This window comes from Leuciscus leuciscus (genome assembly GCF_965113295.1).
Source record: "Leuciscus leuciscus genome assembly, chromosome: 1".
Lineage (NCBI taxonomy): Eukaryota > Metazoa > Chordata > Actinopteri > Cypriniformes > Leuciscidae > Leuciscus > Leuciscus leuciscus.
In genome coordinates, this window is record NC_138725.1 from 64,222,176 (window position 1) to 64,294,264 (window position 72,089).

The 72,089-nt window shown below is 39.7% G+C and overlaps 1 protein-coding gene across 2 annotated transcripts; it reads right to left on the minus strand.

The window, feature by feature from the left end:
• Nucleotides 1–8,727: 8,727 nt before the first annotated feature.
• LOC309504272 (cytolytic toxin-alpha-like) lies at nucleotides 8,728–18,795 on the minus strand. 2 transcript variants are annotated; one of them, XM_082177323.1, is made up of 6 exons: nucleotides 18,696–18,795; nucleotides 13,657–13,749; nucleotides 11,948–12,046; nucleotides 10,316–11,659; nucleotides 9,603–9,700; nucleotides 8,728–9,516 (listed from the first exon to the last, which is right to left on the minus strand). In XM_082177323.1, exons 2-6 carry the CDS (start codon nucleotides 13,745–13,747, stop codon nucleotides 9,199–9,201), a joined length of 1,950 nt encoding a protein of 649 aa, XP_082033449.1. In that variant the 5' UTR covers nucleotides 13,748–13,749; nucleotides 18,696–18,795; the 3' UTR covers nucleotides 8,728–9,198. The 2 variants fall into 2 exon arrangements, with proteins under 2 accessions (XP_082033449.1, XP_082033448.1); XM_082177322.1 differs by having other exon boundaries at nucleotides 10,316–12,046.
• Between the last annotated feature and the right edge of the window lie 53,294 nt (nucleotides 18,796–72,089).

Below are 72,089 nucleotides of genomic sequence, written 5' to 3' on the forward strand. Positions count from 1 at the left end.
ACACCTTTGGTTTCGTTCAATGGCTGATTTTGTCACTCACACCTAAAATATGCCCACTGATGTTGTGGTTATCATATAAAGTAATCATGTCTCTTCATAAGACTTAGATTAAACTGCTCATTTCATATGGATTTATTTTATGGTCTCTTAATTCAAGTTTGAAGAATAAAGAGTTTTTTGTGAATAGACTTTCAATGGAAAGGAATCTCTCAGGTTTAAAATATCTTAAAAATATCTTCATTTGTGTTCCTAAGATGAACAAAAGTCTGAGTTTGGAACAACGTGAGGGTGAGTAAATGATGACAGAATTAACAATTTTGAGTGAACTATCCCTTTAAGTGGTTTAGTCTTTAAGACCATTTTTTAAAGAGAACATTCATTTCATTTTTAAGAGAACTAGGAAACTTGTTCTCTACTAAGCAACTTTTTTATAGAGTTTTGTGAGTTCTCTATTTCTGCATTTCAACACTGAAAATTGCAAGTCCTTACTGCTTTTTGTTTGGCCGTCTGACAAGGTCAGAAAAGGGACATTGATGTGCAATATGTGCACATTTTCTTACTGTGTTAAATTGTTGATTTGATAGCATGCCTTACAGTAAAAGTAATGACTTGAAGTAACATTGTTTTTTCTTTGTATCCGTTGTCTATCTTTGTATTAACAACTTAAAGTTTTGAGTACAACTTACTTGAGAAATGCAAGGCAATCTGTTTCCACACATTTTTCTAATAATGTGAACAAGCAGACTTGTTAAGAGAACTGTTTTGTTTGAGTTCTGTGCACTAAACTTAACTTAACTTGTCAATCTGAGTTACCAACACTAAACTTTACTGGTAACCTGCCTATACAAATACACAAGTTACCCATACAAAGTTGTAGTAAGTTTAATCAACTCAAAAATGATGAGCTAATTTGCTTGAAAGATTATTGAAAGTAAATTCAAAATTCAACTTATTACTTTTTACAGTGAATAGAGAACATGCGCTTATGACAGAATGACACTTTTATCTGAAAAAAAGACAACCTTACAGAGGATGAAAAAGTTAAACTGGAGACTTTAAAAACTCAAATTGATCAAATATATATTACAGCAAAAAAAAACGTAAAAGCGTATTTATACGTTCTATAGAGCTAAGTCTTTTCGTTATAAAAACTAAACTATAACAGACAAATTATATCTCCTCTCTTAAAATTGATGATGTACTCAGTTCAAATCCAAAACTGACTACTCTCAGTTATATAAATCTGTATTTGAAATAGACAATTGTTTTAAATTTTTTTAGTCAGTTAAGGACTGTAAGTACTTTTAGTACAGTTTAGTACTGTCCCACCCATTTCGTTTTTCATGATGAAAAACTAACAAAGCAGAAGATGGTTACAGCTATCCGATCAATAAAAAAAAAAATATATATATTTTAAATAATATATAATTGAAAACCCTTTATTTGAAATATATAAGGAATGTATTGAATCAAACGAATTGTCAACTTCCTAACCCTACTTAAACCCGATAAAGAACATTTGATTTTGGACAACTGCCGTCCTATAACATTATTGAATGTAGAATGTTATTTCATATTTATGCAAATCGTATAAAAAAAGGTCAAGAAATCATTAATGAGTGACAAACTGGATTCATGGCTGGCCGATACATAAATTGGAACATAAGACTAATTTTGGATTTTATAAGATTATTCAAATTTGGTGGAATCAGAGGCTTTAATCGTGGAGTGAAGAGCTTAATTTTGACCTGAAAATAGGAAGTTTGGGTGAATGGGAAGTTATGGATTTGTGTTTAGAGTTTCGAGAAAAGGGGGCATAATTTCAAGAAATGTGTTTAAGCGATTGAGATTGAAAAACTGTAATAGCTCCATTAATCTATATCCAAATACTTCTAAAAGATTTCCAATATGTAGAGGAGTTTGTCAAGGTTTTTTTATTTCGTTTTGAAGTAGAGTTTCTTTCCATAAAAATCTTGAATTCTCCAAATATTTAAGGAATTAAATAGTCCATCTTCATTAAAGAAATTTGATTATTTCAGCTGGCGGATGATACTGTTCTTTTTTTTTTTTTGTGAGATAAAGAACATCTGCCTGCAGCATTGCAGTTAGTACATTGATTTTCTGGTGCAAAATTAATGAAAAATGTAACAGAATGTAAAATAATGTGCATTTATGATTCAAAAGATAAACTTTTGTGCAATATCCCAGTAAAAAATAAAACTAAATATTTGTTCAAAATTCAATTTGTAAAAAGATTAATGATTTATTTACACAATTTGTTTGGAGGAATAAACATCACCATTTAAGAAAGGAAATTCTTCAAGGGCCAATAAATGAAGGTGGTTTTGAACTTTTGGATTTTTTTTTAAATTTAAATTATACCTAAGTAAAATTACTCAGAAACCCTGACAAAAATATATACTAAAATGTATTTGAAATAAATGTATGTTGTGTTAAGTCTACTAAATACATTTACATATTTATGTGCTTAATAAAAATACCCTGCAATTGTACTTTTGGTATACTAAAATGGTATAAAGTCTGCTAAATTGGAACAACTAATTTTGTACTAATGTACTTTAGTTATCCTGAACTAGTGCTGAGGTCCAATTAAAGATATTCTTAAGTATATTGTATTGTGCAAAAGTGGAACTATTGCAAGTATACTTTAGGTACACTTTAAATATCTTGATCATACTATGATCATACTATCATACTATCGATCATACTATCCCTAGTGATATTAAACACATAGGCTTAATATTAAGAAATGTGCATTGTACAATAAATAAGTACTCCAAATAAAGTTTAATTATAATTTTATGTCAGTAAGTCTTAAGTGATATGTTAATTTATTTGAAGTATACTAAATGTATTTTAAACAGATTTTAGTATAGGTTTTTATTTAATTTTTTTACTAGGGAGCTTTCTACTTAAATCAAGACTCTATGTTTTTTTTAAACCATACACTATTTTTTAAAAAGGTTGGAGGTTTGCGTTTCTTGTTATTGTGTGATATTACCAAACTGCCCGTGGCATTGTCCAACTTCTATCTGCAAGCCTTAAGGCCTATATATATATAACATTTACCCACATAAAGCAATCTTGTGGATTAGTTAACATTAGTTAACAGGAAATCTCTTTATTTACAAAGTTTGATGGATAGAGATATTTACTGTACTTTTTATCTGACCTATAGGACCAGTCAGCTCAATTGCTTTCTTATGAAAATTTCATGAGCAAAGGGTAATTTCCTATTAAATATAAAGAATATTACTATGTGATAAAACAAAAACAAAAAATAAAAAAAATCGGGTCCATTGATGTTGATGAGAAGCCATATGTTGTTCCTTCATATTCATAGAATTAAACTTGTGCTTCGTTTACAGTTTTTCTCGATTGCTTAAACTCATTTCTTGAAATTATGCCTCCTTTTCTCAAAACTCTAAACACAAATCCATAACTTCTCACCCATTTCCCCATACTTCCTTTTTTTATAGGTCAAAATGAAAATCAAAACCATTCAATCTTGCAGAAAAAAATTAACTTTGCTCTCAAAACACATACAACATAGTCTTACACACTGGTGAGATCAATTCAAAACACCGTTACAAAAACCTCCTTTTGGCAATCAGGTATATCATTTTACAGTTCAATGTCTATTACAGTATACAACATAAATAGAGAGGTGCAGTGAAATTCAACAATAAGCTTTAAGAAAAGTGTATTTTCATTACATTGTAAAGAGATCTTGCAAAACAGTAGAAAAGTTGACATTGAATATGAACTGCAATGCAATGTATAGGCTACTGTCATGTACATAAAATAAATGAATACAGCAAATGAATGAATGAATGAATGAATGAATAAATAAATAAATAAATAAATAAATTAATTAATTAATTTAGCATCATTGGCCAATTTTCATTGCAGTACTGATAATGATCATATTTGCCATACAACAGTTTCTGAGTCTTCTGACAAAATACTTTCTCTCCCTATCTCGTCTCTCATTTCTGCAAAAAATACCAAATGTCGGAAGTTCTTGGCTACAAATCAATTTGACAATTAAGAGTTTGAGGGGGTTGCAAGATGTAGGCTACTACAGAATTTACTGTACATCAAATAGTGAAAAGTTCCCAAATCTAAACTACTGTGGAGTGTAATTACATTCTCACCCCAAATCGTCACTTTTTCGTCACTTTCAACCATGCTTCAATATCCGACGCACAAAGCACCCTTTAGCGTCCATATGTGACGCTTCGGTTATGGGTAGGTTTAGGCGTCATGTAACTGACGCTTTCGAAAGTTCGTCAATATCCGACGCACAAAGCACCCTTTAGCGTCCATATGTGACGCTTCGGTTATGGGTAGGTTTAGGCGTCATGTAACTGACGCTTTCGAAAGTTCGTCAATATCCGACGCACAAAGCACCCTTTAGCGTCCATATGTGACGCTTCGGTTATGGGTAGGTTTAGGCGTCATGTAACTGACGCTTTCGAAAGTTCGTCAATATCCGACGCACAAAGCACCCTTTAGCGTCCATATGTGACGCTTCGGTTATGGGTAGGTTTAGGCGTCATGTAACTGACGCTTTCGAAAGTTCGTCAATATCCGACGCACAAAGCACTCTTTAGCGTCCATATGTGACGCTTCGGTTATGGGTAGGTTTAGGCGTCATGTAACTGACGCTTTCGAAAGTTCGTCAATATCCGACGCACAAAGCACTCTTTAGCGTCCATATGTGACGCTTCGGTTATGGGTAGGTTTAGGCGTCATGTAACTGACGCTTTCGAAAGTTCGTCAATATCCGACGCACAAAGCACCCTTTAGCGTCCATATGTGACGCTTCGGTTATGGGTAGGTTTAGGCGTCATGTAACTGACGCTTTCGAAAGTTCGTCAATATCCGACGCACAAAGCACCCTTTAGCGTCCATATGTGACGCTTCGGTTATGGGTAGGTTTAGGCGTCATGTAACTGACGCTTTCGAAAGTTCGTCAATATCCGACGCACAAAGCACCCTTTAGCGTCCATATGTGACGCTTCGGTTATGGGTAGGTTTAGGCGTCATGTAACTGACGCTTTCGAAAGTTCGTCAATATCCGACGCACAAAGCACCCTTTAGCGTCCATATGTGACGCTTCGGTTATGGGTAGGTTTAGGCGTCATGTAACTGACGCTTTCGAAAGTTCGTCAATATCCGACGCACAAAGCACTCTTTAGCGTCCATATGTGACGCTTCGGTTATGGGTAGGTTTAGGCGTCATGTAACTGACGCTTTCGAAAGTTCGTCAATATCCGACGCACAAAGCACTCTTTAGCGTCCATATGTGACGCTTCGGTTATGGGTAGGTTTAGGCGTCATGTAACTGACGCTTTCGAAAGTTCGTCAATATCCGACGCACAAAGCACCCTTTAGCGTCCATATGTGACGCTTCGGTTATGGGTAGGTTTAGGCGTCATGTAACTGACGCTTTCGAAAGTTCGTCAATATCCGACGCACAAAGCACCCTTTAGCGTCCATATGTGACGCTTCGGTTATGGGTAGGTTTAGGCGTCATGTAACTGACGCTTTCGAAAGTTCGTCAATATCCGACGCACAAAGCACCCTTTAGCGTCCATATGTGACGCTTCGGTTATGGGTAGGTTTAGGTATGTGGTAGGGTTATGCGTCTCTATTGAAGCATGGTTGAAAGTGACGAAAAAGTGACGATTTGGGTATGAGAACGGGTTGAATTACACTGTAAGTAATATAAAAACCCTGTAGATTAGCCTGTAGACCAGCTTCCCTCATGGTCATTCCTGCACAAGAACATGGTCAATAGTGCTTTGTATTTCATCAGGAACAAATGTCTTTTGGGCCTGTCCTCTTCATTTCTCATTTCCACTCCTCTTTCTCTTGTCTCCCATCACCAGGATTCATTTTCCAAAGCACTCCATAATGATTGGTGTGCCATCAGTTTTGCTTTAATGTTTACACATGGATAAATGTGTGCTATTTGAGTTCACACTTGAGGTAATTATGTTGTGTGTTTGTGTGTTCTGAATGAGAACACCGTGTTCAAAAGAGGCCATTTTTGTGTAGAGTTTTGCAGAAGACATTGAGAAAATTGGAACGTGTGTGAAAAATGTGTTAAACCTTTAGAGAAATGTATTTTTGTTTCTAGAACTGAATGAATGGTTTGGGAAATTGGGCCAACTGAACCAGTTAGTGTGTTAGCAATCGAGAAAAACTGTAAATGGGGTAGACATTAATAGTAAAAAGTTATCAAATAAATGTATTAGACAGTTATTTTACAAAAATAGATTTTTACTTTTTGTTGTTGTTGTTGTTGTTTCCCAGAGATTATTTTGGAAAAAAGCTTGGTTACTCCCTTTTCGATTTTGTGTAAACTTCGGGAATTACATTTGAAAATCCTTCATAACATTTATGTTAACAGTTCTACTTTGTGTATGTATGGATATTGATGGAAATTGCTAGTTTTGTTCAGATCAACCAGAAAAAAATATTACATCTTTTTTAAGAATGTTAACATTCCAAGAAATTCTGAGAAGATTAATCCTTGTACGTTCAACAGACAGATAGTTCTACCAGAAAGACTCAGAAGGCAGGTGAATGTTTGCATTGTATTTAGTATTATGGTATAGTGAGTGAAAATGATTCATGCTTTTCTCTTTCTCATATTGTGCCCTTCTTTCTGGGACAACATATTTTTATGCACAACACTTTCTACTACTTAAGTGGCTGCCATTTCTGACATAGGATGCTTGTCAGTGTTTAAGTGGACAAATTACATCAAATATTATATTTATAACCAAAATTATGAGTTGTCATTATTTTTGTAAGTATCTTCACTGAAACCATGTTTGTTTTTAATGAAAATTATTCATAAATGAAGTGAAAGACTCAACCCCAAAACAATGAGAAATATACAGATATGTGACAGGGTTGAGTGTGATGGGGTTGTTTTGTTTGTTTTTTTGTTGCACAAAATGGCCACTACTGTACTGTACCTACTGTAGTGTAGGAGAGTAGACCATATATGTGACCATGGACCACAAAACCATTACATGGGTGAACATGTTTTGAAATTGAGATTTAAACATCACCTGAAAGCTGAATAGCTTTAGGATAGGATGTTAGGATAGGACAATATTTGGCAGAGATACAACCATTTGAAAATCTGGAATCTGAGGGTACAAAAAAATCGAAACATTGAGAAAATCACCTTTAAAGTTGTCCATATATGTTCACGATTGTGCTGCATTCACTCACAAAAATAAATGTTTTATATATTTACAGTAGGAAATTTACAAAATATCTTCATGGAACATGATCTTATAATATCCTAATGACTTTTGGCATAATAGAAAAATCGATAATTCTGACCCCTACAATGTATTGTTGGCTATTGCCGCAAATATACCCATGCGACATGTGACTGGTTTTGTGATCCAGGGTCACATATGGCAGAAATGAAATAAGTACATTGTATACATTGTAATATTTTTCATATTAATTTTATGTGATGGGGTTGAGTTGTTAAGCTTGACAGTGCCCTTCCCTTGACTATAATAGGCCACAAAAATATGAATAAAAAAATATGATATACTTCTGCACCACTGTTAAAAAGACCTGAATTATGTCATTTCTGTTAAATTATGTCACATATGGGTCAGGGTGGAGTCTAAATTATTATAGGTAGTGAACAGTTGGCGTGACGAGGATGAGTTCAGACTGAGGGACATAACTTTATAGTCTGTTTTTTGTTTGTTTTTTCAAAACTTGCATTTAAAAAAATAAAAATAAAAATCACAAGAAAGTAACAAATAAATGCTTACAATATTGCCAAAAATGTTTAGACACTGTGCACATTTTGTATAAATTCAGTGAAGTGCCTCAGGGACATGACAAAATGCTTAGTGTACAATATAAATAAGATTACTTTATGATACATTTTTTTTTTTGCATTCATTATAATGTAAAAAGCTTTTAATATTTTATTAAAAAATCTGGGGGACTGAAATATATCCGAATCTCAGGAATGACCCAAATACTATCTTTATTCATAACTAAAAGAGTTTAGCCACTCACAATTGCACTGCAGCCTGCATGTGCCACTGCAGTGCAAAGATGGCTTTTGATAAGAACTTACTGATTTAGTTTAATTTATTGCTTTATTATAGTGATAATTAGATTAATGGAAATTTAAGAATTTGACAGAACATGACACATGCATTTAATAGGGTTAAAAAAGAAAAGAAAAAAAAAGAAAAGTGCACTTGAAAATCTTTTAAAGGAGGCAAATATTTAAAAGATGTGACAGTCTAAGTGGAAGAAGAATGGTACAGCACTCTCAAAAGTTTGGGAACCACTGCCCTAAAGGGAGATGGTGATGGAAAAAATAAGAGATGCGAGGAAATTTATTTGGAAATGCTTTTGCGTTCTCTTGCAAATATTTTGCATTCCTCATTTGTATTTGCTCACAAAAATGTTGAGAGAGAGAGAGAGATTTCTTGAAAGTACACTTTTAAAGGTTTTTTTTTTTTTGTTTGTTTGTTTTTGCTGTTTTTATTTCTTCCAGGTTGCTTTAGCTTTTAAATCCTATTTAATTAGATTGTTACTATGAATACAAATACTGTGAATATAACATTTGTGTGCATCAGAATAAAGGGTCACATGAAAAACATGTAATCTTCAAAAAAACAGTAAGAGAGGCTATCAGGCTTTTTAAAAGTCAAGTTAAACTCTTCATTGTTAATGTACAAGTTCACCAACATTTATTATAATTCCACAAGATACAAAGGAATATAGAAGATAAAGGAAAAAATGTAGACATAAATGGATGAAACAAAATATGCAATACATTGTTCTCCCTAAAAAAAAAACTAAATACAATCACTGTTTAATGATTGGCTCATACACTTCATATGTTTAATTTGTCATTTGTTATTGGAGTTAATTTTTTTATTATGGTTACATTCACCTAAAAATAATTACCCAACAAATACCAAAACATATTATAATATTATGATTTAAATTTGAAAACAAAAATATTATTGATTGATTAAAATATGTCGCTTTGATTCCTAAAATCTCACTTATAAATGTTTCGAGTATATGAATGCGGTTCAGATGTCTGCAGAAGAAATGATTTTTCTATGTGTATGTGTACATGTGTATAGCTTGAGGCATCTAAATGAAGTAGAAACCCAAGGCAACAATTTCCCTGCCATTGCTTCTCCCTGTAATTCCATAACACTTTCCTGACTTTACATCAACACTCTCAGGGTTACCCAGTGTGCCACATTTACAAGACATCTGTGTTTTCTCATCATCATCAAAGACAAATTCCAGACCCCCGAGTTTGTTTTTATCTGAGGTCGGCCACAGCGTTGCTGTGTCCATTTTAGCGTTGGCAAGTATGAGTTTTTCTTCTTTGGGTCCTTTTACGTCTCCAACGTTCATCATGTTGCCACTGCTGAAAATCACTTGGATTGTGTTCAGTGATGTCTAAAAGGCACAAATACATTTCATGTGAATAAAAATAAATAAATAAATAAAGGAATAAAAATAGAATGTAAACAATCTTTACACACCTCGGAGTAAGTAATGTAGATCTCCTTAAAGGTGCTACTGGAAGAGGTTGTGAAGTTGAACTCAGCACCTTCTAGCCCTCCCACAATCACAGGATGTGCTAAAAAAACAAACAGTTTAGAGTTCTAGTTGTCAGTCATGTTTTAGAGTGATAAGCAGTGGCGGCTGCTGGGTTTTTAAATGAAAGAGGCACACTAAATTGTAGCAGACTGCCTGGGGATCCTCTCCATAGGATATTTTGTTGTTGTTAAACATAAGTTGATTGGTACATTAGTAATTAACATCTCTCAATGATTGGTTGATATACCAAAGGTAGGCAAGCCTCTGGCATGTATTTTTTTCTCAACGCTCTAATCGCTAAAAGTGAAATACAAGATGCTGATTGAATTAATTTTTTTAATTTTTTTTACCAACAGAGGCAAAAGTGAATGTATGAAGTGAATGAAGAAAAGTCTCCGGCTATGGATTTTGCTCCCCCTCTCCTCCTCTATCCCCTCAGACTCAAGGTTAGTACAGTTTTCTGAAATCACTGTCATAATTTACGAGTAATATAAATGATGGTAGAACAGTATAATTTGTTCGACATCACACCTGATATTAAATACAGTTGTCAATCCCAAATAATGGCTGTGTGAACAGAGCCAATTTGGATTAATTAAAAAACAAACAAAAAAACAAAACAAAAAAAACATATAAATGTGCAAATGACACTTACCTGAGGATGGTATTGGGCTGACAGTGTCGCTGGCTTCACTCACTCCTATTTTACCCACTATCCTGTAGCGGATCAAATACTGCTCTCCAGACACCAATCCAGTCAGAGTAAAGTCTTCATCAGCTGTGTCTATGACAAGCCACTGTTCTTCAGCTCCAGAATCTGCTTTTATTTTTGCTTTTACTTGCTTGTACTCAACTCTGTACTTCACTGTTTCTCCAGTTGGGGATTTCTGCAGTTTCAGGGACACAGTTTGGTCCTGGACACTCTTCATCATCGGTGGGGGCGGTTTGGACACAGGCTGGAAGTGTGGGTCAGTCAGTTTCCCTTGTTCATACAGGTAGATGGAGGAGCCTGTATTGGAGGCATCAGAGATGGCAGAAATAATGAAGAGGATTCTCGTGTCATTTTCATTGGCCTCTGAAAAACCTCTGAAGCGGGATAAGTTCTCTCTCATCTTCAGTATGACATCAGGATCAGTGAACCATGGGACAGACATGTCAGACATATTAAATAACATGGTCCCATCAAGCTCTTTAAACTTGTCAGATTTCAGAAAAGTATCCAGATCTGAAAGATACGTGTCTTCATTCTTCAGAGATGTGAAGGTCAAGGACACCACAACATCAATATCAGGATCAAGGAGGATGGTGTTGAGACCAACTGAGTCTTCCATTTCGATCCCCTTCAGTGTCTTGATGTAAGAACTCAAGATGTTAAGTAGAGACTTTGCATCATTTAACCACTTGTTAAGCATGTCAGCATTAAAAGGGGAGTTATGGTGAATCTCCAGGATGTTTGCCAGGGACACCTCCTCCATTCCACCTCCTCGAATAGCAGGCAAGACCCTGCTGACTGCTTTCTGGAGGGCCGCCTTGTAAATGCTAAATGATATCTTAAATGAGTGCAGACTCTTTTTGACGTCACTGAAAAATTCTAACAGTTGATTTTCTGACAGGTCGTTTAATGTCCTCTCTACTTTTTCCAGCTGCTCTATTATATCTTCAATGTTGGAAACCAGACTTGTGCTGATTTCTCTCTCCAACTTAGCTGCATTATCATTCAGTAGATGAAGAGGATATAGCCAGACTTTTATTGGAACTGCACCCTGGGAATTCTCCATCAGCACAGAGGGGAGCGTCTTGTACAAATCAAGGGCCTCCATGTATGTGTTGGGGTTTTTCTTAAGATGGAAGTCACCATGAAATGTGCAGGCAATATTCAAAGCTAGCTCCTGCTCATCTTTGGTCATATGTCCAGATGCATCCATTTCAGCTGAAAATGTAGGAATCTTCTTGACCATGGCATTCAGAGCCCCCTCAATCTCCTGTTTGTTTTCATTGTCTGAAAAAGTCAGATCAAACACCATGAAAGCCTGAGCTCCGTACAGTACAGCTGTGACCACATGAGTTGCAGTTTTCTGGTCAAAGACCTTAGGGTAGGTGAACTTGCCCAGCTGAGTCATAGTGAGCTGTTCAAATCTGGTGGTTTCACTATAATTCATTGTTACTCTGGACTGTTGGTTTGAGGATTTAGTATCACGCAGGAACTTGGCAGATCCTCCCACCTCCACCAGCCCTCCCAAGAAACTGGCCTTCAGGGAAGCACTTATATCCATGAAACTGAACTTACTAGAGAGAGTGTCAGAGGTACTGAACTTCAAATCTGTCCGGGGCTGTAGACGGTTGTCCAAATCGTTCTTTAATGATTTCTTATCCCACAGAGTAACACCTGAAATGAGAAGTGTATGAAGGATGAATGAAATGATGCCATAAAGAGTCGCATGATGGGCAGGGTAAGATTTGTGGAAGTGTCGGTGGGCCGACTTGTTTTTTGGGCAGATACATCTAATACTTTTTTTAATTAAAATTTTAATTAAAATTTTTCTTAAAGCACCATATAACTCGTACATCGGCGACCCATCCGTTTGTTTTGTTTTGCTTAATTGGCGGCGCAGCCGCCGCTGGGTTTGTGCCGGGGTAATGCATTGGTCAAAAAAAGTCAGCGTTATTTTTCTTTTTTTAAATGAAACATGTAGATCAGCGGCCCATTGGTTCTTTTCTTGATTGACAGCTGGTGCACTCACATCTTTAAACACCTCCCCCTCTGGGCTCGGAGCGAGCGTGCAGTGTCAGTGTGTATCTGTCAAAATAGTCAGAGAGATGGAGAAGAAACGCAAGGAATGTGCAGAGAAATAGTGTGAAAAATAGAAACAGGCCCTTCAAGCAGACGCTGTAAAATGTGTCAAATGTTTTCTGCAGCAGCAGGACCTTCATCAGCTCCAGTGGCTGATGATGATAGTGAGGAGGATCAGGAGAGAGATGAGAAAGTGTAGAGCCTGCGGTAAGCAGAACTAATTTCAAAACACTTAGGCTATGTCATGAGTGTAGGAACCCATTACCCAGTTACGCATTATTTCCACCTAGAAGGGCCGAAGTCTTACCAAAAATCCTGTGAGAAACACTGGTATTGCTTTGCCAATGCAGCTTATAGCTTGTTTTAGGATTCATCACTGTGGATTATAGTCCAATTGTATTAATAAATGTCAATTTTGTACTTATTTCATCTGTTAACTCTCACTCGTTCCTCCTCACTCATTACATGGCATTAGTGGTTATAAGGGCGTACAAAGATGGGTGGTGTTTATGATCATATGTAGGCCAGTCTGGGCCAAAATGACAGGACCAATTTTTTGACCCAGTCCAGCCCTGATTGTAAGCGTGAATTAAATTTGCATGAGCAAGAGAAGCTTTGTAAAAGTGTAAATCAGCGTAAGAAAATGATTTGCAGAATTTTACTGTTATTCGTAAGTGTAATTCATGTATTGTGAAACTGCAGCTTCATGCTAACGCAAAATAAATATGAACTGTATTCTTCTGACTTCCATTTTTCCATGCTTACACTTTTGGCGATTTGTTTTTTATCCGAAATGCCGCCAAAAGTGTTTCAAGCCTGCATGTGAACAGTGATTTGCAAGCGAAAACAACAGTTTAGAGAACTGCAAAACAGGTTGACTGCATTGAACCAATCTGTATGTGTAAAAAAACAACAAAAAAAAAACCTGTTGCAAGTGACTAAATGACTTGTGTTTGTAGGGCAAGAAGTTCCCTAAATAACCCTAAATATGTACAGTTCAGTCTTTCTTTTAGCTGCGCTTATAGTTTTGGCACGATTCTCTCACTCACTGAGTTTTGCAAGCGTTTTTTTAAAGGGAATAGGCATTTTTAAACCTCTTTACCTGATTTTTTCAAATCAATACCCCTCATGTAATGTTTTTGATTCACAATTGCGTGAAAAGGGGAACAACAATCATAAAAAAAAAAAAAAAGTAGGTACACTACCTGGAATGAAGCAATCGCTGCGGCAGTCATAAAGCATACCAGGAAACAGCGGCCTTCCTAGGGCTGTCACTTCCATGGGCTTTGATTCCATGCCTGTAGTAATTTTAACATTGAACATAGAGAATATTTATGAATTGTAAGATTAAAAGTAACTTTATCAACAAAAATGTTGTGACAATGTAGATAACAAGTATCCGAAACAATCAGGGGCGAGTATTCAACGGTATTGCACTAATGTTATAAAATGTGAAAAATACATTAGGGTGCATTGACTGCAATCATTGTTGGGAGCACAGTGTGCATGAGAGACCAATATCAACATCTCACCTGACTGCTACTCACTAGGAGACCTACTTCCACACGACAAGCTAAAAAATATTGTATAGCCTATCCATCTTCTACAACAACATATACATTTAAAAAATTTGTCAATCATGCTATCTAGTTTATTTAAACGTATGATTTATTTTCACACAAAATCTGTTGCTCCATAAATGTTCAATACAAACCTTTTTTGTGTGTGCAATCATACAATATGGGAGAAGTGAAAAGCAAATTGGCTTTAGCCCTGTTGTACCCTATATCACTTGAGCCATGATAAGACATTTTTGCGATTTTTTTTTTTTTATATATGCTGAGTATTACAATAAAATATATTGCAAAATATTGTGATGTATTACCATTTCAAGGAACATTTTGAGGAGAGACCCCTGACATGATTGTAAAGCGCTTTAGGTATGTACAGTAATACAAAACATTTTAGTAATTTTAATGGTAAAAAGCTGTAAAAATGCTACAGAAAACACATGTTAATTGGTTAACAGTATGTAACCTTACTATATACAGTGAAAAACTTTAATAGCTCTCACGGGACATTTTGTCTAATTTTACAGTACAATACTGTAAAATGTAAGGATTTTAGAAGTACACTGTAAAAAAAAAACATACCTTTGCATATTCCGTACCTTATCGTAAAAAATACGGTAGCGATTTGTGTTTTACGGCATTGAATTTAAATTTAAAGGTAAAAAACTGGCAGCTGTGGTTGCCAGTACTTTACCGTAAAAAATAAGGTAGAAATATTTATGTTTTACGGCATTGAATTAAAGTTTACGCTAAAAAACTGGCAGCTGGTTCCAAGCGCTTTACCGTAAAAAATATAGTGGTAATATTTTAGGTTTTATGGCACCGAGCTAAAGTTTACTGTAAAAAACTGGCAGCTGTGGTTGCCAGTACTTTATCGTAAAAATACGGTAGACATATTTTAGGTTTTACGGAATTGAACTAAAGTTTACGGTAAAAAGCTGGCAGCTGGTTGCAAGTGCTTTACCGTAAAAAAAAAAAAAACTGTGAAATATTTTAGGTCTTATGGCACTGAACTTCAATTTATGGTTAAAAAAAATTATAATCTGGCAGCTGTGGTTGCCAGTAAATTTACCAGTTTACACAAAAATATTGTATTACAAACCAATTTGTCACAAAAGTTGTTATTGAGAATTACTAGAGGTTTAGATGTTGATGTTTTATTGAAAATAATAAACTTTGAAGTCACTATTATGGAGATTAGTGTTTGCTTTAGTTGGGCTCTTGACCCTTGACTTTCAAACTTTAGATTTTCTCTGTCTGCTTTAACTGTGTGTTTATAAAACACATTCGTTATGGCACGAAAATCAGAGAGAAAATGTGATCAGGTAATGTTTTCTATTTATTGATGTTGACATAATCATCATGTAGTTGCCTGGTTCACTGATCTCATAAATCTTTCATTGAATGAGGAATGTAAATACATTTCATGTTTATGAGTATAATAGCTCTGTGACCCTACAGTATGCGAGCCAGCAGTGACAAACAGATCACTGAATAACCTTAAAACCACATAGTGTACAAAAACAATTTTGAACTTTTGTATGATTTAGATCAACACAGACATCAAAAATCAGCGTATGAATCTCAACAATGGTGACAATCAACAAAATAATCAGATAAAACTTTGAACACCTTTGCTCGCCGCGACACCTGCTAAAAAAGCCAATTTTCTGAGAGCGTTGTTTCAAATGCCTCTCATTGAGTGTCGATGCCGAGCTTATCCGCGTCCTAAAAAAAATCCGTCAGCGACTTCGGGATCGAGTGGTCACCGCCTGAGGAGCCCACCGTGAGCCGGCTCGACGGGTGCTTTTTGCAAGGGCGCCAGCAGGCCCCCCTCCAGAGACCAGTGCCCTGTTTACCAGAAGTTCACGAGGAGCTCACGAAGTCATGCCGCACCCCGTATTTAGTGTGCATGAAATCTTCTACCTCTGCCACGCCCTCGATTATCGATGGCGCAGAGAAGATGTATTATAAGATGCCCCACCTGGAAGTGGCCGTGCACCTTTGCCCGCCCACCTCTGCCCACCCACCTCTAGAGGATAGAGAACCAAGGCGGTCCACCCATCCAAGCCGTGCCGCACTACGTCAGCTCTCGCTAGTCGCACCTACGCCGCCGCTGGCCAAGCTGTGTCGGCCCTTAACACCATGGCCGTTCTTCAAGTGTATCAGGCCAGGCTCCTCCGTGCAATGGACGAGGCTGGACCGGATCCAGAGGCTTTTGGGGACCTGTGCAGCACTACGGATCGCCTGGGGGATAGCTAGCCTTATCATGTTGGAGCGCCATCTTTGGCTGAACCTGACTGAAATCAAGGACATGGACAGGACGGCCTTCCTGGACGCGCCTATCTCCAACACCAGCCTCTTCGGGCCAGTGGTCAAAGGCTTTTCTGAGCGGTTCACCGAGGCGCAGAAGTCACCGTAAGCAATGCGACATTTCCTGCCCAAGAGTTCATGTTCGGCTTCAGGGCGCCCTAAGAGAACGCCGCCTCCTCAGCCAGCCCCGCTCAGTGGCTAAAGCTCACAGGCACCAGAGACCAGCTAAGCACTACCCGCACCCGGCTGCCAAGTATGCCAATTATGTCTTCTCCATATACACATTTATAAATGCACCCCCATTGGTAACTTTTAGCTTTGTAGTTGATCAATTTAACCACTTGTAATTCAATTTTAACATTTTAATTGTTGTGATAAGCTTGTAGAATTGAACTAAAACCTTGTGAAAGTGCTGCAGGGTTGCTAATTTCACAAATCTCACCATTTTTTTCTAATCATATAGAATACGTAAAGTAGGAGAGAGGCCGCACTATGCATATATACTTTTATTTGCACAATCATATAATCATATATCTAATCATATAGAGCATTGAGAAAACTATTGAGCATACATAAACCGTTAGTTAAAAAATATGCTTAAAGGTATAGCGGAGGATTTTCTTTTTCCGGGTGGGTAGCCTATACTATTGGTCCACCTAAGTGTCAATCATTCTGGTGATATGTTTACGTAAGGCCGTCATACGTGCTCGTCCCTAGGTAGTTTTCGCTTTCTGCGCATGCGCACTTTCAGGTGTATTATGTGTGATGAGTTACGGTTTCAGCCATTCCTTTGAAAATGGCTGAGGGTCGAAAGAGAAAAAATGTATACGAAGTGTATGATAAGAAGAGAAAGGCCGCAGAATATAGAAACAAGACCAGAGTGATTTTGGGTGAATATTTCACACGCTGGCGTGCGCTAAAAGCACAGGTTGGGCTTCCCACTGATGCCGCAGTCGCGAAGATTCTACTAGACAGGTAAAGTTTGGCATGCTATTTGGAGAAATCCATTTAAAATCACTGCTAGTAAAAGTTAATGTAAGCTATGATTAGCGATGCTAGCCCTGGCACAAGTCATGCACCGCGTAGACACGGTAAACATCTCAATTTGTCTAAAGTAGCCTTATGACCAAATGGTAAATGGTATCACGCTGAAATTTTCTAAATCCTTGTGTGTTCATTTTTGATAATTCCAATGTGTTCACCATAGTATTTATTACACAAATGCAACAAGCTACTTCTCCATTGCATATCATGTCTTGAGTCCTCGGTCACTCAATCGATCAGTATAATAAGTAAATAAAACACGGAAGGGCATTTGACATTTTGTCTTGCATGAATGTTTAATAGGCGTTCCCTCTCGGGAGCAGATAGAGTGTTGCGCATGTGCATTTTTAAAAAAATTGGAGAGGGCGGGTCTTTTCTAAAATTCGGAAAGATCCTCCGCTATACCTTTAACTTCATTCAACGCTGAAACGCAATAATGTTACCGAAAACAGTTTCTGTGACCCAAGGAGAGTGCGCTAATATTTTTAGCTCCTGACGAGCCACCAGCCTGAGGCTTTGTATTCAATGTTTATTTAGAATTTCATATGATTAAATACTACCAACACACTCCGATCACTCTCATCCACGTTCTAAATGCACACAGCTGCAGGTCATCAGTTACTTCACCATTGACTGCATTTACATTTCTCTCTCTCTCTCTCTCTCTCTCTCTCTCTCTCTCTCTCATTAACGTGATTTTAAAATATTGTTTATTGTAGCCTACGGCATGATCTTGTGCATATATGAATTGAAAAGTGACCTTATGTTAAAGTATTGTTGTTAAATACTGTAGATATGGATCCAATCAAAATCCATGTAAAAATAGCTAATATCTAATAAAAGAAAATGAAGTGTATAGCTCCAGACTGCATAAGCTCAGCACCTCACTTCCGTTCTGCAGCTGGATATATTTCAGAAATGTAGGCCCTTGAAAGTTCAATATTTTGTGTCCGTGTATCAATACAATATCCCTAAGCAAATGTTTGCGATATTGATTTCCCACTACCCTGTAAGGGGTTTGGAAAACACTAGACGTATTAGGTCCAGTGTTTTCCAAACCCCTTACAATTGTATCTAATTTAGTGTTTAAAAATTCCAATAAAGACAACTAAAAGCATAAATAGTCCCTTCACTGAATGGAGTGACTCTATCCATTTATAAATGTCAATCCATCGCCTGTGGCAAATTGACATTTGCATCTGATTAGTCTGATGATATTTCTTGTCTCTAATACATTTTTACAGTCTAAACAACTGTTGGTGGCTATTCACAGTCACAACAATTCATGTTTGTATCATTTTAAAGTCATGTCTCACCTGGGATCTATGCGTGTCTCAAGTATGTTCGGAAAAAGAAGTCGCCTGGTATACTGTCTTCAGTTGAAGTCTGAAGCCCTCTTGGTTTTTAGTCACATTTATAGTATTTTTTTTAAAGAAATGTTACTTGAACACATTTTTGTTTTGATTACAATCTGTAAACCTGTCAGTCTTACCCACTTCCTCCTGTGTTTGGACTGGTTGTGGTTTCTGTTACAGTTTGTGTCTGTTCCTTGTTTCTTGGTTTGATTGGCATTGCTTGGCCTTAGGGCTTATAGGTCTGGGCTGGGTTTCCCGATAACGTTGTCTCTTAGCGCGCTACGAAGACTCCTTACGACTCGTAAAGGTATAACTTAACTAAAGGTATACCATTACTAGGCGTGTTCCCCGAACTATACCTTAGAAAGCTGCTTAAGATATACCTTTTTACGTGCGACGTTACCTGGTGCTGTCCGTGGCGATGGTGCTGAATTGGTTGATATCGATGGCTCGAGAATCAATTATTCTCTTGTCTAGGCGCTGTTTCACTGCTTTATGCTAGAAAGAGGTGTTTTTTATAAAAGAAGCACTTCAGAAATAGTTGAAATTACATTTATTAGGACTATTGGATATTATACAAAATAATCCAAACTATAATAGCCTATAATAGCCTAGCCTACATATTTTAAAATTGTAACATATATTGCTGCCACAATAACCATTTCAAAATTTTTACGTGCTTTCATCTCTTTCCAATTTTTGTTCGCTGAGGTGGAGCTGCGATGAAATATTGTTCTTAAATACTTTCCAGCATTTCAGTAATAAAAGTTTACATCTTATGTACGGTGCTCGGCAGTGATCAAAAAGGATTTAAACAGTGAATTTTGAATCTCTTCTTGTAAACTCAGAGATGTTAGCCTGGCAAGCCAGACCTACATCAAGATGTTAGGTCTGGCAACTCTCCATAGACACGGCTCAATCCGAGGGGCGGGATAAACGGCTGTCTTTTAAAATCCCAACAGTGGAGCTAATGTTAGTTGATAGATTCAACTTTTGAATCTGGCCGGCAAAACTACGAACACATCTTCCTTTTTTAAGAATGACTTAAGTGCCGTTCTTTGCTCTTTTCTCAAAGAAAAACTTAACTCCAAGTCCTCCAGAGTCGTGGCCAAAGCCGACTCAAAAGACTGTTCTCCAGCAGCAGCCGCCATTCTTTGTTTTCAAGTAGCAGGGAACCGTCGCAACGCTGTCGTCATTATGTTAAGCCCGCCCGGCCTACTCTATACACGATGTGATTGGCCTGACCCAATTTAGGTTTTTACAGCTCGAAAGTCAATGGAGAGTTGCTAGAATACCCTGGCTGCTAACATTTTGCTGCCGCTAGGGTGCGTCTAGATTTCTAGGCTACAGAGATGTGGATTCAGACGGCAATTAAATTACCACACGACCTGTTTGTCAAAAAACAGTAGGTACTAATTTGGACAGGGATTTTTACGCGGGTTGGGTGAGAAAAAACACTGATATTATGGATTCGGACGGCACTAAAATCACGACTTACCCCTGTAAATGTTTAAAATACCGTACGAGCCCATGAGAAACAATATTAGCGTCCGAATAGAACTTAACTGACGGTAGCCTGCTTTCACTGGGCTTTAAAAGCACTCTTTTATTAAATTAATAATAATAATATAATTAAAATTCTAACAACAATTAGTGTGATTGACAATTTTATTCTTTGCATGAAAACACTTGAATTAGCCTAAATGAACACTGTCTGTGTGTATTAAAATTTCAGAATTATTTTCATATAGACCTGCAACAGTGATAAGGTAAAGCTAAGAGTGGTCCAGACCAACCTTCCGAACGTATGACTTACTGAAGGTATACTTAACTAAGAACGTTTCAGGAAACACGTATTAACGATAAGGTACAGCTTAAGGTGTAACTTAAGAACGACGTAGCGTTAAGAAGGTTTCGGGAAACCCAGCCCTGTTGTCTCAGTATCATTTCTAAGTTAGTTCCACTGTTAACCCTTACTGTAATTTCTTATTTGCTGCTATTGTAGACTTGTGCAGCCAGTATTAAAATGGAAGTGTGGTGTTCCTATATAGGTCCTTATAGAACCCTCTTGAAAATGAGATGTTGCATCTCAAGAGGCTATCCTTTAATAAATAAATTCAAATTCAAAATTAATACGCAGATTGCATATTAAATGTATTATTTTGTACAATTTTAAGCTATTTGCACTATATTTTAATATATTAAATTGTGCTAAAATGGAACCACTTCAAGTACATTTAGTGCATTTAAGTGTATTTCTTTACAGTTCATTAAAAATATACTTTCATATGTCTTAAACAATATATTTGAAGCTTAATTTTAATGTACTTCAAGAACATTTAAATAGCATTTCTCATTAAAAATGTATTAGCACTACACATAGTTTATTATAAAGCAGTTTTTTCAGTATTCAAAATGGTATCTTAAAAGTGCAAAAATTATTAAGTGTTAGACATACACAGACTTTGAAATCAAGAAAACTTTAATATCTTGTTGTGTACATTGCAAAATAAATACAAATTGTATCAATTTGGACATGAGTGTCCATTTTTATCCTCTTGTCTATAGCACTCTATGGGCCCTATCTTGCACCCAGCGCAAGTGACTTTGTACACCGACGCATGTATCATTCCTATTTTGCACCCGCGCAAAGCGGACTTTTCCCTCCACAGAAGCACGTCGGTAAGTTAGGAAATACACTTGCGCTCCCGGGGGCGGTTCAGCGCAAAGAGGAGGCGTGTTCCGGCGCAAACGTTCATTCATGCTATTTTGCAGGTTTAGAAAACAATTGCGCCACTAACCAGGAAAAAATAGTTTAAAGTCAGTGGCGCGTTGCGCATGTTATTCATATGCTATTTTAAGGGCGCATGCTTGGCCATAATCAATGTAGCGTGTGCACAACGCACATAGCCTACACTTTGATTCTCTCATCTACACAGAAGCAGCAGTTTTCATTTTTGAATACATTATTACGATAGATAGATAGATAGATAGATAGATAGATAGATAGATAGATAGATAGATAGATAGATAGATAGATAGATAGATAGATAGATAGATAGATAGATAGATAGATAGATAGATAGATAGATAGATAGATAGATAGACTATTTATTATAAAAGCATACATCTAGCTTACACATTTACCCAAATTATCATACGCCTGTTTAACCGAAGTTAATTTGGGTGGGTTTCTCCATTTCAATGTAACTTCTCTCTTTTACGGCCGTGACGAGAGCGTTGCTCTCCTTGGCTGTGAACCGCTCCTGGCGCGCGCCTGGCAAATCCGCCGTTTCAATAGCAATCCGCTATGGAAAAAGCGCGTTTGCTCTTAAAGGGAATGTGAGATGACGCTCTGATTGGTTTATTTCACGTTACGCCCAAACCACACCTATGAATAATGAAGCTACTTCAGACCAACCCATTTTAGATTTGCGCCTGGCGCAATAGTCATTTATCCCGCCGGGAAAATAGCAACAGCGCCGAGACCCGCCCACAAAGTTACTTGCGCTTTGCGCTTTGACACTTGCGTTTCAGATCGTTAAAATAGGGCCCTAAGAGTTACACTCATAGAGTGTATACTCATAGTTACTCTATGAGTGCTATACACTCTATAGCTCTCTATGAGTTACATTGAACATGAGAAGAAGCCCAACACAACATACAGTGAGCAAAGTTCAATCAAACTTGCAACTCAATCAACTCAAATTTGCAGCAATAAAGCAACCTTTGAGTATTAGAGGGTATGTTGTAAATTGATACTTGTGGTTTATTTAAACCTATTTCTCATGAACGTGTCTATTGTGGTCAGGCTAACATGCACTCTCTTCACCTCTGTTGCAAAGATTTAAGGAAATTAGAAGTTGTGCAAAATATTGTATGCCAGGACAACTAAGACAAGTGACTTGCAGCTTTACTAAAAAAACAAATAAATAAACAGATTTGTTACATGAATGACTCAAAATTAGACACCTGAAATGGACACGTTGCTAACATTTTCCTAACTGTCAATCACCTTTCAATAGGCCTGATTCAAAAATCTCTATATCGGAGGTGATATGAGATAAAACCATACTTACTACTCTCTTCTTCGCTTGTCTCTGCACTCAGATTTCAGTTTTTCTTATATAAGAGCTGGTCTGAAAAAAAAATAATATATAAAAAAAGAGAGATTATATATACATATGTTACACACATAAGGCAGGCAAATTATGATGAATGATTTGTTTTCTTTTTTAAGAATGACAGTACGCTGCTTAGAACAATGTACTTGGTGGGTAATATACCGGTAATCAAAACCCTTCACAGACTCAGCAGTTTCAGCTCTCTTATAAGCATCCCTTTTAACAATTTAATCTTTGTACTTATTTGTAATTAGAGATATATATTAGAAAGTAATCAAAAAGGCAATAAGGCTGTCAAGCTTGAATAAATATAAACACCAATCAACACACACTACCATAATTGGCTGGTCAGCTCAAGACAAAGTAATATGTTCATAACATTTTTCAAACTTTTCAAAGATCATTTACATCATAACAATGAAGCCAAATTGTTCAGGAAAACAGAAATAAATACACAGCTTCATTTTGTAAATAAAAATAATGTTAATGTAATGTTGTACATGTTATAATGACTAATTCTGTTTTTTTTGCAGATGCATGATTGGACAATGTTTTATAGTTGTTTTAAGACAGACAAATGTCTCCACATAGATTTTAAAGGGTAACTAAACCCTAAAACAACCTTTTTTAGTTAATGATATGTAAGACTGGGGCTTTATTAATGTTGTTCATTGATTCAAGTAATTTTTTTGACATTTGGGTTTAAAGTGTTTTAATTCTACAATATATGGTGAAAAAACATCTGAGTGCTGCCCTCTTCAGATTGAACGGTGGCTACTGCAGTTGAATTTTCCTATTGGAAGTTGTGCCAATACACAAGACGCTTACAGAGAGACACGTCCCAGATGCATGCCCCCCCTTCGCTGGGCTCTGCCCAATTTTCCAGCATTTTTCAAATATTGCCAGTGGTTGGAGTCAGGCTCTGGCCAGGGGTTTAGTTACCCTTTAAACAGATTTATCAAAGACTTTTGACTTTTCGAGAATAAAGTCGAAACGTTTCATGAATAAAGTCTATATTATATTATATTATATTATATTATATTATATTATATTATATTATATTATATTATTCTCAAAATGTTTCAACTTTATTCTTGAAATGTTTCAACTTTAATCTCGGATTTTTTAACAGATTTTTTTTCTCCCTTACCTTCGACTGTCAGCAAGTGTCTGAAATCGCCTCTTATACCCTTAAATATGGCATTATTTGAGGGGAAAGCCATTTGTAGTGGTGTCCTTAACCATAGTGGACATTATTGAGTGCACTCATTCAATCCCACAATGCACTGCAATAACGAGTGTACAACTGTACTCTCAATGGCTAGAAAATACCCATAATTCACTGTGAGAGTCGCGTGTCGAATCAATTCCTGCGTCTGACAAGAAGATGGCACCCGCAGCCGAATCATCTATCCATTTTTTAAACCGCTGTGGCTACAGTGTAATATACAGGAATACATTCCTTTTTAATTGATTGTTAAATGGTTGAACTAGAGTTTATACATGCTAGTTTCCATGGCAGAGTTCAAGATAAATCTTTTCAGTACTACTAGCTGCAAGTTTGCTACGTCACAAGCTCAAACGATGCAAAAGCAGCAGCCCTTCTGGCACACTCAGTGTCCGAATTCATTATGATATCGAATGATATCGATCTTTACTTTCTGGCATACACCATGCCTATCAATTAAGTTTACTGATTGGCGGTGGAAACGCAAGCCGGATCAGGGTTTACCGTCCTGAATCATACTGTACCTTAGTGTACTGTACTGTACTGTACCGCTCGGTGTAAACAAGGCATTAAGTAACCTACATAATTCGTCACATAATTGTTTGATTGGTGCTTTTGTCCCCAAATTCAGAAGTGTGGAGCGCAAATATCATGGAAAACAGAGGGCCTAAGAGCGGTGGCAGATTAATGAAGCAAACTTTATTAACAGATGTTTATAATGTTTAGATGTTTAAAGATGTTTATATGTTCTTTATTAACAGAACAATGGCAGCCTGCCGTTCACTGGCGTTCTTGGTGGACTCAGGTCTGGAGAAGAGAGACAGAACTCAGGAGACACAGTGTCCAGGTCTAGTCGAGAAGTAGAAGACGAGCACAGACCTCAGCCGGCAGACTCAGCACCACGAACAGCGACTGGAAGAGCGAACGCAGGCAGCAGGGGGACTGGGCAGAGATCAACCCGTACTCGGGTCATATGTGTATTCTAAGTCCTCCCTAGGGGTAGGCACTGTGTTCCATATTCCACCTGGGATATACTACCCAGTGTACCTTGGTATTCCTGCGTTGAGCCTAGCTCTTCGTCAGTGCTAGTCGTGATTGAATTGGGACCCCCATTTCGTCAGTCACTGACGTAACTCGGAGTGACTGAACGAAAGAGAACGTCTCGGTTAGGTATGTAACCCTCGTTCCCTGAGGACGGAAACGGAGACGTTACGCCCCGCTGCCACAACCGCTGTACCGCTGGAACAGCCAGGAGTTCTGTCTCGGCTCCTCAGCATAACATAATGTGAGATTGCCGCGCATTACCTTTTATACCCATGCGGTGGGGCAAAGTTGTGCTATGCAAATTCCACAGACCCATGGAATTGTTTTGCCATTGGCTCATTTTGAAGAACTCAAAGGTGATAGGCTTCTAAGTGAAACCAGTTTGTCAGTCACTGACGTAACGTCTCCATTCCCTCCTCAGTGAACGAGGGTTACATACGTAACCGAGATGATATCTGCTCAAATTTAGATGTTTATAATGTGGTAACAATAATTTTTTATAGTGATGAGTGGCTCGATCACTTCAGTAAGTGGTCTCTGCAAACACTGTAAGTTTGGGTCACTCGTGCAGTGCATTTGAAAAGCAAAACGCGAGCAAACATTAGGCTACATGTTTTTACTCCAATCTCATTTCATAATAACATGTGTAGCGCCCCCTAGCGTGTCTAGCTATTAGTGTGGAGTGCGCTCCCCGAATTCCTATGTGGCGAGAGATCTTTCTCTCTAATATTAATTAATGCTCTACTGTAATTCCCTAATTATTAGTTACTTGTTAGCATTTACCTTAATGCAAAATGGCAATAAAGTGTCTTTATAGCTAAATGAAAGTGAAACACTAATTGTATGCAGCTATCTCAAGTGCTTGGTTAAATAAACATTAACGTTTTAAATTACATTAATATTCTACCCGTTTTAAATGGCTATCAATACTATAAGTGCAATAAGCATCAACTGAAATGTCACTTAGGCTATCTTCAGCATTAAAATGATCAATATCATAAACCCAGTGTAATGAAATTCTTCAACAGAAATACGTTTAAACTATTTACTGAAAAAAATATAGTATTTACATATATACAGTTCAAATATCAAAAGTGCAATTCAAATGAAACACAGTTCAGTCAAATGACAAATTCTACAAAAACACTCAATTCCCCAAAATTAAAGCTAAGCCGGCAAATGACTAAATGGCCACTCAATGAAATAAAATAAATACCCAGACAGTCAGAGGAGGACACGTTGCAGGCCTGTAGCGTGGTTTGGGAGCGGAGAGACCTTAAACACAATGGTCGCTTCGCGCAGTGGCGCAGCAAAAAAAAAAAAAAAACTCACTGCTGTCGTTGTGCTGGTCGTTGTCGTCGTCCACGCCGCGGCAACGCGGTGCTGGCGATGCTGGTGGTTGAAGACGTCGTCCGACAGCTAAGCAGGGAATGGCTCTGGAGATAAGTGTTTTTTCAGACGATGCACAAAAGGGCAACCGAGCAGGCTACTCGCTGGCATAGTCTTTGTATCTGAATCGTGCTGACTAGCCGTCCACTCTTTCTCCTCATTGAAAACTCTAACCGAGTCCTTCACAACCATTAACTATTACACTGTAAACTTAGTCAAAATGTCTGTAACTCACTCTTTGTGCAGTATACAATTACATTTCATTTACCATCACACGCATTAAACTTGGTGTTTTACCAATTTTTAACGTGGCAGTCACAGCGCAGTTCTCACTCATGTGTCTCTCTCTCTTTCGTTTCTCCAACGTTATCTTCCTGCTTCCTCGCGACCTCTCACCCTGACCCCTGATTGGATCTTTCTTCTAGGTAAGTGAATTTTAACTAACTTATTTTTTAACACACATAAACATTATTTAAACATTTTTAACAACATGAAATGTACATTTTAAAGAAATTAACCAAAATTAAAATAATGGTTTTAGGGAATACCCAAAATTTCCCATAGGGCTACATCCTCCCCTTACTAAATGTCTAAATGTCCTCATTAGACATAAAACATAATCCCCACATTCAACTATGTAGAGTAATTAACTTTTTATATATATATATTTTTTTTTTTCAGAACTATGAGCTCCTACTTATGAACTAAGTGGAAACCTAGTGTTTTCCTAGTTTAATAATTACTCCTCTATGAACTATGGTAAGTGGTTGCTCACTTGCCTTTCCAGGTTCATCATAGGTAAGTCTCAATACAGGTTTTATTCGTCTTTTCTCAGTTATGCTTGGTCTAAGTACTCTATTAACTTTTGTTTTAGAGCTCAGTTTTTCTTTAGGTGCGTAGACAGAATTTCTTCCAGCTTCCAGGTCTGTTCCGGAATCATAAGGATCCGAATCGGTTACCGCTTGACCTTCTTCGTCATCGTCTATGTTGGACTCTAGCTCTTCTGCTGACTGCACCGGATTTGGTTCTTCATACTGTGAACGCACTGAGACTCCATCGGACACTTCTCTCTTCTTCAGTAGACGTTCCACGTACTCCCGGTATGGTCTACTGGAATGGTCACACTCCACATCAGATGAGGAATCCGTCATCTCTGGGACTTCTTCTCTTTGACTCATGATTGGCTGTCTTTGTCTTGTTCGGGTTGAACGTGTTCTGGGTCTCACAGGGGTTTCTTCACACGCTTGCTCTACTGGGATCCTCACAGCTTGCCCAATAGGTAAGATGTGGTCACGATGGATGGTTCTTACTCCGCCTCTGCCTCCCTCAGGTCTCACACGGAATACAGGTAAGTTCGGCATCTTTCCTACCACTACATGGGGTATGGAACTCCATCGGCTTTCCAGCTTGTGCTTCCCTTTGAGTCCTAGATTCTTTAGAAGAACACGGTCTCCTTCCTGTATGTTCTGAAAACTGACCTTTTGATCATAGGCTCTCTTGTTCCTCAAGTGAGTCTTGTCAGCAGCTTGACTAGCCAGTTGATAGGCTCTTTGCAGGTCACGTTTCAAGCTTTCAACGTACTGGAAATGGTTCCTCTCCTCCGTTCCATCTTTTGACGTTCCAAAGCACAGGTCTACAGGTAGTCTAGCTTCCCTACCGAACATTAAGTAGTAAGGAGAGTATCCCGTCGCATCACTTTTTGTGCTGTTGTACGCATGCACTAATGAGGCTACATGCTGACCCCAGGACCTCTTCTTCTCTTGGCCTAACGTAGCCAGCATAGAGAGCAGTGTACGGTTGAACCGCTCCGGCTGGGGGTCCCCCTGAGGGTGATACGGAGTCGTTCGTGATTTCCGTATGCCCAAGGTGGTCAGCAGTTCTCTTATCAGTCTTGACTCAAAATCTCTTCCCTGATCAGAATGAATCCTAACAGGTAAGCCATAGTGAACAAAATACTTTTCGACTAGGATCTTAGCTACTGTCAGGGCTTTCTGATTCTTTGCAGGAAAGGCTTGTGCATATCTGGTATAGTGATCGGTCACCACCAGGACGTTACTAATGCCTCTGGAATCGGGTTCCATTGACAAAAAGTCAATACACACAAGGTCCATAGGACCACTGCTGGTGATTTGGTGTAGGGAAGCGGCTTTCTTGGCAGGTGTTTTACGAGTGATGCACAGTCCACAATTCCGCACATATTCCTCTGTATCATGAGCCATTTTGGGCCAGTAGAATCTTGCTCTTAGGTGTTGAGTTACCCTCTCCACACCTAAGTGGCCCATGTCGTCATGAAGAGAGTGCAACACCACTTCTCTGAACTCAGCAGGCAGCACAAGCTGTAGTGCCTCCTCTGCAGCTTTCTTGCTTGCTCTGTACAGAAGTCCATCTCTCATCACAAGTCTGCCAACTTCCCTCTTCATCAGTAGCATCTCTGGGTCTAAGTCTTTGTTGCTAGGCCAGACTCCCTGTTTCAATGCCTCAATCACACGTCTGATCACAGCATCCCTCTTCTGGGCAGTCATCAAGTCCACTTTTGATAGTTGCTCCAGTGAGCTGAGGTGTAACTGAGATGGAAAGGCATGCACTTCCGGAATACAGGCTGGCGAAGCTCCTAATTGTTCCACATATCTGGGGGACGAATTTGGGGATACATTCACTTCCACCCGCCGACATATGGACTTCACTATGTTCTGAGACATGCCATCCCCCTCCCCGTCTTCAGGCAAGTTGCGAGACAGCAAGTCAGCGTCAATGTTTGCCTTCCCAGGCCTATACTTTACGTCGAAGTCATAGTTGGCCAGGGCTGCAAGCCAACGATGACCTGTCGCATTGAGTTTGGCCGTGGTAAGTACATAAGTCAAAGGGTTATTGTCGGTGCATACGGTGAACTTGGCTCCATAGAGGTAGTCGTGAAATTTATCAACGACAGCCCATTTCAACGCAAGGAACTCTAGCTGGTGTACAGGGTATCGCTGTTCAAGAGAGCTCAACTTTCTGCTGGCGAATGCCACCGGTCTTAACCCTTCTGGATGTTCCTGATAGAGTACGGCACCAAGCCCTTTGAAACTTGCGTCTGTGTGCAGGACATATGGCTTATTAGCATCAGCAAATGCCAGTACAGGCGCATTGAGCAGACACTGAATGATATGGTTGAATGCATCCGTGCAAGACTGATCCCATCGGTCGCTGAATGGTTCTGTGTCTTTAAAATACGTCTTGGTCTTGTCTGGAGCTTGCTTCCTTCCACGCTGGGTGGGTGCATAGCCCTTTGTCAGTTCTGTGAGGGGCCTAACGATCGCAGAGTAGTTTGCTATAAAGCGTCGATAATACCCACAGAAACCTAAAAAAGACCGCAGTGACTTAAGGTCTGTGGGCTTAGGCCACCTAGCGACTGCCTCTAGCTTTTCAGGGTCAGTAGCAACACCATCCGTGGACACTATGTGACCCACATACTTAACCCTGGGTTGACAAAATTGGCACTTGTCAAGGGAGAGTTTTAGCCCTACCTCTTCCAGCCTATCTAATACTCGCAGGAGGCGTTCTTCGTGTTCTTCTAATGAACGTCCAAAGACTATGAGATCATCCAAATAAACTAACACCTGAAGGAGATTCATATCGCCGACAGCTTTCTCCATAAGTCTTTGGAACGTGGCAGGCGCTCCTGTTATGCCTTGGGGCATCCTTTCAAATTGGAAAAATCCCAGGGGACAAATGAAGGCGGTTTTTTCTTTGTCCTCCTCTGCCATGGCGATCTGGTAGTAGCCACTACGTAAATCAAGGACAGAAAACCATTTGCTCCCAGTTAAACAATCTAACGCATCGTCTATGCGAGGAGTCGTGTACTGGTCTGGAATTGTACGACTATTAAGGGTCCTATAGTCAATGCACATTCTGATACGCCCAGTCTTCTTTCTGGCTATCACAATTGGTGATGCATACTGGCTACGTGACTCCTTAATTATACCAGCCTTTAACAACTCTTGCAAATGCTGACGAACATCATCAATATCTGCTGGAGCTAAACGTCTTGAACGTTCTCTGAATGGCTTTGCGTCAGTCATCCTAATATGGTGTTCCACATCCTTTGCCAGGCCGACATCCCACTCATGCAATGAGAATACGCTCGCACGCTCACATAACTTTTGACGGAGTCGCGCTTTCCATTGTGGTGGTATGGGCGAGTCGCCAAACTGGATCAGTTGAGGGTCTAACTCTGTTGGTACAGTCACTGCCTCAGTTTCAACTTTCAGAGATGGAACGACTGGATCAGCGTGACACAGCTGGCCTAAGACAGTTCCAACTGGAATGACTGTGTCCTTCATGGACTCATTCTGTATAAGGACAGTGAGTTGATCATCCACTGCAGTACCATGCACAACCATAGGCTGCAGCAGTACTCCGGATGGTAATGGGGTTGTGGGTGATGCCTCAACCATCAACAGGTCGTTACCCAGAGGCCTCTTCAACTCCACTTCACAAATGGCACAGCATTCACCACCAGGAGATAAGGTTAGTGATCCTGGACCCATCCACTTCACACATGCCATTTCATCCTCTTCACCCTCAATGGTTGGTTGGTCTGTGTGAACAATGGAGTTCTTTGCCTTTATGCCAAGAGTCTGGGCAATGTCCACTCCTGTGGTCTCTTGGCAGAGCATGGACAGTCTCTGGAACAGGTTTGCATTGGTGCCTAGGATCACAGGGGTCTTTTCAGGACTTTGTGGACTTGGGCAAATCAGAGCAAGAACGGAAAGTGTCTCCTTGGCACCTGTGACCTTCTCTGGAAATTCCATATCCACTACAACATATCCAAGGTAGGGGTAACTGGCGTCGCTTAAACCCCATATCGCCAACCCTGACACTGGCTGGATTGGGACATCAGGTAAGTTGTGTTTGTACCAGGTCTCGAAGATAATCGTGATTTGAGAGCCGCTATCAAGAAGTGCATCGCAGAGCTGGCCATTTATCTTCAATGGAATGATTGAACAGGGGCCGATCAGTCCTTGAGGAATGCCTCTTTCAAGTGTGGTTACTTCACTTTTCTTAGCTGAGCACACTGTGTGAAGACTGCCTGATGCTTGAGAAGATGGATCACCTTGTTTAGCTTTCTTTAGAGCTTGTATTAGCTTTTGAATCACTTTGGCCTGATTCTCTGCATTCTGGCATTTGGCAGAGTAATGGCTGTTTTCACCACAGCTAGGGATGCACCGATACCACTTTTTCCAGACCGAGTCCGATACCGATACTTTAATTTTTGGTACTCGCCGATACCGATACCGTAACCGATACCTGTATTTTTAATTTTCAATTAATTTTTAATTCATGCATTTGTAATTTTTTAAATGTATTGGTAGAGAAACCAAAAGCATATCAATCATATTAGTTGTTTATTAAATTTAAACTTAATTTGTTCATCAACTATATATTTAATGCACTGCATATTCATTACTGTATAAATTAAATATAGATGGATCTTTTTGTAAAGTAAAAAAAAGGTAGCCTATTTAGTCAAGAGCAGTGAGTAATTTATTTGTCCTTTGTTTGATTAACATTAAAACACAGCAGCAGATTAATGAAACTGCTGCACCTTTAAGACCGAACGCACGGACCCCATTTGAATTATTCCAGAGACAATTTACTGTCTACGTTCACTTGAGATATAACCGACTTTGTTTACTAGGATACTCACCAACAGTGAAAAATGAATTCATCCATACAAGCGCAAGACGTGAAAGACTTCCATTCAGTATCGCACGCTGTCTGAGGCGATGGTTTTCGGGGCGCGCGCTTTGGATGTTTGAAGTTCATGTAACTTCTTGACCTGCAAATGTCCTGTAATAATGTAGGCAACCACTCGTTAAACATAAATAAGGTAACAGTTCATGTTTTACTTACATATACGATTTAGTTTTAATCCAAATAACACGTGCTGAGTGAACGATCAGCAATCAAGAGCATTCAACAGAAGTGCTCTCTCTCTCTCTCTCTCTCTCTCTCTCTCTCTGGTCAGTTAACGTTAATAATAAGCTACATGCCTCGTTTTACTTTCTTTGCCATTGACATCCCACTGACATCTGATGCGCTCGACCAGCTCGCGCGTCTGTGCCGCTTGCGCGCTCAATCCACTGCGTGTTTTTCTCTTATCAGCTCGCGCACCACAGGCGTTACTATATTCTGTTTAATATTTCACTAATAAGATATATTTACCTCATAGACAGCCTTCTTTTTTTATCCCCATTATAATTTCTGTTGTCAGTGTTTCTTTGTCTGGACACAAACACCGTACACACGCTGCCTGGTATCGGTTGTTGGTATCGGGGCATTTTTACGAGTACGAGTAGGAGTTCATGAGCTCAGTATCGGCCCGATACCCGATACTGGTATCGGTATCGGTGCATCCCTAACCACAGCGATAACAAAAGTTCCCATCTGAGTCGTTTGGTGGTTGCTTTCTATTATCACTATGGGCTTGTCTTGATTGCTCTACTCGAAGAACTGAAGTAGGGGATTCAGATACTTTAAGCTTATGGCCTGCCATTTGCTTTTGCAGGTTTTTCACTTGTTTTCTTAAAACAGCTACTTCACTAACACCACCTGTCTCTGGGGTGGGCATGTTTGTCATTGACACAGGTCCTTTGCTATCTGCTACCACCTGACTAGGCAAAGTACTCAGGGCAGTGAACATTGACTTGAGTTCTTGAATTTCTGTTCTCAAACGCTCAACATCATCCTGTCTACTGTCTGTAGCAGGGTTTGTGTGAACTCTCTGGACAGAGGTGTTCAGCTTCATCCTTGATGACTCGTACTCTTCTTCACTTCTGATCTCACTCAGCAGTTCCAAGAATGATGGAGGGTTTTCCTTCCTTTCCCTGAGTTTGAGATGGACAAGCATCATATCGGAGTGGACAGCACCTCTCAGCAGCTGCTCCATTCGAGCACGGTCAGCACGGCCTGTAGAGAGACCTCCGCGACGAACTACCTTGGTCAACGACAACTCTACGCGCCTCAGAAAGTCAGACAACTTTTCCTTTGGCTGCTGCTGTAGCAACCTAAAGGCAAAATACAGGTCTTCCCCTGTCTCAGCAGACCCAAAAGCACTCTCAATGGCTTCTAAGCACAGAGCAGGACTAACCTCTGGATCAGTAGTCCGCACAGCCTTTACGACAGCTAACGCAGGACCTTTCAGACTTTCCATGATACGTCGTCGTTTCTCCTTAGTGGAACACTCGCTCTCCTCGACCATCAGGCGTGCATGTTCTAACCAATGCTCAAGAGACTCTTCTCCAACAGGAGTTGGCAAAGTACCGGAGAACACTCTCAGACGACGGTAACTGCTGTTCTCACCTGATGGTTTCCCCATCTTATCCAACAAATCACCTACTGCACGAAAAATAGACTCTGCCGAGCCACCCTCTGGCGGTTCTCCCAACAAACTCTTTAACGGGCTCGGAGGAGCAGGACTTTCCGAAGCAATAACAATCATCCAATTTTTCGTCTTGCCCTCTGGCAACAGTTCAGGAGGGACTTTGGTGGGGTCCACAGTCTCTTTACACTCGCATAGCACTCTGTGACTATCCAGCTTCAGACTAACTGTCCTTCCTCTCACCCGCACTCGGCCTAAGGCTTTGATAGTTCCTAGGGCTTCTTCAATCTGGGCATTCGCAACGTCTTCTGGAATCAGTACCATGAGGGAATGGGCATCATCCAACTCTTCTCTTCTGCACCAGTCTTTGAGCTCTTGAACTAATTCTGCCGTGCTACAATTAGCCTCCATTTTCTTTTAGGTTTTTAGTTTAAATAAACTATTTGAATTATTTTTCTTGGAGAATCTAATAACAAATTTCAGGCTAATTGTTAACAGATATTAACTTAAGTTAGCATAGATTTTTAGCTTCTCAGTAAACTATGACTTAATTTTTATTTTTTTTGAGAAACTAACAAAAATGTAACTGCTACTGCTCACGGCTATTAGCATCAAATTACAAGTTAGTTAATAGCATTAATTAACATCCCGGACGAGCCCCCATTTTATGTAGCGCCCCCTAGCGTGTCTAGCTATTAGTGTGGAGTGCGCTCCCCGAATTCCTATGTGGCGAGAGATCTTTCTCTCTAATATTAATTAATGCTCTACTGTAATTCCCTAATTATTAGTTACTTGTTAGCATTTACCTTAATGCAAAATGGCAATAAAGTGTCTTTATAGCTAAATGAAAGTGAAACACTAATTGTATGCAGCTATCTCAAGTGCTTGGTTAAATAAACATTAACTTTTTAAATTACATTAATATTCTACCCGTTTTAAATGGCTATCAATACTATAAGTGCAATAAGCATCAACTGAAATGTCACTTAGGCTATCTTCAGCGTTAATAAACACTTTCATTTTAAACCAGGCTACTGTAAACTCAATAATATTATCTTGCTTTAAGTATCAAAATTATCAATATCATAAACCCAGTGTAATGAAATTCTTCAACAGAAATACGTTTAAACTATTTACTGAAAAAATATAGTATTTACATATATACAGTTAAAATATCAAAAGTGCAATTCAAATGAAACACAGTTCAGTCAAATGACAAATTCTACAAAAACACTCAATTCCCCAAAATTAAAGCTAAGCCGGCAAATGACTAAATGGCCACTCAATGAAATAAAATAAATACCCAGACAGTCAGAGGAGGACACGTTGCAGGCCTGTAGCGTGGTTTGGGAGCGGAGAGACCTTAAACACAATGGTCGCTTCGCGCAGTGGCGCAGCAAACAAAAAAAAACTCACTGCTGTCGTTGTGCTGGTCGTTGTCGTCGTCCACGCCGCGGCAACGCGGTGCTGGCGATGCTGGTGGTTGAAGACGTCGTCCGACAGCTAAGCAGGGAATGGCTCTGGAGATAAGTGTTTTTTCAGACGATGCACAAAAGGGCAACCGAGCAGGCTACTCGCTGGCATAGTCTTTGTAGCTGAATCGTGCTGACTAGCCGTCCACTCTTTCTCCTCATTGAAAACTCTAACCGAGTCCTTCACTATGGAGCTAATAATATGACAAAACGATTTGAATTTGAATTGTGTAAATTTGAATTATTTGCAAGTGAAATCTAACAAAATTGAATTTTAGGTGGTAGTTTAAATAGTTCTGAATTTGATTTTTTTTAAACGAATATTGAACATTTGAAATTTAACAAACTGAAATGTTTTTATGGCTGAATTTTATAGACATGTATTTTCCAACAGCTAGTTTTTTTTTGTTCTGAATTCGTATACTGCAAATATTCAGTTTAAAAAAATACAGATTCAAGTTTTCAAGATGAAGAAATTCGGAACTTCAAATTCAGTTTTCTAAAATTCAAGTTCAAAAATTCAAGTTCAAAAATTCAAGTTCAAAAATTCAAGTTCAAAAATTCAGATCTTACAGAAAGTAGGTCACAGGTCATCCACAGGGAAGAGTAAAGGATCTCAGATAAGTCGAACAGAGCATTTTGGCTGCACTGCAGTAGTTTTCTGCCGCAAACGCGGTGGTGGTTCAAGAGAATCCGTGTATCTTTCGTTCAGTCGTTTTTTTTATTTAATATTAAGAGTAGAAAAATGAGAAAACAGCTTGAGTATTAGATTTCTAATATTCTAGTAATAATAGTCCGCTGTTGCACGGAGCTTACAAAAATTGTGTATTGCAACTATAGGCTATATTTCATTTCCTCATCAAACAACTAGACTAACGAATGGCTCGGCACAACAGAAGAGCCCAGAAAGGGCTTTTTCTCTGAGTAGACCAGCAGTTGGTCTGAATTTGCTATAGCCTATTTTCCGGACTGTATAGGCTAAGTCACGTTTTATGAAACACGCTGTGATTTATTCCAAAGTGACTCTGGCATATATAATGCATTTAACATTAAATAATATAAATGTTGACTTTCAAAAGTAGGCGCGCCAAGAAGGCTATTCTCTGTATTTTGGTTCATTTTTGGTGAGCGCCAGAAAGATCTAAAGAGACCGAGACGTGCTAAAGCAGCGCATCATGTTGTTTTATTTATTTTTCAATGGCATTATATTTTGTAGTCATTTTGAATGTATACAAATAAAAATATACATTTTACTGTTTCGAATTATGTCATATTATCTGTATAGTTATTTCCCAGCAGTGGAACAAATCCAAGTGATGGCGCTCGCATCGCGCTCTCACACAACATACTTTCAGACCTGACGTTACTTCATATCGCAGACTGTTCATTATCAAAATGAAACACAGTCAACCAAACATATAAAAAGTTATTCTGCCTAATTTTATTGGTCTGTTGTACAATATAAAGGGCAAGCTGTGCCGCACACAGTCCTACTCCAAACATTTCCCTTGCTGTGAAGACGCTGATTTAGCCTATACGTGTATTTTGGGATTCGACTGAAGTATGACGCCTTCTTTATATTAATAGTTAGCATCCACGTGTTACATTGCAAATATGAAAACTTTTGACTGAATGAGAGATGCGCGACCGTTTCGATTTAAATAAATTTGTTTAGGCTTGGCGTTTAAAATAGGCTAAATGTTGTTTGTAATAAAGGGCACAATATAGCCTCTTTTATAGGCTATGTAGCCTATATTATTTTATTAGGCCTATACATGGCTACTTATTTTTCATTCTTGTTGTTTTTTCTTGGTGGAGACCATTTGGGCAAAAAACAAACAAAAAAACAAACAAAAAAAAACATATTGTGTTCATTACCCCCACCCACATTTGGGCTTAATCACTGTTATAATTAGGGGTTCCTTGGAAATGTATTTAGGTGTAGACAAAATCAGTTATGTTTATTTCATAAATATGAACGCATCTCCCGGACACTAGCCGTTAGTCTACTTCCTTGGCCTATTTTTTTAGCTGGCCAATTCTCAAAATCTGTGTGGAAAAGCTGCGGAGCTTTTTTTTTTTTATTCTTTTTTATTATTATTTATTTTGGAAGTTTAGTTGCCATAGAAAATAACACAGTTTTGTTTAACATCAATTGATACTCAATATTAATGGAATAAATAAATGTAATGTCAGAGAATGCACAAAGCGCATCCTTTTGAGATGTAAATTACAATACATTTTAATTTAAATAAAACACAAAAGGCCTAGCTACATCATAAAACTCAGAAGATGATGTATTTTAATATATTATATTATACTTTTTTATATGTTTGTTTGACTGTGTTTCATTTTGATAATGAGCAGTCTGCGATATGAAGCAACGCCAGGTCTGATAGTAGGCTATGTTGTGTGAGAGCGCGATGCGCTGGCGCCATCACTTGGATTTGTTCCACTGCTGGGAAATAACTTAATACTCTGTTATTTATAGTCAATTTGTGTACATTCAAAATGACTACAAAATTTCATGCCATTGAAAAATAAATAAAACAACATGATGCGCTGCTTTAGCACGTCTCGGTCTCTTTAGATCTTTCTGGCGCTCACCAAAAATGAACCAAAATACAGAGAATAGCCTTCTTGGCGCGCCTACTTTTGAAAGTCAACATTTATATTATTTAATGTTAAATGCATTATATATGCCAGAGTCACTTTGGAATAAATCACAGCGTGTTTCATAAAACGTGACTTAGCCTATACAGTCCGGAAAATAGGCTATAGCAAATTCAGACCAACTGCTGGTCTACTCAGAGAAAAAGCCCTTTCTGGGCTCTTCTGTTGTGCCGAGCCATTCGTTAGTCTAGTTGTTTGATGAGGAAATGAAATATAGCCTATAATTGCAATACACAATTTTTGTAAGCTCCGTGCAACAGCGGACTATTATTACTAGAATATTAGAAATCTAATACTCAAGCTGTTTTCTCATTTTTCTACTCTTAATATTAAATAAAAAAACGACTGAACGAAAGATACACGGATTCTCTTGAACCACCACCGCGTTTGCGGCAGAAAACTACTGCAGTGCAGCCAAAATGCTCTGTTCGACTTATCTGAGATCCTTTACTCTTCCCTGTGGATGACCTGTGACCTACTTTCTGTAAGATCTGAATTTTTGAACTTGAATTTTTGAACTTGAATTTTTGAAATTGAATTTTTGAACTTGAATTTTAGAAAACTGAATTTGAAGTTCCGAATTTCTTCATCTTGAAAACTTGAATCTGTATTTTTTTAAACTGAATATTTGCAGTATACGAATTCAGAACAAAAAAAAACTAGCTGTTGGAAAATACATGTCTATAAAATTCAGCCATAAAAACATTTCAGTTTGTTAAATTTCAAATGTTCAATATTCGTTTTAAAAAAATCAAATTCAGAACTATTTAAACTACCACCTAAAATTCAATTTTGTTAGATTTCACTTGCAAATAATTCAAATTTACACAATTCAAATTCAAATCGTTTTGTCATATTATTAGCTCCATACTTCACAACCATTAACTATTACACTGTAAACTTAGTCAAAATGTCTGTAACTCACTCTTTGTGCAGTATACAATTACATTTAATTTACCATCACACGCATTAAACTTGGTGTTTTACCAATTTTTAACGTGGCAGTCACAGCGCAGTTCTCACTCATGTGTCTCTCTCTCTTTCGTTTCTCCAACGTTATCTTCCTGCTTCCTCGCGACCTCTCACCCTGACCCCTGATTGGATCTTTCTTCTAGGTAAGTGAATTTTAACTAACTTATTTTTTAACACACATAAACATTATTTAAACATTTTTAACAACATGAAATGTACATTTTAAAGAAAATAACCAAAATTAAAATAATGGTTTTAGGGAATACCCAAAATTTCCCATAGGGCTACACATGACATAAAAACATTTGAAGTAACACATGGTAATCCATATATTTTTCTCTACTGTAGTGTACTGAAGTGTTCCTTTCTAATGATGTATAGTTATAGACCGCCTGCATTTCTCCACCCCAAAAATAAGAGTTTTCTGTAAAGTAAAATTATGTATTATTGTTATTATTATTTTATGCAGCCCTACAAGTATATGCCTACAAGGCACAACAAACCTGGTGTTCTTTATATATTTTTTGGTGAATTCACAATTAGATTTTCTTTCCCAAATTGTGTTGCTCCTGATATCTGCATGCCATGGTCACAGGTGTTTTTTTTTTTGGTTTTTTTTACATAGACCAGATGCCACTGTCACAGGAGTCTCCTAAACCTGTTTACATGAACATGGTCAAATGAAAATGCAAACGCCTTGGGAATGACAGGTATGTTGAACAGGAACTGTTTAGGGAATGGCACAAAGGTGTGAGACTGTTCAAGTCTCTGTCTTTAGATCAGTGTGTTCAATAATGTGCAGTTTTATCCTTTATGTATCTTTGGAATATGTTGTGTTGTTGTAAATAAATCCAAACAATCAAAAAGCCATTATTTTAATCTCACCAATTTTTTTGTTCTAGTTCCCTCACAGTCCCACCTGAGAGGGCCATTAGGGGAAGTTCTTTGTCTTCCCATGTATGAAAAACATTCATATTCATGATGATTCACGCACTCCCCGCATACAGCTTTCTTGCACATAACGTATCTTACAAAATCAATATATTGTTTTATGTTAATGAGTGGGCAGGATGATTTTCACATAGGTGAAGCAAATATTTAAGGCTACGTGATTCAGTTTTCAAAAGTCTTGTGAACAAATAAACAGTATAGGTTTTATGGCCTTATTTCAGTGATTTTTTTTTTTTTTTCACAAACCACGCATAAACGTCATTTTCTTAAAACTACAAACTTTCCATACTTGCTGCTCACATGTTATTGTAGCAGTGTTTGTGTTGAATACAGTGTAATCAGACTTTAGCCATGAAAATGTTAAAGTCGTTGACATTCAGGTAGCGGCAAGAGGAGTGATTCACAACTGTGGTAAGTGACTTATTATTTTAGTTTATTTTTCATGTTTGTGACTCCTATACTATGAAGGTATATTCGCGGTTCATATTGGTAACCCCCGGATGACGCATCCTCCGACAGGGCGCGAAGGAGACCTGCACAGGGCTTCAGCAGGGCGGTCGCGGTAGTGTTTCACACATTCCAAAAACCAAAAAAAGTATTTCACACATTCCCCGGCGCTATACAGGCAGAAATGGGCAGTTTACGATATTGCCAGAAAATCTATGGGTTCCTATGTTAAAGGGTTAGTTCACCCAAAAATTTAAATTCTGTACACCCTCATGTTGTTCCAACCCAAGACTTTCGTTCATCTTCGGAACACAAATTAAGATGTTTTTGATTAAATCTGAGAGCTGTCTCACTTCTCCATAGGCTTCTATTTTATTGAAACTGGCCGACTCAGAAAGTTAATAAAGACAATGTTTAAAATAGTCCAAGTGACTACAGTGGTTCAACCATAAGTTTATCAAGTGACGAGAAATCCTTTTTGCACAAAAACAAACAAAAATAACAACTTTATTAAACTATTCATTTTCTTCTGTGTCGGCCTCTGAGTGAGTCATGTAGTGTAACAGCGCAGCACTTCTGGGTTGTACATCAGAACGTAGGCTCACTATTCAGCATCACACGCATCACACACATGACCGTCGGCCAATAGTGAGCCTACGTTCTGCTGTAAGTTCAAACAACCAGTTTTTTTATTTTTTTTTTACCCTTGTTGCTGCAATCAAGCAGAGATGGTCCACTTAATTCACGATAGAGGCGGGTAAAGTTATGAAGTTTGACTGACATTTTGAGGATCCAATAGAGATATGATATAATAGAGATATTAATAATAATATTATCCTCAATGTAATTGGGGTCCCCTGGACATATGTGCCTAGAGTAAATAAATCCGGCCCTGGGAACAGGACCGTGAAGCTTTGGGGGTGTTGATGAATTTGATCTACTCTATCTGCGTTGATCGTCGTTCTGAATCGTGTAGGATGAAATGTCAGGACACCGGATGTGGTCTTTGACAAAAATATGAATTTCTCAGCTTTTTGCTCAAAATGTTTCTTTTTTTTATGAAACTTACCCACATTCAAGTGTTGATAAAAAATAATGCATGAAGCTATACAATAAAAGGTGTGTTCTTTTTTTTCTCTTTTTATATTCTGGGGGCCATGAAAGTTTTGTGAAAATGAACAAAAATGCTGGTGCTTACTGGCAACTATTTTCAAAAATGCTGGCGGGGAAAGAGTTAAGAAAATATGACAGCTGGAATGTCTCCAGTTTAAGTCTCAATCCCTCTGGGTTTTTTAGTCATATTTGAAATATCTCATAGGAATGTTCATTACAACAGGAAATGTTCCTTTTTCTCTGATTACAATCTATAAACCAGTCAGACTTACCCACTTTCTCCTGATTTTGTATACAAGGTAAAAACTTGTTTCTGTTCGCAAAAACCCTTGATTGGCCTTTCTTAACTCTACAAACCCTTTGAGACATCACTAACTCCTCTGGTTGAACTGGGCTAAAAAGCTCCTGAATGGTGCACTCCTGAATGGTGCAGTCCTGCATGTATGTACTGGCCATAATGGAGAAGGGATCCTGAAAATGATTAAATGTGATTTGTGTGGTATCACAAACAAGAAATGAAAGAAAGTAAGCTAGCATCTGGATGTCAGACTATTTAAAACTTGGGCATAAAACATTGGTTTTTGTGACTGATTAGACAAACTCGCTGCATCTGATTTGCCATTGTCGTTTCACTGTCCAACAAACGTCTGGGATTGATTATAAATCTAACCTAAGAGTCTTTCTGTTCTAGGTGGTAAGAGCCAGGTGGAGGATGATCTACCCCTAATTCACTGTGAGAGTCACGTGTCGAATCAATTCCCGCGTCTGACAAGAAGATGGCGCCCGCAGCCGAAACATCTATCCATTTTCCAAACCGCTGTGGCTACAGCGTAATATCATACAGGAATAAATTCCTTTTTAATTGATTATTAAATGGTTGAACTAGAGTTTATACATGCTAGTTTCCATGGCAGAGTTCAAGATAAATCTTTTCAGTACTACTAGCTGCAAGTTTGCTACGTCACAAGCTCAAACGATGCAAAAGCAGCAGCCCTTCTGGCACACTCAGTGTCCGAATTCACTCGCTCGTGTTCATTCACTCCTTCAAGTGGACTAAATTAGTGGAGTAATGTAGGGAATCACTAATGAGGGTATAGTTGGTGATTTCAAACACAAAACACATTCTGATTATTACTCTCACCCGCATTCTAAATGCACACATCTGTCGAATCACCATTGTCTGTTCTCCATCGTCTTGTTGTTTACTGCGTCGCTCTCTTATGATATCGAATGATATCGATCTTTACTTTCTGGCATACACCATGCCTATCAATTAAGTGTACTGATTGGCGGTGGAAACGCAAGCCGGATCAGGGTTTACCGTCCTGAATCATACTGTACCTTAGTGTACTGTACTGTACTGTACCGCTCGGTGTAAACAAGGCATTAAGTAACCTACATAATTCGTCACATAATTGTTTGATTGGTGCTTTTGTCCCCAAATTCAGAAGTGTGGAGCGCAAATATCATGGAAAACAGAGGACCTAAGAGCGGTGGCAGATTAATGAAGCAAACTTTATTAACAGATGTTTATCATTTTTGCTTTCTCCGTACTCGGGTCATATGTGTGTTCTAAGTCCTCCCTAGGGGTAGGCACTGTGTTCCATATTCCACCTGGGATATACTACCCAGTGTACCTTGGTATTCCTGCGTTGAGCCTAGCTCTTCGTCAGTGCTAGTCGTGATTGAATTGGGACCCCCATTTCGTCAGTCACTGACGTAACTCGGAGTGACTGAACAAAAGAGAACGTCTCGGTTAGGTATGTAACCCTCGTTCCCTGAGGACGGAAACGGAGACGTTACGCCCCGCTGCCACAACCGCTGTACCGCTGGAACAGCCAGGAGTTCTGTCTCGGCTCCTCAGCATAACATAATGTGAGATTGCCGCGCATTACCTTTTATACCCATGCGGTGGGGCAAAGTTGTGCTATGCAAATTCCACAGACCCATGGAATTGTTTTGCCATTGGCTCATTTTGAAGAACTCAAAGGTGATAGGCTTCTAAGTGAAACCAGTTTGTCAGTCACTGACGTAACGTCTCCATTCCCTCCTCAGTGAACGAGGGTTACATACGTAACCGAGATGATATCTGCTCAAATTTAGATGTTTATAATGTGGTAACAATAATTTTTTATAGTGATGAGTGGCTCGATCACTTCAGTAAGTGGTCTCTGCAAACACTGTAAGTTTGGGTCACTCGTGCTGTGCATTTGAAAAGCAAAACGCGAGCAAACATTAGGCTACATGTTTTTACTCCAATCTCATTTCATAATGACATGACATATGAAAACATTTGAAGTAACACATGGTAATCCATATATTTTTCTCTACTGTAGTGTACTGAAGTGTTCCTTTCTAATGATGTATAGTTATAGACCGCCTGCATTTCTCGACCCCAAAAATAAGAGTTTTCTGTAAAGTAAAAATATGTATTATTGTTATTATTATTTTATGCAGCCCTACAAGTATATGCCTACAAGGCACAACAAACCTGGTGTTCTTTATATATTTTTTGGTGAATTCACAATTAGATTTTCTTTCCCAAATTGTGTTGCTCCTGATATCTGCATGCCATGGTCACAGGTGTTTTTTTTTTTTTTACATAGACCAGATGCCACTGTCACAGGAGTCTCCTAAACCTGTTTACATGAACATGGTCAAATGAAAATGCAAATGCCTTGGGAATGACAGGTATGTTGAACAGGAACTGTTTAGGGAATGGCACAAAGGTGTGTGACTGTTCAAGTCTCTGTCTTTAGATCAGTGTGTTCAATAATGTGCAGTTTTATCCTTTATGTATCTTTGGAATATGTTGTGTTGTTGTAAATAAATCCAAACAATCAAAAAGCCATTATTTTAATCTCACCAATTTTTTTGTTCTAGTTCCCTCACAGTCCCACCTGAGAGGGCCATTAGGGGAAGTTCTTTGTCTTCCCATGTATGAAAAACATTCATATTCATGATGATTCACGCACTCCCCACATACAGCTTTCTTGCACATAACGTATCTTACAAAATCAATATATTGTTTTATGTTAATGAGTGGGCAGGATGATTTTCACATAGGTGAAGCAAATATTTAAGGCTACGTGATTCAGTTTTCAAAAGTCTTGTGAACAAATAAACAGTATAGGTTTTATGGCCTTATTTCAGTGATTTTTTTTTTTTTTTTCACAAACCACGCATAAACGTCATTTTCTTAAAACTACAAACTTTCCATACTTGCTGCTCACATGTTATTGTAGCAGTGTTTGTGTTGAATACAGTGTAATCAGACTTTAGCCATGAAAATGTTAAAGTCGTTGACATTCAGGTAGCGGCAAGAGGAGTGATTCACAACTGTGGTAAGTGACTTATTATTTTAGTTTATTTTTCATGTTTGTGACTCCTATACTATGAAGGTATATTCGCGGTTCATATTGGTAACCCCCGGATGACGCATCCTCCGACAGGGCGCGAAGGAGACCTGCACAGGGCTTCAGCAGGTCGGTCGCGGTAGTGTTTCACACATTCCAAAAACCAAAAAAAGTATTTCACACATTCCCCGGCGCTATACAGGCAGAAATGGGCAGTTTACGATATTGCCAGAAAATCTATGGGTTCCTATGTTAAAGGGTTAGTTCACCCAAAAATTTAAATTCTGTACACCCTCATGTTGTTCCAACCCAAGACTTTCGTTCATCTTCGGAACAGAAATTAAGATGTTTTTGATTAAATCTGAGAGCTGTCTCACTTCTCCATAGGCTTCTATTTTATTGAAACTGGCCGACCCAGAAAGTTAATAAAGACAATGTTTAAAATAGTCCAAGTGACTACAGTGGTTCAACCATAAGTTTATCAAGTGACGAGAAATCCTTTTTGCACAAAAACAAACAAAAATAACAACTTTATTCAACTATTCATTTTCTTCTGTGTGGGCCTCTGAGTGAGTTCATGTAGTGTAACAGCGCAGCACTTCTGGGTTGTACATCAGAACGTAGGCTCACTATTCAGCATCACACGCATCACACACATGACCGTCGGCCAATAGTGAGCCTACGTTCTGCTGTAAGTTCAAACAACCAGTTTTTTTTTTTTTTTTTACCCTTGTTGCTGCAATCAAGCAGAGATGGTCCACTTAATTCACGATAGAGGCGGGTAAAGTTATGAAGTTTGACTGACATTTTGAGGATCCAATAGAGATAAGATATAATAGAGATATTAATAATAATATTATCCTCAATGTAATTGGGGTCCCCTGGACATATGTGCCTAGAGTAAATAAATCCGGCCCTGGGAACAGGACCGTGAAGCTTTGGGGGTGTTGATGAATTTGATCTACTCTATCTGCGTTGATCGTCGTTCTGAATCGTGTAGGATGAAATGTCAGGACACCGGATGTGGTCTTTGACAAAAATATGAATTTCTCAGCTTTTTGCTCAAAATGTTTCTTTTTTTTATGAAACTTACCCACATTCAAGTGTTGATAAAAAATAATGCATGAAGCTATACAATAAAAGGTGTGTTCTTTTTTTTCTCTTTTTATATTCTGGGGGCCATGAAAGTTTTGTGAAAATGAACAAAAATGCTGGTGCTTACTGGCAACTATTTTCAAAAATGCTGGCGGGGAAAGAGTTAAGAAAATATGACAGCTGGAATGTCTCCAGTTTAAGTCTCAATCCCTCTGGGTTTTTTAGTCATATTTGAAATATCTCATAGGAATGTTCATTACAACAGGAAATGTTCCTTTTTCTCTGATTACAATCTATAAACCAGTCAGACTCACCCACTTTCTCCTGATTTTGTATACAAGGTAAAAACTTGTTTCTGTTCGCAAAAACCCTTGATTGGCCTTTCTTAACTCTACAAACCCTTTGAGACATCACTAACTCCTCTGGTTGAACTGGGCTAAAAAGCTCCTGAATGGTGCACTCCTGAATGGTGCAGTCCTGCATGTATGTACTGGCCATAATGGAGAAGGGATCCTGAAAATGATTAAATGTGATTTGTGTGGTATCACAAACAAGAAATGAAAGAAAGTAAGCAAGCATCTGGATGTCAGACTATTTAAAACTTGGGCATAAAACATTGGTTTTTGTGACTGATTAGACAAACTCGCTGCATCTGATTTGCCATTGTCGTTTCACTGTCCAACAAACGTCTGGGATTGATTATAAATCTAACCTAAGAGTCTTTCTGTTCTAGGTGGTAAGAGCCAGGTGGAGGATGATCTACCCCTAATTCACTGTGAGAGTCACGTGTCGAATCAATTCCCGCGTCTGACAAGAAGATGGCGCCCGCAGCCGAAACATCTATCCATTTTCCAAACTGCTGTGGCTACAGCGTAATATCATACAGGAATAAATTCCTTTTTAATTGATTATTAAATGGTTGAACTAGAGTTTATACATGCTAGTTTCCATGGCAGAGTTCAAGATAAATCTTTTCAGTACTACTAGCTGCAAGTTTGCTACGTCACAAGCTCAAACGATGCAAAAGCAGCAGCCCTTCTGGCACACTCAGTGTCCGAATTCACTCGCTCGTGTTCATTCACTCCTTCAAGTGGACTAAATTAGTGGAGTAATGTAGGGAATCACTAATGAGGGTATAGTTGGTGATTTCAAACACAAAACACGTTCTGATTATTACTCTCACCCGCATTCTAAATGCACACATCTGTCGAATCACCATTGTCTGTTCTCCATCGTCTTGAAATGTTTACTGCGTCGCTCTCTTATGATATCGAATGATATCGATCTTTACTTTCTGGCATACACCATGCCTATCAATTAAGTGTACTGATTGGCGGTGGAAACGGAAGCTGGATCAGGGTTTACCGTCCTGAATCATACTGTACCTTAGTGTACTGTACTGTACTGTACCGCTCGGTGTAAACAAGGCATTAAGTAACCTACATAATTCGTCACATAATTGTTTGATTGGTGCTTTTGTCCCCAAATTCAGAAGTGTGGAGCGCAAATATCATGGAAAGCAGAGGACCTAAGAGCGGTGGCAAATTAATGAAGCAAACTTTATTAACAGATGTTTATAATGTTTAGTTGTTTAAAGATGTTTATATGTTCTTTATTAACAGAACAATGGCAGCCTGCCGTTCACTGGCGTTCTTGGTGGACTCAGGTCTGGAGAAGAGAGACAGAACTCAGGAGACAGAGTGTCCAGGTCTAGTCGAGAAGTAGAAGACGAGCACAGACCTCAGCCGGCAGACTCAGCACCACGAACAGCGACTGGAAGAGCGAACGCAGGCAGCAGGGGGACTGGGCAGAGATCATCCCGTACTCGGGTCATATGTGTATTCTAAGTCCTCCCTAGGGGTAGGCACTGTGTTACATATTCCACCTGGGATATACTACCCAGTGTACCTTGGTATTCCGGCGTTAAGCCTAGCTCTTCGTCAGTGCTAGTCTCACGACAGGAAGCTCAGACTTGCGCAGGGCACTGGAATACAGCTGCTTGGAATACAGCTGCGTGATTGAATTGGGACCTCAGTCAGCCTGAACTGTAGAATAAAATAAGTGCTTAAAATAGTATAACAGTCAGGATAGACATCAGTCAGCCTGAACTGTAGAATAGCACAGGTGCTTAAAACAGTATCACAGTCAGGATAGACATCAGTCAGCCTGAGCTGTAGAATAAAATAGGTGCTAAACACGGAATAACAGTCAGGATAGACATCAGTCAGCCTGAACTGTAGAATAAAAACAGGTGTTTACACAGAACAACAGTCAGGATAGACCTTTGTCAGCCTGCACTGTAGAATGACAGCTGGACTGAGCACAGTCCAATCTGTACAAGAATGCTAAGCATAATGCACAGTCTGGTCTGAGCTGATTCGAGCAGAGCTGCAGATATTTCTTAGACTGATAACAGCCTAGCCTGTAGGGCAGGAACTTCTAGGTTGTAAAACCTTACAAATGTAGACGGAGAGGCCCAGCCTGCCACCATACAAATATCATGAAGTGAGACCCCATTGGACCAGGCCCACGAAGAGGCCATGCCTCTGGTGGAATGGGCTCTAACGCCCAAAGGGCAACGAAGGCCTTTGGACGTATAAGCCAAGGCGATAGCATCAAATATCCACCTGGAAAGGCCCTGTTCGATGTAGCTAGCCCTTTAGCGCGGCCACCGAAAGAAACAAAGATCTGTTCTGACTGTCTGAAGACAGCAGAGCATTCAACGTTAATTCTCAGCGCCCTGACCGGGCAAAGGAGATTCACGTAATTCTCGCTGTCAGACCCAGGGAGGGCTGACAGGGAAATAACTTGCGCTCTGAAAGGGGTGGAAAGCACCTTGGGGACATAGCCATGTCTCGGTTTGAGGATGACTTTGGAGTCATTAGGCCCAAACTCAAGGCACGTGGCACTCACAGAGAGCGCGTGCAAGTCACCCACCCCTTTGACCGAGGCGAGAGCCATCAGGAAAGCGGTTTTAAGTGGTTTTAAGCGGTTTTAATCTTAGGCCTGGGTCCCCGGGGGGGAGGTGGCCTGCGGCGGCTCGAAGAGCGAGAGCGCTGACGCGAGTCCCTGGGCTGACGGCGCTGTGAAGCTGGCGGCGGAGGCGCTGTGTTCCGGGCGGGAGGCTGCTTTTTGGAGCGGCCCATTGTGGAACTCGAGCACCTAGGGATGAAGTGTTGCATGGCCTGTGACGTCTTCTGCACTTCTGTGTAGCGCTCAGCAAACCCTTTCACAGACGGGCCGAAGAGTCCCGAAGGAGACACAGGCGCGTCGAGGAAGGTGGCTCTGTCAGAGTCTTTCATGTCGGAAAGTGTGAGCCACAAGTGTCTCTCGGTGACGGTGAGTGACGCCATGCTTCTTCCAATGGCCTGTGCAGCGAACTTGGTGGCTCGTAGAGCTAGGTCCGTGGCGCTTCTAAGATCCGTAAAGTTTGCAGGATCCGTGCCTGCCTCATCCATAGAGCGGAGAAGGTTGGCTTGATAAACCTGAAGCACGGCCATGGAATGATGTGCTGAAGCGGCCTGACCGGCGGCGGCATAGGCGCGACCGATGAGGGCCAAAGTAGTCCGACAGGCATTGGAGCGATTGCCATGGATTGGCCATCCATGAGCGAGGTGGGAGAGTCAATGAGCGATGCCACCGGCGTGCCTTTGCGAGGGGAATCACCTTCCCGGGGTCTCTGAGAGTGACGCTTCTTATGGCGCGGCCCAGACGAGAGAAACGGAGGAGTGGGGTCCACATCAAACAAGGCCAGTCGAGCCCGCAGGGTCGACATGGTCATGGAGTCGCATTCTGGGCAGCCGCCCTGGGAAAGCGCGTGTTCAGTGTGGTTTCTGCCCAGGCAGAAAGCGCACAGGATGTGGCGGTCCCCGTCGCTGAGCTGGGCTCTACACGAGCCGCACTTGGAACGAGGCATTTGCAACAACGCCTCAGCTCTTTTAGCGGATAAACGTGTGTGGGCAAACACACACGGAAGCAAGAAAGGATATAGGCGCCTGATGGCGCAGCAGGAGCGGCGGCTGAAGGCCGGCTTCCTCAGTCACTTTGTTCTGCGATGCAGATGCTCGTCCCGCTGCAGTGCCTTTTCGACGGCGCAGGCTTCTCTCCGGAGATCCAGCGATGTGAATACTTTGCTGAAGAGATGAAAAATCAAAGAGCATCCTATCGGGACCTGGCTTATAAAGGCATAGCCCGCACATCACCTACGTTCTGACGTAAGTTCAAAGAACCAGTTTTTTTTTTTTTCCTTGCTGCTTCAAGCAAGCAGAGATGGTCCACTTAATTCACAATAGAGGCGGGTGAAGTTATGAAGTTTGACTGACATTTTGAGGATCCAATAGAGATGATATAAAAGAGATATTAATAATAATATTATCCTTAATGTAATTGGGGTCCCCTATTCATGGGTTTCATCCGGTCCCTTTCCACAGGTGTATAAAATCAAGCACCTAGATTATGAATGCAGACTGCATTGTGCTTGATTAATACACCTGTGGAAAGGGACCGGATGAAATCCATGAATACATAGGCATGCGTCTAAAGTAAATAAATCTGGCCCTGGGAACAGGACCGTGAAGCTTTGGGAGTGTTGATGAATTTGATCTACTCTATCTGTGTTGATCAGTCTCAATCCCTCTGGGTTTTTTAGTCATATTTGAAATATTATCTCACAGGAATGTTCCTTAAAACAAGAAATGTTCCTTTTGCTCTGTTTACAATCTATAAACCAGTCAGACTCACCCACTTTCTCCTGTGTTTGTACACAAGGTAAAAACTTGTTTCTTTTCGCAAAAACCCTTGGTTGTCCTTTCTTAACTCTACAAACCCTTTGAGACATCACTATCTCCTCTGGTTTAACTGGGCTAAAAAGCTCCTGAATGGTGCAGTCCTGCATGTATGTGCTGGCCATAATGGAGAAAGGATCCTGAAAATTATCAAATGTGATTTGTGTGGTATTCCAAACAAGAAATGAAAGAAAGTAAGCAAGCATCTGGATGTCAGACTATTTAAAACTTGGGCATAAAACATTGAATTTTGTGACTGATTAGACAAACTCGCTGCATCTGATTTGCCATTGTCGTTTCACTGTTCAACAAACGTCTGGGATTGATTATAAATCTAACCTAGGAGTCTTTCTGTTCTAGGTGGTAAGAGCCAGGTGGAGGATGATCATCTGTAAAAAGTTTTGTACGGTATGCAAACTGGAATGAGTCCAGCGTGTTAGGGAGACTAGAATTGATGTGATACCTCTCAAAGCACTTCATCATGATCGGGGTCGGTGCTATGGGACGATAGTCATTTAGGCAAGCCACAAGTGACTTCTTTGGTACTGGAATTATGGTGGTGGATTTAAGACATGTGGGGACGACTGCCTGGCTCAGCGAGGTGTTAAAGGGTTAGTTCACCCAAAAATGAAAATTCTGTCAGTAATTACTCACCCTCATGTTGTTCCAACCATGTAAGACCTTCGTTCATCTTCGGATCACAAATTAAGATATTTTTGATGAAATCTGACAGCTTTCTCACTCCTCCATAGGCTTTCAGAGGGACCCAAACTCGCTGGCCCAGAATAGTTATTAAAAACATCGTTAAAATAGTCCAAGTGACTACAGTGGCTCTACATTATGTTCATCATGCGACAACGATACTTTTTGTGCGGAAAAACAACAAAAATAACGTCTTTATCCAACTATTAGTGTTCTTCAATGTGGGCCTCTGACGAGATTTCATGGGAGCGCCAGGACGCATGCGCGAGAACTGAGATTACGGCGTTCTTCTACTCCTACTTGTTACTGGCTGCTCACTCCTTGGGAGTATTAATACCGCCATCTACTGTACAAGATGACGTCCCGACATCATGTTCATCGAGACGTAAATCACAATAAGTGTCGAATTCAATAGCTTACATACAGCGCGCGTCTTCCTCTGCTTATAAACAGACCGTTTTGCGCTTACGGCAATGTCGGGGCGTCATCTTGTACAGTAGATGGTGGTAATAGGAGTGAGCAAACTGTCATCGCCAGTGGCCCATGCATATCGACTGTCTCTAAAAATCAGTGGTAAAACGTGAGGAAATGCTAGATTTTTTTATAGCTGGCAAAGTTAAAGTCTAATGAAATACACTGACACCTTATTTTTGTCCTTTCAAAAGTAACTGAATGCCCTGCTACATATATTAGCCTACAGTAATCATAATTGTATTTAAAACATATAAATGTATATGTATTTGTATAATTATGTCATTATAAAATATATATTTGTTTATATACACACTATAAATGCATATTTTTGAAAAGAATACATTTTCCGCTTAAAAAAAAATTCTAGATCTGCGCGCCCCCTAAACCCACAATAAAGATGGACAATGACATAGAAATTTGCACAAATTAAGCATACGTTCCATACAATTTTAGACACACACACACACACCTCTGAAGCGATAGAAAAGTCCTCGAGACCGCATCACTTGCAAGACGCAACCTGCATTGCTGTACAAGGCCGAAGTCCACCATTCTTCAGTTGAATGCTTGCTAGTTGCTACACACACATAGTTTAGATGTGTCCGTGGTTGATGGCCAACCAACCGCCCGCAGCCAGAGTCTAGCCCTGGCAGCATCGCGGGGAAAGATGCACTGGAACTTTTGCACCATGAAAACAAATGCGCGTCCCATCATTGCCTCTCTCATCTACTACGCGATATCACAGTTTGACATGTCTGTCATTGGAAAGTTTCACGTGGTGTCATGAATAATTAAGAGCAAGTGTCTTCTCATTGGATAAGAAAACTCAGTCACACACATGAATAATTATGAGACACCGATGAGTCAACAAAGTACTATAGTGCTCTGCCACGTCACAGCTTGTGACATGGACACAATGAAGATTTTAAACCCGGAAGATGAAAATAGCGGAAAAAAAACAAAATTTAACCATTTTCCTCCTACTATTAAATCTAACAGATCCTAACATTGTCTTCAATGGTGTTCAACACACATATCTCTCTTAAAATCTCAGAAAATTTGGTTTAGGGTTTCATGACCCTTTAATTAGTTCAGTTCCTCTCCGTTCCCTGTTTGTTTCTATGGTTACTGATTGAGTTATTTTCAGGTGTGTCTCGTTTCATTAGTTCTGTTTGCCCCTCCTTGAACTGCCACCTTACCGTGGTGGAGGGGTTTGAGTACCCAAAGAACCCTAGGAGCTATGTTGTCTGGGGCTACATGCCCCTGGTAGGGTCTCCCAAGGCAAACAGGTCCTAGGTGACGGGTCAGACTAAGAGCGGTTCAGAAACCCCCTATGATGACGATAAATTCAAGGACCGTGACGTCGCCCGGCATGGCGCAGCCTGGGCCCCACCCTGGAGCCAGGCCCGGGGTTGGGGCTCGTATGCGAGTGCCTGGTGGCCGGTCCTCCCCCCATGGGGTCCGGCCGGGCTCAGCCCGAAGGAGCGACGTGGGGCCGCCCTCCCGCGGGCTCACCACCTACAGGAGAGACCCTAAGGGGCCGGTGCGTAGTGGATCGGGCGGGAGTCGAAGGCGGGGGCCTCGACAACCTGATCTCTGGACACAGAAACTAGCTCTAGGGACATGGAACGTCACCTCTCTGGCGGGGAAGGAGCCTGAGATTGTGCGGGAGGTTGAGAGGTACCAACTAGAGATAGTCGGGATCACCTCCACGCACGGCTTGGGCTCTGGAACCACACTCCTTGAGAGAGGATGGACTCTTTACCACTCTGGAGTTACCCATGGTGAGAGGCGGCGGGCTGGTGTGGGTTTGCTTATAGCCCCCCAGCTCAGCCGCCATGTGTTGGAGTTCACCCCAGTGAATGAGAGGTTCGCTTCCCTGCGCCTTCAGGTCGGGGATAGGTCTCTCACTGTCGTGTGTGCCTATGGGCCAAACGGCAATGTAGAGTACCCGGCCTTCTTGGGGTCTCTGGGAGGGGTGCTGGAAAGTGCTCCGACTGGGGACTCCGTCGTTCTACTGGGGGACTTCAACGCCCACGTGGGCAGCGACAGTGACACCTGGAGGGGCGTGATTGGGAGGAATGGCCCCCCTGATCTGAACCCGAGTGGTGTTATGTTATTGGACTTCTGTGCTAGTTACAGCTTGTCCATAACGAACACCATGTTCAAGCATAAGGGTGTCCATCAGTGCACATGGCACCAGGACACCCTAGGCCGGAGGTCAATAATCGACTTTGTGGTCGTTTCATCTGACCTCCAGCCGTATGTCTTGGACACTCGGGTGAAGAGAGGGGCGGAGCTGTCAACTGATCACCACCTGGTGGTGAGTTGGATCCGATGGCGGAGGTGGAAGTTGGACAGACTCGGCAGACCCAAACGTACTGTGAGGGTCTGTTGGGAACGTTTGGCCGAATCCCCTGTCAGAGAGATCTTTAACTTCCACCTCCGGCAGAGCTTCAACCGGATCCCGAGGGAGTCTGGAGATATTGAGTCCGAGTGGACCATGTTCTCCACCTCCATTGTCAACGCGGCCACTTGGAGCTGTGGCCATAAGGTCTCCGGTGCCTGTCGAGGCGGCAATCCCCGAACCCGGTGGTGGACACCGGAAGTAAGGGATGCCATAAAGCTGAAGAAGGAGTCCTATCGGGCCTGGCTGGCTTGTGGGACTCCTGAGGCAGCTGACGGATACCGAAAGGCCAAGCGGACTGCAGCCTGGGTGGTTGTGGAGGCCAAAAAATCGGGCCTGGGGAGGAGTTCGGTGAGGCCATGGAGAAGGACTACCGGTCGGCCTCGAAGAGATTCTGGCAAACCGTCCGGCGCCTCAGGAGGGGGAAGCAGTGCCCTACCAATGCTGTTTTCAGCTTAGACTGCTGCCCCCGCGACCCGGCCCCAGATAAGCGGAAGAAGATGGATGGATGGAGTTCTGTTTGCTGTGCATTTAAACCCTCGGTGTCTTTCAGCTCATTGTCAGTTATACATTGTGTTATGTTGGTTGTTCTGTTTCTGATCTTGTCCCTGAGATTCTGTTTTGTGAAGATTTGAGTTTCTTTCTAAATAAAGATCGCTGCACTTAGATCCTGTTTCATCTCTGCTGCAACCAACATTGACAGTCGTTGAGCGGTGTGGGTTATTTTTGTGCATGTGTGTAGTTCTGCATCTCAAACTGTGAATAGAAGTGGTTGAGTGCATCTGGGAGGGATGTATTGTCAGTGTTGGCTTGTAGTCAGTGATTGTCTGAATGGCTTTCCACAGGCTCCGAGTGTTTCTGCTGTTGATGAAGTGTTTGATATACACACACAAGTCGCCTCTGCGAGTCTTACCAGACAGTGATGAATCTCGGTATCAGGTTAGCCTGTGCAGATGAATGTCGGAGTTCGGTATGTTGTCGTTTAGCTATGTTTCAGTGAAAATAAACACAGTAATCCCTTGTCTCTTGCTGTGTTGTACGAATGAATTTTATTTAATTAAATCCACTTTTATTTCCACTGAGCATACATTTGATAGCATAAGTGATGGAAGAGCCGGTCTTGTGGCGTTAGCCATAAGCCTAGCTCGTATACCTCCATGCTTGCCACGTTTCCGTCCCCTTTCACACCACTTGCGGCACCGCCTTTTGCATGTAGCGTCAGTGGGCGAGGACGCGGTCTCAGGGTCTGGCTTCAGCAGTAAACAGAAAACCAGTCAGTATCTGGTGTGACCACCATTTGCCTCACGCAGTGCAACACATCTCCTTCGCTTAGAGTTGATCAGGTTGTTGATTGTGGCCTGTGGAATGTTGGTCCACTCCTCTTCAATGGCACTCCTCTGGAACACGCTGTCGTATACGCCGATCCAGAGCATCCCAAACATGCTCAATGGGTGATATGTCCGGTGAGTATGCTGGCCATGCAAGAACTGGGATGTTTTCAGCTTCCAGGAATTGTGTACAGATCCTTGCAACATGGGGCCGTGCATTATCATGCTGCAACATGAGGTGATGGTCGTGGATGAATGACACAACAATGGGCCTCAGTATCTCGCCACGGTATCTCTGTGCATTCAAAATGCCATCAATAAAATGCACCTGTGTTTGTTGTCCATAACATACGCCTGCCCATACCATAACCCCACCGCCACCATGGGCCACTCGATCCACAACGTTGACGTCAGCAAACCGCTCACCCACACGATGCCATACACACTGTCTGCCGTCTGCCATCTGCCCTGTACAGTGAAAATCGGGATTCATCCGTGAAGAGAACACCTCTCCAAAATGCCAGACGCCATCGAATGTGAGCATTTGTCCACTCAGGTCGGTTACGACGACGTACTGCAGTCTGGTCGAGACCCCGATGAGGATGACGAGCATGCAGATGAGCTTCCCTGAGACGGTTTCTGACAGTTTGTGCAGAAATTCTTTGGTTATGCAAATCGATTGTTGCAGCAGCTGTCCGGGTGGCTGGTCTCAGATGATCTCGGAGGTGAAGATGCTGGATGTGGAGGTCCTGGGCTGATGTGGTTACACATGGTCTACAGTTGTGAGGCCGGTTGGATGTACTGCCAAATTCTCTGAAACGTCTTTGGAGACGGCTTATGGTAGAGAAATGAACATTCAATTCACGGACAATTCACGGTTCTGGTGGACATTCCTGCAGTCAGCATGCCAATTGCACGCTCCCTCAAAACTTGCGAGAGAATCTGTGGCATTGTGCTGTGTGATAAAACTGCACATTTTAGAGTGGCCTTTTATTGTGGCCAGCCCAAGGCACACCTGTGCAATAATCATGCTGTCTAATCAGCATCTTGATATGCCACACCTGTGAGGTGGATGGATTATCTCAGCAAAGGAGAAGTGCTCACTAACACAGATTTAGACAGATTTGTGAACAAAATTTTAGAGAAATTGGCCTTTTGTGTACATAGAAAAAGTATTAGATCTTTGAGGTCAGCTCATGAAAAATGGGGGCAAAAACAATAGTGTTGCGTTTATAATTTTGTTCAGTGTGTCTGTATATATATATATATATATATATATATATATATATATATATATATATATATATATATATATATATATCCACCTAACTTTAAACCTTGTTTAGAAAAAAAGCAGGTTTACATTTAAACCATCATTTTGATCCTGGATATAATTTATATTTAAGATAGATTAACATTAATCCTGTTGCTCCATAACTTTACACTCAGATTTAAATCTCAATTAGGAATTGACTTTAAATTTACAGGTCAGGAGGTTTAAATAAAATAAAGTGCACCTATAAAATTAAAATATGTGGCTGATTGAGCAAAGACAGAAACAGTGTGTGTGTCATGAGGTCTCAGAGAGGTGTTTACAAATAGAAATGAAAAATAAAGTGCATTGATTCGGCAGAGTGTGAGGACCATGGCGGCCTGTAAGCTTACGCCTGCTATCGAGTCCGGGATTGTTGTTCTCGGTACACCTCGGACAAAGAAAAGAAGAGAGGAATATATTTAGCATAACAGCATCGGTGATGATGAGATGAACGCCAGTGATCACTGTTGTGCCTCTCGTTCCTCATGCCCGATAGTTCATCCCAAAGTTTTAAACTTGTATGATTTTTTTTTCAGGGAGATATTTTGAAGAATCTGTTTTTGTTCATACAATTTTACAAGTTTTCTGACACACCATTTCAGGTCTACAAACAAGCTGGTGACTTGAATCATGTATTTGATATGTATCAAACAATATCTGAGTTGATATACAGTAAGACCTCATCAACTGAATTCATAACGTTTAAAAATATTCTTGTATATGGCAGGAGCATGTTGAACTGAAAATGTTCTACACATGAAACTGGTAAAGCATCTTTCCATTGATGAATTGAAGGCGCCATCTCTTGGTGAAAGTGCACAATTTTAATCCAGAGCTGAATTTGAACTGAGCCATCCAAAAAGGGCACAAAATGTAGTTGCCTCTCCTCCCCTCTGGCCTTTCAATTACTAGTTGCAAGCCCTGTGCTTCACTGCAGTAATCTCACTGTTCAAAGTACTCATTCCCTCACAAATGATCCATAAGCTGTGGTCATTCCTTTGTTGTTACTAGCCAGGCCTTTGCGATGTTGGGTCAACCTGGGTTTATTCTTTGCACTGGCTTTCTCTTTAGCCCTATTCAGACGGGACCTCTTTAGCCCTATTCAAACTTTTACCTTCAGTAAAAAGGTCCGGAAAAATTACCTCAGGTAATACTATCCCGTGTGAATAGACCCGCTGTAAATATGTACGTAAATATTTCATCATTTCCTGTTTAAAAGTAGTTTTCCGCAGTTTTTCAAGTATGGAGACGCTTGAAAAGCATTAATTTGCATTCTAGACGCTGGGACAAGTCTGTGGCAAAACTCAAGTGTTTTCCACACACACCATTCAGATCAGAAAGAAGATCGAAAGCACTTGTTGGAGGCACAAACATCTTGTGTTAGGCAAGTGCCTATTACCAACACAATCCAATCTGAAGTTAATACATCGTTCGACCGGACATAATTGTTTTATATAATAGGTTATATGTGATTGCGCACGTGATATCAGGAAGCAACGTAATATGCACATGACGACAGGAGGGTGACAACGATGCGCAAATCGAGTTACCCCTCCCACTTCTGCTAGTTTTACTGAGATATCTTATCCCGTGCAAATTGGCCATTAATATTACAGACGTCCTGAGGTAAAATTACATTACTCCATCTACCCTTGTAAAGTTAATCCCGTCCGAATAGGGCTTTTATCTAACTGACTTGTGCAACACTGGAAACTGACCATCAGATGTTCCATCTCTGGGATGGGGCTCACCTGCTGACTGTCACTACTAGTACCAAGCCGTCTGAATTGTGTAGCGGATACACTCTCATGAAATATTTCACCTTATTAGGCTAATTTTTTTTTATTTGATATGATTTACTGTAATAAACACCAGTGACCAGTCCCGTATGCATAAAAAGACCAGGTAGAAATATTGAGAGCACATACAAAAGTGCTAAAATATATTGATACAGACGTCCCATGATTCCCTTGTACAGGTTTAGCATGGTTTAGCCATGCTATAGCAAAAGAGAGCTGCTTTTGCTAGGATGACTTCTCTGAGCTTTCAGATCTCTGACACTTCATTTCAAGCCACACACATATATATATATATATACAGTACAGGTCAAAAGTTTGGAAACATTACGATTTTTTAATATTTTTGAAAGAAGTCTCTAATGCTTATCAAGGCTGTGTTTATTTGATCAAAAATACAGACAAAAACAGTAATATTGTGAAATATTATTACAACTTAAAATAATAGTTTTCTATTTGAATATACTTTAAAAAATTATTTATTCCTGTGATGCAAAGCTGAATTTTCAGCATCATTACTCCAGTCTTCAGTGTCACATGTGACATCCAGTCTATCACATGATCCTTTAGAAATCATTCTAATATTCTGATTTATTATGAGTGTTGGAAACAGTTCTGCTGCCTAAAATATTTGATGAATAAAAGGTTAAAAAGAACTGCATTTATTATAGATTTTTTATAAATAAAAAAATATTTTCTAATAAATATTTTCTAATAAAGATTCTATACATCTTCTTTACTATCACTTTTTTATCAATTTAACACATCCTTGCTGAATAAAAGTATTGATTTATCTCAAAAAAAGAAAGAAAAAAATTACTGACCCCAAATTACTGACCAGTAGTGTATATTGTTGTTACAAAAGATTTCTATTTTTTTTTTATATTGCTTTAAAAAAAATAAATAAAAATTATTACTTTTTATTCATCAAAGTATCCAAAAAAAGTATCACAGGTTATGAAAAAATATTAAGCAGCAGAACTGTTTCCAACTTTGATAATGAATCATATTAGAATGATTTCTAAAGGATCATGTGAGACTGGAGTAATGATCCTGAAAATTCAGCTTTGCGTCACAGAAATAAATTATAATTTAAAGTATAATAAATTGAAAAACAATTATTTTAAATTGTAATAATATATCACAATATTACATTTTTTTTCTGTATTTTTTTCTGTATTTATCAAATAAATGCAATGTTTCCAAACTTTTGACCTGTACTACATATATATATATATATATATATATATATATATATATATATATATATATATATATATATATATATATATATATATATATATATTATTTTTGTTTCATCAATGAACTGAATGAGTTAAATATTAAAAACATCCAGATTAGTTTTATTTATTTATTTATTTTAGATTGAAAAAAAAAACACATTTGTCATCTTTGCAGCTGAAGCACAACTTGAAATAAAAGAGTAGCCTTTGATATGTCTTAAACAATGGAGCCTTGGTGTCACAAAGGTTGAGAACTATTGAATTAAAAAGCATCATTAAAGACATTCATTCACCTTCTAAGCATGATTTGATCCTGATTGCTATTATTACAGTGATGTATGCATTAAAGTAGACTAATGCAGTGTCATTATCAAGGGAGGAACACAATTACATGTTTCCTGCTCCCTGTAGAGAGAGTAAGTAAGACTTCACACTGACAGACTCCCTATATAGAGCAATGGATTTGCTACAGTTCTGCTGTGGTTCTGCAGGAGAAGTGTGTAAAGGTATAGTGCATTAAGGATGATGAGGTCATTTGAGTTCAGAATGATGAAAAGCCAGGAACTCACCATAACTTTAAAATTGTCCAAATGAGGTGCATAGACCAAAACCTCAAATAAGGGAAACACTTCAAAAAATCCTGCACACTCTAACAATGAAAGTGAAACAACAATGCAAGATAAAAACCACTGCTTTATTGAAAAAGTGCCAAACGTTTCAATCACGTGACCTTTCTCAATGTGCGGCATTGTTGAACTGCTTTAGCCATAACCTTTGGTTATCTATCAAGACTGGCGAGTTTGTGATCATGAGATCCGCGTAAAAGAATGGCCGGCGTGAGACTCTCTAAGCGACATAAATTCCTAATGAAGAGTAAAATATAAGGTAAAGAGTTAAATGGGATAATCAGATGTATTGCTAAACTGTTATATAAATGACCAATAACCAATTGGCATTCCAACCTAAATTGGAGGTCGTGATAAAATGGAGTCGGATAAAAGCTTAACTGGAATTAAATTACTTTGCCACGCAGAAAAGACAGTAACACGCGGTAACCTTAACCCGTATGGAAACCGCCATTGGACCAATAGACGGGCTTGCAGGTTGGAGCCAAGGGGGTAATCTATCAGCCGTAAACTGAAGCTTCCCCGGGGGCCGCCATTGATTAGCGGACCATCACCTGCTGTTAGCATTCCATTGACTCCCATTCTTTTTGGCGTCACTTTGACAGCGAATAACTTTAAACTTTGCGTTTAAAGACTCCATTTGTCCATTATTTATTTCTAAAGAAACACGAAAATGTATAAAAGGCTCCATTACCTTGTATCTTACGTTATGGCCCTGTAGAAACAGTTTTTGTAAAAATAGGCTAACGATTGCGTCATAACCACGCGACTCTCTGTCGCACAGTAGAGAGATTACCGTATGGACAGGAGGAGAAGCTCGCGCGCAATCGGGGGGACGTGGAGGCAAAATGACAAGGTAATTAATCAGAATACTTAGCAAAAGTTTCTCCTGCTCCCAGCTCATGGACACCTCCTACTCACACTCTCCGTCTCTGCAAGTTTCGGAAGGGAATGATTCAGATTTCTCTTGGTACAGCTACTAGAAGACAGACGGGTTGCTCACGTCACATCTACGTAGTCAAGCTCAGTTTGAGTCTGTGCAGTACGCTCGACCATCAGGAAGTGAGTGCTTCTAATTGACTTCCCTTTTCTCCGTTGAAGTCTATGGGGTCGCTGTGTCCATTTCTTTTACTGTCTATGGTTGGAGCCAAACTCTGCTGGGCATTGGCCCTCAAGGAGCAGGTTTGGAAATCCCTGTCTTAGATGCTGTTTACACGACACCGTTTTCAACTGAAAACGTTAAACTTTTGATGCGTTTTGGCCGTTCGTTTACACGACAAAAACGTTTTGGGTGCCTGAAAACGCAAAGATTTGAAAACGGATTTCAAAGTGCAAGTTTTTGAAATCAGTCTCCGTATAAAGAACAAAAACGCAAATCTCTGAAGACGATGACGTCATGCACATGCGTATTACGTGTTCAGTCTATAGTGTTTCATCGCCATCTAATGACCTGGCAGCAGAATACAGCGTTTTTAGTCATTTTCGCGGATCCATGTGAATGGGAATCGTTTTGACAATGGTGTTGTCTGTGCTGAAAACTCATGTCTGTGAAGTTTAATGATTAAAAAAAAAATTTTTTTTAATGTTACGTAATAAACAGATGAATGAATGCATTGTTTACTTACACATATTCAAACTTGTTGCATCCCATTTGTTATGAGACTTGCACTCTTTGGCAGCTCCTTTAAGCTGCCTGTTTCCAAAGAGAGTAATCAGGAAATTGTAGCTAGCTGTAGATTTGTCTTACCTTTGCAAATTTACAGCACAAAGACAACATTACCAAGAACCTTTACTACGCACTACAGCTTGGTGCGATGCCAGTGGTACCGGGCTCAACTAGACAGAACTATGAGCGTTTCATCCCTGAGATGCATTCATCTACGTCAATGACTTCCCCTCTGTGAGAGCTCTAGCGAAGTATCTCCTTTTGAGCAGAAATGAGGCGCTGTACAGCCGGTACTTCAACTGAAGGCGACATTTTGAAGTGAAAATCAGTTCATTCCCCGCTGAGCATGCTTGCTACAGTACAGCTGTGATTACATCAGGAGACACAGATCAAGTGTTGAAGAATCCTCACCAATCCTCACCAGTGAGGGATTACAGGAGCCATGGTCCTAAAACTCTCTTAAACCCATCATAGTTTGTATACTTACTAATTCTGATTCATTAACATACACAAGGTTAGCTATTTTTTGTGTGTGTGAAAGTCTAAGTAATATATATATATATATATATATATATATATATATATATATATATATATATATATCTTTAAAAAAAAAGCAGGGAACAATCAGGAAAAGTATGAGGGAGCCAAGAACGGAAGTCACTTTTTGCCATTTTTCCACTCTGCCGAGTCAAGTCAATGAGTGTACAGGAAACAGAATTTAAATGTATTTTTTATTCTACCCTAAATCTTAAAAACTTTTGATGTAGGCCTACTATAAGACAGTAACGTTTAATAAATTATAAAGTGCTGCATTCTGAACTATTACTATGCTAAAACGTGAATTGCCAGTCCAGTGTTGTATGTTTACCACTAGACAATTTAGTGTGCGTGGGGAATTGGTTGAATTATGACATTAAAGATTCTGCTAACATAACCATACCTCATGGTAAGACAGCTTAGGCTACAAATATTCCTTTTAAATATTACACACCAGTTTAAGTCAATTAATTGGCTAGTGCTGCAGCATTGGTTTCAGAACTCAAGAGCACATGGTGATACTACTGTCAGGTACATTAGGGTGGTATACAGTGTTGCTACTATTTCAAATGGAAAGTAGCTAAAGCCTGCTCATAAAGTAGCTAAATGTCGCTAGATGGTGTTGTGGCAAGCAGGGCGGTTGTGGCACGTGTGCTAATGATCGTCACCTGCGCGCCACACCGGTCTTGAGTCCCACGGAGGAGCTCCTGAAGGATAGAAGGAGGAGTGATGACAGTGGAAGACAAAAGAGGACCAGGCTGGGGACATTTTTTGGTGTTTTATTATGTTTATATGCGACAGTCATCTGTGAGGGGCTGCTGCCTTACTTTCGTTTTGCTGTTTGTTTATATTTGGATTAAAGTCTATGTTAAATGTCCGCCGGTTCCCCCCTCCTTCTTCCCTGAACACAAACCTTGTTACATTGGTGCCAAAACCCGGGAGGAAGGAGGGACACGCTGTCGGAGAGCCCTCGCTGCTGAGGGGGATCGCGGTGCTGAGGAAGTCGGGCAGCACGAAGGAATGGTGACCGCCAGTGGCTGCTCGAGGTGGTGGTGCTGGAGCGATTTAGCAACATGTGGGACGAGACCTCCCCCTGTTTTTTATAGCATCAAATAAATAACTAAAACCAAACTTATTTATGAATAAAAAAAATAAAAAGAGAGAAAAAACACTACCTGACATAAACCATCTTTGGAAAAAATGTTTAAGTGTAATTTGATTGTTTAGTTTGTCTTACGTCCAATAGATTGGTGCAGGTATGACGTCACTTTGTAGGCCAACTAGCAGTTAGCATCACACTGGTTCCCTCAACAAAAACCCAATAGGATTTCTCCATAGGCTTTTGGTTTATCGCAAAAAAAAACTAACTCTGTGATCAACAAAAGTTTATGATAGTTACACGTTTTTTTTTTTTACAGATGAACACAACTTTTATGAATTTTGGTTCAAGGTTTTTGAACATTTTCCCAGAGAGTTTGAGTTAGAATAGTTTATAAGAGCACAATTATAAGCGAGGCTGTAAAAGCGGACTGAGTTTACCTGTTTGGCGTGATGACACCTAATGTCCTCCACAGCCTCTGTAGTCTCATTTAGCCACTTGTTAGCAACTGCCTTTTTCAAGACACGTAACAGCTTAAAAAATCACGAGTGGGGCAATACTGATGTATTATTGAGCTTGTAAGTCTTGAGCTTGTAATCACCATAAAACTTATTTCAGCCATTTAACCAAAAACCCATTCGAAAAACCCATTGACTTCAGGAGGATTGAACCGGAAGTGCTAAAATGCTAACTCGTTTCCGCGTTTTGCCCTACAAAGTGATGTCATACCTGCACCACTCTATTAGATTACATGGAGAGGGCAGGAAATTTGAAATTGTATATATGCTGTCTTCTTTTTCTTTTTTTTTTTTTTTACTAATTCATGATTTATTTGTTTATTTTCTTTATTTCTATTTAAACCAATAGTAGCCTATTGTATATATTGCCTATAGTTTTCCTCTTTCTTTTCTTATATAGGCTATTGTAAACCCAATCTTTTTAGTTACTATCTTTTTGGATGGCTTGATATAACTGTAAATGTTTCATGTTTGTTTCAATGTAAAAATAAAATAAAAATAAAATTAAACAAACAACAACAACAACAACAAAAACATGGAGAGGGCGGGGTTTATGACATGTACTGCATCCAGCCACCTGGGGGCGATCGAAACGTTTTGACTTCACTTTTCAGGACTTGTGCGGCACATTTGTGTGAAACTTCCAGGATGTTTTAATAGGCCATACAAAGCAAAAAGATAAAGGCAAATCTGATTTCTCATGTTATGACCATTTAAACTGTTTTTAGGACAAACATAAAGTGTGTATAAAAAAAAAAAGAGAATTAGTTTTGTTAATTGTTTCGGGCCTAGTCAACACTAAAAACACACAAAACTACAGATTAATAAAATAACAAATTTACACACTTCACATTTAATGGCATTTGATGACGTTTAGACATAACGTGTTTAATATATCACATAATTGCTTGAAATCATTTGCAATTGTGTTGTAAATTAATTGTCATTTTACATGTTTGGCTGCATTTCTTGACCAGTACGTGTCGCCAGTGCGCGGAGTTTCGAGCGTTTTGAAATAATGAATCATCGAAAAACATTTCGAAAAGCTCTTTGATCTCACTACACAACCTACAAACGACCAAGTTAAACACAACACAGTAGTCATATCATATTATATAGTCATATATAAAAATCAAGTCATCTTGATAATTTTCACTACAATCAACAACTGAGAGGAAAATATGTAGGCCTACATATTCTGAGTTCTGATTGTTGTTAATAAATAAGAATTAGAATTAGAAGTAGCGAATCGAAGTCCATCTCTTTAATGAATCACTCTGTTGAATTGGTTCAGTCAATCCTGTATCGGTTCGCGATTCATTCTCTATCATTTTGGACAGTTCGGATCACTCACGCAAGCTGAATCGTTTGAAGCGGGATATCGCTCAATAAATGGACACTTCTGCACACAGCGAACTAAAAGAGCGCGGGAAGAAGTGTGTTTACATACAATCCACTGAATTTGACCCTGCTGCAAAATGCATTCTACCGCATGCCAGTGTTGAAGAAGGTCTTTATGAAGTTGCCACACCTGCACATTGGCCTTGTGAATGACTCTGGTAAAGACTGCAGGTAAAGACCTTTTCAAGCACGTCCTTCTTTGGCTTGCTAGTTGGTGACACGTAATATTCAAACAATAATATTAATTATTTGACTGCACTGACACTATTGGATGAGAACAAAACTTGAACTGAACTGTCATATACCATGGTAGTAGTATAAAATCTGGCCATACTGTGCTAGTTCTAAATAGTTCAGACCAAAAATGGTCTGTTGTTGTAAGATAAGTAACCACTGGGTGCTGCTGTGCCCCCATCGTCTCAGCATTAGGCCGCAACAACTGGGCTGAAATGAACATGATGTGTTTCCTAACACAAGGGAATAACTTCTGTTTATTACACTTCAATGTACAACTTCAGCAATAACACTGCCTCTCTGTTGCTATTCAGTGGTATATGACAAACAAACATGATTTTCTTATGCTACTAATTCACTGGCTGCATTTTGGCAGTGCATATGCTTTGGCAGGACCTTCCTAATTAGGCCCCATGCATGAAATTAATGAGTTTAAAGAAAACTTGTTACAGTCAAAATGGCAACGCTGCTATTTATTTGAAAGGAATTGGGCTTATGGGTATTATGGTATATGGAGAGCCCTGATACTTAAACATAATGAGGGGCTGGTAGTAAAACGAGATAAATATTAGAGCAGGCTGTGTGTCTCTCTTCAGTTAGATTGGCCATCCTGGATGTGATTACGCAAAAGGAGTATTCGCATGGACCGCTGCAGATGAAAACTATAGCTTGACAGCACAAAACCCTGTCATAGCTCGATTTTCTTTTAACTGCACTTGTAAATGTAAAGAGTCTACCAGCAGGGGCCAGCTACTAACTAGCTAAACCTTGACCCCCCTCAATGCTATAGTAAGTATATGCAATGAATCTGGATTTTCCCCAGTATTAACAATGAGGTTGTACTTGATTATAATAAGAGCAATCTAGTTTAGTTGCATCATGCTGTGCACCTGCAGTGCAGAGTCTGTAAGAAATGCGACTATTTTATTGCCCTAAAAACAAAATGCTGGTGATTTCACACTATTGCACCCCAGGCCATCACCTATCACCCTTCTCTCTTTTTATCGCTCTCTCCGTCTCTCGTTTTCCCTCCTCCATTGCATCACTCTCTGAATTATTAAGCTCTGTCATTCTTTCCGAGGGAATCCGTCTCTCATCAGATCTGTAGGCCATCTCATCTGCTTCACCGCTCTTTCACCTCAAGCACCAACACTCGCAACGTCACCTCCTGACAGACATGAAATCGCTCATATCACGGCCCGCACACACTCACACTCACACTCACACTCACACAGTGTACACTCTCTTACCTTTTTCCTGTTCTTGGCACGCATTCATTTCATCAGTGCTGGCAAGGACAGTAATTAAATAAAATCTGCAATGCTACTAACTTAACCACATTTTTCAGCAGCTGGTCAAAAGCTCAGTTGTTTTTAAAACAGTAGCTTTTCTAGTAACCGGCTCATTTTATTTCCATTAAGTAGCAGTATATTGTGACAATATGCGTCCCCTCCAAAGTTCCTTTAAGGCAAGTCATTTTAGTCATGCAAGTGTAGCTCCCATCTCTTTGAATGGGCAAGCATCAAATTCTCCAAAGCTGTTCACCAAGCTTACGATTATTTAAAATCACCTATGATATCTGACAACAGCTGTCTCATAAATGTTGTTTCTAAACATTCAAATGTTGACCAAAAAAACTGTTTTTTTTCAGGTTGGACCAGCCAATACACATGCGCAGTGCTAAGAGCGCGTCTCAGAACACTGATGATTTCTATAGCAAACAAAGCTTCTAACGGCAGCTGCAGTGACGCAAGGACTTTACTAAATAGTTATAGGCTCTTTTATTTAAAAAGCGGGACTTATTCCGCCATTTTGCTCATTTCTCCCATTCATAGTAATACGTGTCTAAAGCCCTCTCTCAAATGGAGTCTGATTCATTTCGGTAAATATGGTTGTTAAGTCATTTCCAGGTCCAAATGCACCTTCAGATCATAAAAGCAAAGAACAAATGGTGCTTATACACTCACGGTTTGCTGTAGTACACATCCACAAAATTGTGATCTTAACCTTTATCTTCATACGGAAATATCAGTTGGCCAGACAGTGATTTGATCTTTTCTGAATCATAAAACAATTGGTGCCTCGGAAACTGCAAGCTTGGGGACTTTAGTGACTTTAAAGTTCTTAAAGGGATAGTTCACCCAAAAATGAAAATTCTTTCATTAATTATGTCATGTTGTTCCAAACCTGGAAGTCTTTAGTTCATCTTCGGAACACAAATGAAGATCTTTTTGATTAAATCTGAGAGCTTTCTGTCCCTCCATAGACAGCTACACAACTGACACTTTGACGCTTCAAAAAGTTAATAAAGAGATTGTAAAACGAATCCATATGAATTGAGCTTTTATTGCTTTATATGATGAACAGAATGAATTTAGGCTTTTATTCACATATAAACACTCATCAACTCGCACATCAGTTGTGGTAAACGAAAGCTCAAGCATGTTCGCTTGACGTGCGAGAACCAATGAGGTTCATTCTCGTGTTATGCAGTTTGTTTGAGCTTCCTCAAGAACCAATGAGGTTAATTCTCGCATTACGCAGCATGTTTCGAGGTTCATTCTCGTGTTACGCATCACGTTTCAGCTTCAGCAAGAACCAGTGAGGTTCATTCTCATGTTACGCATCAAGTTTCAGCTTCAGCAAGAACCAATAAGGTTCATTCTCACGTTACGCATCGCGTTTGAGCTTCAGCAAGAACCAATGAGGTTCATTCTCATGTTGTGGATCAAGTTTGAGCTTCAGCAAGAACCAATGAGGGTCATTCTCGTGTTACGCATCACGTTTGAGCTTCAGCAAGAACCATTGAGGTTCATTCTCATGTTACGCATCAAGTTTGAGCTTCAGCAAGAACCAATGAGGTTCATTCTCACGTTACACATCACGTTTGAGCTTCAGCAAGAACCAATGAGGTTCATTCTCGTGTTACGCAGCACGTTTCAGCTTCAGCAAGAACCAATGAGGTTCATTCTCACGTTACGCATCGCGTTTCAGCTTCTGCAAGAACCAATGAGGTTCATTCTCGTGTTATGCATCACGTTTCAGCTTCAGCAAGAACCAATGAGGTTCCTTCTCACGTTACGCATCAGGTTTGAGTTTCAGCAAGAACCAATGAGGTTCATTCTCGTGTTACGCAGCACGTTTCAGCTTCAGCAAGAACCAATGTGGTTAATTCTCGTGGTATGCATCACGTTTCAGTTTCAGCTTCAGCAAGAACCAATGAGGTTCATACTTGTTACGCAACACCTTTGAGCTTCAGCAAGAACCAATGAGGGTCATTCTCGTGTTACGCAGCACGTTTCAGCTTCAGCAAGAACCATTGAGGTTCATTCTCGTGTTATGCAATACAATACAATACAATTTTATTTGTATAGCACATTTAAAGACAACTGGCGTTGACCAAAGTGCTTAACAAGGCCAAAAGATATACGATACAAATACAATATAAACATAAGACACAGAAAACAGAAGACACACACATCAAGATATATTAAAAGCTATTGAAAAGAAATGCGTTTTCAAAGTAGATTTAAAAATTGACAAAGTTTGGGCAGACCTGATGTGAGCCGGTAAGCCATTCCATAGCTTTGGTCCAAAGGCTGCAAAAGCACGATCATCACCCCTATTTTTTTAGTCTGGTTCGAGGGACAGATAGTAAGTTAGAGTCCCCCAATCTGAGTGATCTTGACTGTGTGATTGGATGAAGCAATTCAGATAAGTACTGTGGAGACTGGTTCTGCAATGACTTAAAAACAAATAACAAAACTTTAAAATCAATTCTAAAATTAACCGGTAGCCATTGAAGCGAGATCAGAACTGGTGTAATGTGTTCAAATTGACGCTTCCCTATGAGGAGGCGTGCAGCTGCATTTTGGACTAATTGTAAACGAGTGATGCATTTCTGAGAGGCACCAATATATAAAGAATTACAATAGTCCAATCTGGACGTTACGAATGCATGCATAGCAATCTCAAAGTGCTTAGCAGACAAGAAGGGCTTAACCTTGGCCAAAAGACAGAGGTGAAAGAAACAGGACTTAACCACAGCACTTATCTGCTTATCAAATTTAAGGTTGTTATCAAACCAGACCCCCAAATTCCTAACACAGGTGGTGCAATATTGTTAACAACGTTTGGAGATCAAAATCATGGGTACTACGATCATTGGAGCCAAACAAGATAATTTCATTTTTGCTCTCATTAAGACTCAAGAAGTTACTAGAAAGCCAGAGTTTCAGTTCGTCCAGGCAGTCCAATAATGGCTTTAAAGCAAGCTTGTCATCACGCTTCAGAGGCAAGTAAATTTGAGTGTCATCGGCATACAGATGGAAAGAAATCCCATGTCTAGATAAAATAGAACCCAAGGGGAACATATATAGATTAAACAGTTCTGGGCCAAGAATAGAACCCTGAGGGACGCCAGACCCCAATTTCATTTTGGACGAACACTGTTGCCCAATACGGACAGAGTAACTCCTATTAGATAAATATGAGCGGAACCATTGTAGTACCGTACCCCGAAAACCCATGCACGCTTCAAGACGAGAAATTAAAATATTATGATCGACCAGGTCAAAAGCAGAGCTAAGATCTAACAAGACCAAAGCCACCGATTGCCCGGTATCGGTGGTAAGCAATATATCATTCATGACTCTTAAAAGTGGGGATTCCGTACTATGACGAGATTTAAAACCAGACTGAAATTCCTCATAAATCTGACTATCGTTCAGAAAAGACTGGAGTTGACTCAAAAACACTTTTTCTAGAATTTTCGAGATAAAGGGTAAATTTGAAATTGGGTGGAAGTTACTCAGAATTGTCGAATCCAAATTAGTTTTATGCATCACGTTTCAGCTTCAGCAAGAACTATTGAGGTAAATTCTTGTTACGCAGCACGTTTGAGCTACCCAAAGTGTTATAATACAATACAATGATGATTGAGAGATGCTCAAATAAACATAATATATTCATAGGGCTAATAGTAGCTTAATGTAGCTAACCTTTTCTAAAATGTAATTGGACTTTTTTTTTCACTAAAAATTCACTCGTTCATTGTCTCTCTCCCCTTTTGTTGTTCATCACTTCAACTTTTCGTTCACAGAAGCCCTTTCGCCACACATCATCTCTTTCTCTTCTCTGTCTTGCCTTCATTGTCGATTTGCCCTCTGTTTTTCTGTAACGTCACGGCCCAGTGCTGAACGTCACTAAAGTGATGGAGGGAAAAAGTGGAGGGTAGAGGCGAGGGACTGACGAGGAAAAGAGAGCGAGTGTTCTGTGTTTGTGTGCATGTGCATGTGAGACAGAGAGACACACACAAACACACAGATCAGTTGCCTGTGGGTGTGAGGGTGGTGTAAAATGGCTCAGTCTGGTGAGAACACAACAGGCGTTTAATGCTTCTCGCCGAAACCATAGAGTGCTGGTAAGAGATTTCCCCAGCGTAACACAATTGCATCCCTAAAGAAAGATGTGCTTTGCCCAAAAAAAAAAAAAAAAAAAAAAAGTGTATTGAAGACAGTGGGGACTCCATGATGGGTGGTGCGAGTCTCTAAATTCATCAGCCGTATGTCCATTGGAGACTGACCACTTGAGAATTCATCTTCATGACTGCAAACAGCCCTCAGCTTAATTTCTAAAACAAATACAACGTGCGTCCAAACCCAACAAAACATTGGCAGAACGATTTATTATTCGATGACCGTGACATCAGTTGATTTCCACTGACAATTGTAAATTCTAAAATACACAACTAAATAAAATCTTTTTTTTTGTATCTCACATTCCATTGATTAGCTAAGATTACTGATCTCTGGTAAATTTCCTATGTTCTTGCAACCTAGCAACCCTGTAAAATCACCTCTCTGTGATTCTATCTGCATTGCTTTTCATGTGAAGGCCAAGTGCTTGTTGAATTCGTATGAAAGGGCATTTTTACAGTCGATAACACCATAGAGTCCCAACGAGTGTGTTTTTTTATTATAATTTTTTTTACAC

Bases quoted from the DNA above. Each gene is read 5' to 3' on its own strand.
- LOC309504272 (XM_082177322.1), bottom strand. From the start codon at position 13,747: ATGGAATCAAAGCCCATGGAAGTGACAGCCCTAGGAAGGCCGCTGTTT. The intron at 12,047-13,656 runs GTAGTGTACCTA...TTCTCATTTCAG, and splicing joins CAGCGATTGCTTCATTCCAG to GTGTTACTCTGTGGGATAAG. The intron at 9,701-10,315 runs GTAAGTGTCATT...TTGTTTTTTTAG, and splicing joins CAGCCCAATACCATCCTCAG to CACATCCTGTGATTGTGGGA.